The following is a 54,655-nucleotide window of genomic DNA, read 5'->3' as shown; positions in this document are numbered from 1 at the left end:
GGAAGTATAACATTACACCGGCCTTTGGGGTGTGAGGGCTGGTAACTACTTGGTTGGATAGTCAGCCAGCCTATGCCATGATGCCAGCAACAAGCAGTGTTTTTTTTTTTTTGGGGGGGGGGGGGGGGCGCCACAAGGTTATCTCGCACAGGGCGCCTGAACACCTAAGGCCGGCCCTGATTATGTTGAGTTCTGCTCTGTTCTTATCTGGGTTTGTGTCTAAGTAATAGCAGATATATCTCCCATGTAAGTTGATGTATGGCTCCAGATGTGAAGTGAATCCTTATATGGAAGTTACTTGATGCTCAAAGCCCCATCTTGTCTCGCTTGATTTACATAAGTTTATATATAACGATATTTAATGTATAGGGGAGGGGGGAAGAAAAACTGACGCGTTTCACATTACAATTTACAGGTCAGCACTTGCATTTAATATATTACAGTCAAATCACAGGAGTACACTCTTCCAGAGACTAAATCACAGTCCTAATACACCAATATCTATGTGTTTCATAATGACACCAGAAGCCTAAGCACACTTTTAAAATTTTTGGCACATCTTCACTGGGGGCAAAGGGTTTTCGATGATTGTTGGTGAGTCCACAAAGTGTTTTAGGAAAGTGTCTCAACATAGATGTCTCATCTTGACAAAGAAGCATGGAGGATCTCTAGGTCTGTGGCTTGGCACAAAGACCTCGGGGGTTTACAATGAAGGCAACACTTTTCCACTAGAACTTACACAGTCAAGACATCCAAACCCAACGAAAATTCAGCTCATGATCTTCCCAGCCTCCCAGGTCCCGATCATTTTGTCTTCAGGGTAATTGTTTTAATTTTCAGTCTTTGCTCTTTCATGTCTCATCTATGATTTGTCCTTTAACTTTGAGACACTTGTGATTCAATCACCATTCTTGGGGGAAACCTACGTTATTAGAAGAGAATGTTGAAAAGTAATTTCTGAGTAATGTTAAATTAACCTTGGCATTGACTATGTTATATGAAGAGAACTGCAATGGCAGTAGTGACCAGTCAGGTTCTTGGGTACCAGATATGGCTTTAGTTACTTTTAACTTTATGTTGCATATGATCTCAGAAACCTTCAATGAGGACCATTAAGTCCTCATTATGGAAGGTCCAGAGTCCTGATTTTAGTAACACAAGAAAGGGGCTTCAGAAATGGACTTATGAAGAATATCACAGTGCAATGTTCCTGGTTCCATGGTCATCTTCAGAATTGCTCACTGCGATGGAGTATTGAATACCCAGCAGGTGAATCCTCTTTGACTTCTTCTGGCCCTTTGAATGAGGAGACAATGGGAATCAAAAATACTGAAGTGATGATTGTGCTCCATCTCAGTAACCTCTCAATAAACTGCTGGAGGGGCAGGAAGTTATAAGGGGCCGTGGTGGGCTAAGGGAAGAACAGCCATTGGCCACTGAAGGCATCATGCAGACAGGTGTCACCACAAGCTCATGCAAGGGTGTAGTGCCCGACATGGAGATCCCTGGTACGAGGGTACTCCAGACGTCAAGTCTTTACTTTCCAGCTGTGAAGAAAGAGGAAAGCGAAAACAGAATGTTAATAGGCAGCTCCTTGACATGCCAATAGAAAAGCATTCCTTACATATCGTTCTAAAATGGCAGAAGTGGAGTTAGAAAAAAATCATTAGCATTTCCAATAACTTGTCTTAGACTCTTCAGATGGATAGTCCATAGGAGTGTCATTTTGGCCTTCATCAGTACGTATACATTTGTAGCTAGAATGATGTAGTGAACTATGCTATATGCAGAGGCATACCATCCGCTATAAATTTTGTAACACGGGAGCCTATGGGAGACAGATGTCAGAGGCAGATTATTTTTTAGGGACAAAATAAGGTTCCTCATCCAACACATGGTCCTCATTCTTCCTTACTATCACCTCACCTTTAATCACCATTTATCCTTCTCATCCGGGACAGCTTCTCCGTGTGTTTCTTCCGTTTCTGTCTCGGCGCTTTGACCCATCTTAGTGATATGGCGCAGAAATGATGTTGCGTTAAAGGCCCTCTGAATGGATACATGAAGAAATCATTTACCGTTACATCACTATGACTATATATCCATAAAATAATAAAAAGGACTTGTCAAACCCGAGAACAGGAAGTGGAGAGGAGTTGGGACCAATGCAGCAGCCGAAGAGCAGTGGGAGTTGCATGGTAAGGTAACCACTGTTATTTTACCCCACTTTGACCCCATAAAAATGAAGTCAGGGCAATTGGACTTGTATTTTCTCTTGAAGATGTTTCACTAGTCATTCTACTGGCTTTTTCGATAGTAATGAAATCTCCAGCATTAAATACTTCAGCATAACCTTTCATAATCAGTACAAGACCAAAGAACAAATGGAGGTAAGATGTTGATTGTATTTGCAATAGAGAAGCTATAAGGTGTGATTAAACGCCCTCGGGAGAGGTGCTAGAACAGCATTGAAAATGGCAGACAATAAATGGTGCACCCCTTCACCTATATTCAAACTTGGTTTATCCAACTCAACATAAATAGCTTCTTTTACACCTCTTTTAAACTAGCCTACTCCTGAGATTCCTGGTACAAGTTATTCTAATTGAGAAAACTGTGAGATGACTAGCAAAAAGTCTTCAAGAAAAAATACAACTTCTGACTTAGTACTACTGATATACCATGACCTTCTTGAATGAGAACCTTCACAAATATAGTGTACCATGATTTATTAATTTCAGATCACCTGTAAGCCCTGAGTTCCTAATACTAAGATATCTTCACTTCAATACTAAGCTCCAATACTAATTTGTGATGGAACTGTCCGATCTTATCATCAGAAGAAGAACAAGAACCTTATGAGTCTTTGTATGTCTATTTCTATTTCAGTCTCCAGAGTCATGAAACTACCAAACTTCTTCAGGACTTGCATATTGTCCAAAATAAGTTATTAAGCATATTTTATTATTGGAACAGTACTTTGGTAGACATGAACAGGTCATTCACACTCAACTAAACTGGGATCTTGTAGAAGATAGCTTCACTTTTCTTGCATTACATATTCCCTTAAAATTCGACAGGGGAGATTGACCATGTAATTTCCATATAATAATATCTGAAAGAACATCACTCTAGATTCAACTCACCTTCCATTGACTTCGGGCAAAATTTTTCTGGATCTGTTCACTTACTGACCCATGGATATCTCTTTCTAGAGCAGTGTCTCCAGAAATCCTGCAGAATATAAAGCAGATGATGTCATGCATCGTGTTTTTATTTAAAAAATATCCTACTCTTCTGTGTATACAGCTCCTATACAGACCCATGTGTCTCCGTGGTTACAGTCTACAAACAAAACCCTGTGTGTAGTCTGATCCTGCAGCTATATGAAAAACTTGGGCCAAGCTAGACGAGTTTGGTGGCTTCAGAGCTGTTTAAATAGAAAAAGCCATCACAAATTTTGGTATTGGCCAACCTTTTATAGGAACATTTTGTATTTTAGGTTTACTATAATGATGTATAATACCACTGAGGAGCCAAATTCATTGCTCTGGAAAGTCTCACCATGGACTATCTATGACTCACGTCTTCTGCTCCGGGACTGCCATTCCTGTATTACATCACATTTCTGTCTAATGATGGAGTTTTACTAGGAAGGGGGTTTATACAGTGAAATGGTCATCAAGTGGAAAGTCTTCATTAATCCAATAAATGTAAAAAGTAGGCTATTGTCTTCTATTTACTCATTACATAAAACATAAAAACTCTTTTCATTACAGTGACTCTCGAAACGCTCACAGAATGCAGTTTGAGCATGCCGGGAGACGTGCCAAGTAGCGCTGGGCCAGAGGATGCCAGCTTATTGTGATAGATGAAGATGTAGCTTTCAGATGCTGTTTCAATTCAAATAGAAGGGAAGAGAAACATTGGGGAAGGCAGATGATAATTAGCAGGAAAGTTAATGTGGTTGGTTTCTCCTACTTAGATCTCATGCACACGACCATGTCTGTGTTGAGGTCCTCAAGCCACGTTAAGATGATCATAGGGAAGACAAAGAACCCATACCACCCAATGTCCAAATCTCGAATTGTGAGACACTTTAACACCCAAATGGACTCTTTTTATTTAAATTTACTATAACCCCTTTTCTGGATTCATTTAAGGGACAGTGCCTTAAAAAAGGACTGTTCGGAGATATGAGGAACCTACTTTTACTCTGTTGCCCAAGAGTGAAGATACAACTGGAGTTGACCCTGTTGAACTGTTGAGGGTTCAAGTGCTGACACCCCCATCGATTACCAAAACGAAGCCAAGCACTGTGCCCCTCAGTTTCAGTTTAGCTACGCTAGGCTCCTAGAGGAGAGCGAGCATTGTATGGATTTATGGGCACAGAGCTCAGATGATTACACTTGCTCCTTCTTTTTGGCAATGAGTGTGGGTCTCCACACTCGACCCCCACCAATTAAAAGTACTGCCAGGTCGTATGACGTATTAGAAGTATGTTAAAATGATAGGTATCCTTTAAAGGGGTTTTCCAAGATTCTGATATCCGATCGGTGGGGGTCCAACTCCTCCCACCCCTGCCGATCAGCTGTTTGAAGAGGCTGGTGAGCGCTGTAGCCTCTTCCAAGGCCAGTTATGTCACGTTCATTAGTTACGTGGCCCAGGTGCAGCTCAGTTCCATTCAAGTGAATGAGTCTGAGCTGCAATACTAAGCATAGTCATTATCCAATTGACGGCGCTGTGCTTGAGAAGCTGTGAGGAGGCCTCAGTGCTCACCGGAGTGCTGCAGCCTCCTCAAACAGCTAACTGGTGGGGGTCCCGTCAACCTTATGTTGATGACCTATCCTGAGCATAGATCATCAATATCATAGTCTCAGAAAACCCCTTTAAAGTAAAAGAAAGCAAAAAGCTACAGAAAAAAGAAAAAGAAAATTGTAGTCATATAAAATGCACAAAAAGTCTTATAAAATGCACAAAAAGGCCCCCTATGCAGCACGATCCAGAAAGCTGAACCTGGAACCTGTTGTTCTCCTCCTGTTCTAATACTACAACCCCTAGCATGCCTTCATTTGACAGGATAATCTTGAAGCTTTGGTTCAACAAAAGCTGGAGAGCTGCAGATCATTAAAGGGGTTGTATGAAACAAAGGTGCCTGCTTTTTTACCCTGAAAACAACACTCTTGCCCATTGGTTGCATCTGGTATTGCAACGCAGCTATATTGACTTGAATGAAGCAGAGTTGCAATATCAAGTACAACCAGCAGACAAGAGCGGCACTGTCAACCGTGTCAAAATTTTCAGGTATGGCAAAGCAATCTGATGAAAGCTACTGCACTCTATCCGCCTGTCTGTTGGCACAGGACTGTGACACGTGAGAATAGTGGAGGGTAAGAAGAGACTTTTGTTCTCAGAGTTTATATTGTAGCTTCTCTGCATATCTTGGCTGGATGCCTGGAAACTAGGACGACCGTGATATGATCGTGGATGCAGGAGCAGACGAAGGCTCAGCGTCTTACCATGGATGCTGCAGCGCCTGCTCGCAGGTAAACCTCTTCTCTGGCTCCCTCTCCAGCAGGTGTCGGATGAAATCTTTGGCTGGAAAACAGATTAGGAGTAGTTGCCACAAAGTGATCATAGCGACCCTGTGGTATACGGCTGTTCACAATTGCCTGTATGATATTCATGACCGTGCTGCTCTAAACTGCAAGTGGACAGGATAAGGATAAGTTTCTCTTAAAGGTTTTGGTCAATAAATTTAGGGACTCTATAATGAAAAGCTACACCAATTTCTAATATACGTCTTATTTCAGTTCCTCACCCTTTCAATATCTCTACTTGCTGACTGGAAATGGAAACATTGATTGTTTACATTACGAGAGTTAACACTTCTGATCATGACACGTGTGGTTGTCCTCTTTAGGACCTCTGATCCTGACACATGTGGTTGTCCTCTTTAGGACCTCTGATCCTGACACATGTGGTTGTCCTCTTTAGGACCTCTGATCCCGACACATGTGGTTGTCCTCTTTAAGACCTCTGATCCTGACACGTGTGGTTGTCCTCTTTAAGACCTCTGATCCCGACACATGTGGTTGTCCTCTTTAGGACCTCTAATTCTGACACATTTGTCAAAAGGGCCTCCTAATGATCAATTGTAATCTATGGGTGAACCTAAGAAGACGTGTGAAGCACCACATGTGAAATAAGGTATTACAATTAAAATCAAATGTGTTGAGTCCCCCGAAGCAAGAGACACTCCCAACCCAAGTTATCAATAATTAATTAACACTGTTCTCTCTTGTGATATAATATGCACCATTATGAGTTGGGCAGGATAAGGCCGGTAACTGGCTGCAGAGGCTCATGTGACCCCTATTTGTGACCATGCCAGAAGTTTACATGTGGGGACCAGAGTGAGGCGAAGGGAGCGATGGACTGACGGAGCTGGAACTGAGAGATCGGGAGCAAGAAAGGGTAGGTTCAAACCTCTGTTAAACAGATCAAGCAGAATAGTCTACTGGACTATCCGGATACTGCCGTTCACTGATGGACTCCATTGAGTATAATGGAATCCGTCCACTTGCCAGCACAAGTGCCGGTTTTCGGACAGACAAAAAACATTGTATGCAACGGTTTTTGACCTACCAAAAAACAGCATTTCTCAGTGAACCGCAGAATCCAGCAAGTCCGGATCTGGTGATTTTCTGCTGGAACAGCCTGTTGGATTTATTTAACGGAGGTGTGAACCTACCCTAAGTATGCTTGAGACCACAGCTTTGACAGGGAGGGGGGGGATTTGCTTTAAAAAGGTGAAGAAGTGAACCCCTTAAAAATAGAAAACCATCCCAAATCAAAAGAAATGACTAAGATTCCTTCATATTACACCTGTGTTTTTCTTCCAGAAGCACCTATCAAGGAACCAGTCCCCCCTATAAGCCTCCTGTGAAGGAACCTCTAGGAGCACTGACACCTCAATCCCCAGGAAATCTCATTATTTCATCTATTCCAGGTAAGATTTTTTTTTCCCTCTGCCTTAAACCTTTATTACTTAAAATGTTCTTGGTTCTGACTGGCGGTAGAAAGGTTATCCTTTTACACTGAAGTACTGTAGTTAAAACACTCGGCTCAAAGTGTCAGAAACATGAGATGAAAAGTTCTGTTCTTCAGCCACGGCTGCCAAGATGTTAGGAGATTTTCACAAACGTTTTTCTGGAGAAGAAATCCACACGAGAAGACGATTGGACAGAAAGGTTTTTACCTGATTCGGAAATATCATCCCAGTACGGGGAGTCGAATTCATACTCTGCCTTTAGGATCTGATTGAACAGTTCGGAGTCATTTTCGTCATAGAATGGTGGATATCCGCAAAGTCTGGAGAACGGTACAAGCAGCGACATATTTGACATCAATATCTTAACCTGAATCATAATAGTTGGTATTATGGCCAGCTTTACTTTATATTTTTTCTCCTTATACATAGGAGGAGGCCCCACACCTGTCTGACCCAGGGTCATCCACATATCTCAATCCCTAAAACTGACCATGCACATTAGATGGAGGTTAGCCAAATCAACTGATTTTGGTGGGATCAGTTGACCAACTAATGTGTATAGGAGCGCCTAATCTTCTTACCATGGCAGATGTTTGAAGAGATAAGGATCAGCCATTTGGATTTTAACTGCCCAATCCTTATGTTCTTCAGGGACCAGAGGTATCAGTCTCCCCTTTTTCATACACAACACATACATGCCTCACAATGGGATCTGTGAAGAGACCAATACGTTCCTCTTCCGTGCCACTCCTTCCCAACCTTCATGGCTGTCTTCGGTAGACTTTTGGTCTCCGCCTGTAAACTTCCTGCACTGACAATGTCACATTCAGCGCTGCATCCAATGGCTGGCCTCAACTGTGACATGTCCTTGAACCGCACATTACTGCCTCTTTGGGACATGTCACCACTGAGGCCAGTCGTTGGCTGCAGCAGCACATATGACTCTGTCTGTGCAGGAAGTTTACAAGTGGGGACTGGAAGTCCTCTGAAGACAAGCTGGCGGGGAGCTGGTAAGTATAGCTATCTTCACAGGTCCCACTAGGGGGCAATTAAAAATAAATCCTGGACCACCTCTATAAGATATTGATAAAAAGACAGAGTAACTAGACAGACCCCTTTTAGAAGGAATATCTTTTACAGTGCATACTTTTGGAATTCAAACTTTCTATTGATCGGGAGTCATACATATTCATGGCCCCAACCATTCGGTGGGCCAGCAATTTTACCCAGAAGTGCCTTTGTTTCCATATAGTGTAGACCTGAATTATTATTTTTTTTTATATGTAAAGGGTAGGATCCTTGAGAGATACTTACAAAATGTATGAGATGACCCCAATGGCCCAAACATCCACAGCTTTTCCATATGGCTTCTGCTCCAGGAGTTCAGGAGCTGCAAACATCAGAGATAAGAATAGTAAATGGGGTCTATACGAGCTTACAATACACCAGCTCCTGTATAATCTCTTATCACACAACTGCTATCCAACAACCCAGTACTGAGGTTCACTTCTGGAAGAGCTACACACGTCAGCTATACACACATGCCCCCATAGCAGACATTAAAGACTAAGTTCTGCCAAGTTTTGATTTCTAATATTATATGCATATGGCTGTATTTTGGGTCCGCATCCGATCCACTTTTTCTGCGGATCACACACGCGCCCATTCATTTAACTAAATTATAGAATATGTCCTATTCTTTGTGGCATGTACATGGACGGTATCCGTATTTTGTAAATCCCGGATGAACCCCTAAAGGCTATGTACACCTTCGGAGGCAATTTTTTTATTATTGCTTTGTGCTCATTTTGAGCTAAAAATCTTTTTTTAAGTTGGTCTTTATAAAAAAAAAATATGTAACCCCTGTCTTTGTGCAGTCTTGAGTTTCTCTAGTAGCAGGATCAGAATTTTCTCTCTATTCCGTCAGGCAGCTCAGCTGACGGGCTCCTTATTTCTGCTCTTTGACATTATTAACACTCATTATAGCTCAGTCCTTATCTTACTGGTAAGAATGTGGCAGAATAAGTGTTTATGACTTTTTAGTAATTTAGAGATAAAACCCTTATTGATGACCGACACAAAGGGAAAATAAAAAGTACCATTCACACAGCTAAATAAATAGTTCACCCTTTTGACAGAATGGCTCAATATTTTTAATAAAGACTAATTAAAAAAATGATTTTAGCCCAAAATGAGTAAAAGGCAATTATTTAAAAAAAAATCCCACAAAGGTGTACATAGCCTTTAACGCTACAGTGTATTACATCTTCCATAATGTCTTAAAGGGGTTGTTTCATCTGGGACATTAATAGCATATCGCTAGGATATACCATCAATTTCAGATAGGTGCAGGTTCCACCTTTGGGACCCGCTCCTATCTCCAAAACGGGGCCCCTGAAGTGGAGGAGAGCATACCGTGCAAGCGCTGAATGCTCTCCATCCATTGCTTCGGGAGTTCCAAAAACAGGCGGTTAAGCCCTAAGCTGTTTTTGAAAGTCCCATAGGAGTGAATGGAGAGCCGATTGTACAAGCGTGGCCACCTCTCTATTCACCGCTATGGGACTGTCGAAATATTCGAGTTGGCAATCAATTATTTTTGGAACTTCCACTAGGGCGAAGGGAGGGTGACCGCGTGTGTTATGGAGATAGGAATGGGTTCCAGAGGTGAAACCTGCATCTATCTGACATTGATCGATATGCCATCAATGTCCCAGATGGCCCAGCCCCTTTGAAAACCACTGGATGAGTTGAGTCCTTACCCACATAACCTGGTGTCCCACAAGCCGTGGCCATCATTCCACCATCTTCTATCTTTGAGAGGCCAAAGTCGCTGATCATGATCTTTGAGTCCTCAAAGGGAGTTGCATAGAGCAGGTTTTCAGGCTAAAAGTTTAGAAGACAATGAAAAATGGTTGTTGGTGGAGTTATGAAGGAAGCAGCATGGCGGATAAATGTAGCGTATGAACAATATTTTGGATAGCCACCTACAGGTGGCACTAGACAGACAATCTTCTACAGTAGGTATAAAATTATTTTAAATAAAAAATTGAATACTTTTTTAAATACATTACCTTATTTTTTTAGATCCTTAAAAGGTAACTGTCATGTTTTCTTTAAAAAAAAATCAATTTTAGTATATGTTCCTGCTGCAGCAGCAACATGCATAAAGCAATCTTTAGTTTCTTCACATACCACTGTTTTCCTTGAGTTTTTCCCTTAGTTACGGCTGTTTAAACATTTACAATATGAGGACCTTCTCAAGATGGCTTCTCTGCCAGTTCTCTGAGGCCAAAACTGCTTTCTCTCACTTCCCATACACACTTGCTGTAGCCAGCAGCTCCCTGCCAGCCAATCAGATTGGATTACTGAGAGACACGCCTCCTCACTCTGAAGCCTAATGCAGGCATGCAGTGTGGAAGACCGCCCCTCTGTCTTCTGTTTATACTAAAAGGGAGACAGACAAGCCATAGCAATGGTCTTTTAAGGTAGCAGTAGAAATGGACAGAGGACATTAATGAAAGCAGTTATTATAAGGTAATTACAGATCTTTTGACAATCATTGACAGACTAACACAGGTATACATGCCTAGCTCTAATAAACTGTAAAATAAATAAAAATATGACAGTTACCCTTTAATTATGGACTGTATTATACTCCAGAGCATCATTCACAAGTCTTCTGGCCTCAGAGCTAAAATCTCAAAGAATTCCATTTTGCTTAAGCTCATAATACAGTATAATGCACATAGTTCCACTGCATTATAAAAGCTAAGGTAAGCTATTAAGGATGCGTCTGTCAGCATGCCTGTTGGCTGACAGAATTTTGAATTCAGCTCTGAAGTATAATAGAAGCTGAAACTCAAGATCCGGACAAGATAAGGAATGCAATGTATTTATAAAGTATGTAGATCAGTGTAATGCAGGGATCAGCAACCTTCGGCACTCCAGCTGTCGTGAAACTAAAATTCCCAGCATGCTCAATTCATGCTCCATGGGAGTTTTGATAAGAGCAGAGCAGGTATGTAATGCTGAGAGTCGTAGTTTCACAACAGCTGGAGTGCCGGAGGTATAAACCATGATGTGTTTCTATTGCTATCCAATACCTTCAAGTCACGGTGCACAATTCCCATATTGTGTAAGTATTGGACAGCATCCAGGACTTGTCGGATAAGCTGACTGGCATCCTTCTCTGTGTAATATCCCCGCTCGATGATACGATCGAAGAGCTCACCGCCTGTGACACTGTGAGATATGGAGATGTCATGATTCAGGCTGGAGTCACAGCAGCAGGCCATGAATTAGCCGGCCCTCAAAGCCGGTGGGATTACAGCACAGGAATTTCTCGGCATGTGAGTCACTCAGTGTAGCCGCTGTGTGAATGTGGATTAAATACGCTTCTGCCAGGAACCCATAGGCAGTATATAATGAAACCTGCCCAGGTCACATAATCCACTCTGTTCCTATCTAATTTAAAGCCACAAGCTAACATTTCGTACATACCCTGCAGAACAGATGTCTTGAAGATATTCTTCTAGGAAGAAATTTTCCTTTCACGATGAGTCATTTTTTTTAATTTAAACATCTAAAAAATATATATATATATCCATATTGGTGTCCATATAATGTGATGGAGGGAGCTGGGGTCCAGCAGCAATGTTCACATATGATGGGACAATGCATGGAACTGGCTTTACTCTACTCTACTTTTTCCGTCTCTTCTCTAGGCCAAAGTTGTAGAAGGTACCTACAGCCGTGGAGGTCCCAGACAAGCTAAGCCAATACCATGGAGGTCACGTGACCACTCTGATGACTAGTGATCAGTTGGAGAGGATGGTTGCTACATTGCCACCAGCTACATTGAGAGGATACCATATCCACAGTGGAATGCAAACTTCCCAGTACCAAACCTAAGTAGAGGTGAGTAAAGTAGGGTTGGTACCATGCAGTGGAAAAGTGAGTCAAGCTGGTACCATGAAAGTCCCATGACCACACTGATCACTAGTGATTAGTCCGAGAGGATCATTGCCACCAGCTACGTTGAGGTTGGTACCATATTCACAGTGGAACTGGAACATACACTACCTGGTACTGAAACCAAGTAGAGGTGAGTAGGGTAGGGCTGATACCATGCAGTCGAAAATTGAGCAAAGATGGTACCATGAAGGTCATGTGACCATACTGATGACTAGTGATTAGTCCGAGAGGATGGTCACTACATTGCCACCAGCTACGTTGAGAGGGATAACATATCCAAAGTGGAATACAAACTACCTGGTACCAAAACCGAGTAGAAGGTGAGTAGGGTAGGGATGGTATCATGCAGTGGAAAAGTGTCTATACTTACAGTTCCATGGCCAAGTACAGGTGACTGGGGCTCTCGTGGATATCCTGCAGGGCCACAATGTTTTTATGGTTAATCCTGCAAAGATACAAAACACAATATAATCAGTATTATAAAGGAGAAGATGAGGCGCCGGTTTTTCCTACTGGATTTAATTTCTGCTCAGTGTCAGACTGGGGCTCCCTGGCCCGACCAGCTAAAATTATTATCGAGGCCTGAGGCCCAACCCCGATAAAAAATATAATAGGTTTTTAATCAAATAAACCTATTGGCAAAGTGATTGGCTGGAAAGGTAGCTCCAAAAGGGATTTTTCTCCTGAATTAATAGGGCCCATCATAGTACGAGAGCAAGGGTTTACAAGAGGTCTACCTGGTCCCCCTTTCGGTGGAGAAGTGGCTCCATGTATGATTCCTCTTCATATAGATCAATGAGACTTTAAAACTTGTAAGTATTTTGGACATTAATGGTGATATACAGTATTTTAGCTGTACTCCAATGGGGCAAGCTCTGTGCAGATGCTGAACCAGCAGGGAATTCTGAAAGATATGGGCTCTAAAGCCCAAAGAGTAGCAAATACTGGTCCGGACTATAATTCAGAGCTGGTAAATAAGTAATGTAATAAGTAATGTAAAGCATCTTGGGTCTCCAGTGCTGCATTCACAAAGGAGACTGCAGAGCTGAAGTTTTCCAGCACTGACTTTTTTCGCAATGCCTGCATAGAGCGTGCCCTGGTAATGTACATCCTGGGAAGTGTCCTCTTTATACAGTAATTATACTGTAATCAAAACCAGCTTTCCGACTGTGTAGTAGATCCTCAGTAAGTGCACAACAGACCATGCAGATGTTAGGGGCCCTTTGAGAGATGGTGCTCATCCCTGGTTGTCCACTGTCCTATTGGGTTGTGAGAATCTGTTCAGTATTCAGTTTTAAAAAGGAACTGTACAGGACAGTGGGTGTGGACCCACTGTGCCAGCTAACCAGTTTGCCAGTTTGACGTCGGACTAAGACTAGTTGTAGACTAGCGTCAGAGATCCTGCCGGACCACTGCACACTCCGACATTGTAAGGCTCCATCCAGCCTCATTCACTATAATGGGGAGTGGTGGGGATCCGGTCGCATTCCATAAAAAATGCAGAGAATCGACCAGAAAAAAACTGCTGCATGCAATGGCTTTCTTCAGAATCAGGACGATTTTCAGAATATTTACTGTAATACGGACAGATCTCCACCAGTCTCCATTATAGTGAATGGGGCTGGACGGAGCCTTACAGTGCTGGAGTGTGCAGAGGCAGGATCTGATGCTGTCTGCAACTAGCCTAAACCTACGGGCATCTGGATTGCGCTGCCTCGAACCAACCAGGCCGCTACCTTCTGGAGTAGACCTGGTGTAGTTGGCAGCTGACCCATGAGGAAACACAAAGGGATCAGGCAAAAGGCGTAGTCTAAACACAGTCCAAAGTCAGGGCAGGCTGAGTACATGTGTATTCCAGATAGCAATTCCTAGGTTGGGGCAGGCTCAGTACATGCATAATCCAGATAGCTATTCCAAGGTCGGGCAGGCGGCAAGAAGCAGAAAGATCACACCTTCACTGGTTACTAAACACTAGAAAACCTCAAAGCTCAGGCAAGGAAGTGGAACCACAGCCCACCTAAAAAGAAAGGCTGAGTAGAACCTTAGACAGCAGCTGGACAGAGAGGAAGAGGGGAGGATTAACTCTAGCAGCACTGTAAGGAACTTCACTGAGCACTAATCCTAATAGACACAGGGTGAGTGTAGCGACATTCACACCTGCCCGGGAAAGCAGGACAGTGGTGGACACAGGCCACAGGCTAAAGGTAACTGCATTGTTAGCAAAAAGGGGTCAAGAAACTGTCTTGTAAAGACTAACAAGGGGGGAAAATGGTGAAACAAATAGACCCTTGTATTCTGGGTGGCAAAACCTAGGGCCCATTATGATGGTTGTAGAAGCTCTTTCATCTGTTACCAACATTCGAGTTGGTAAATTTGGGGCATATAAGATAAGTCACATCCCCAGGAATGCTTCAAGCCCAGCCAAGTACAGCCAATTTTAAGCCCCGTCCATGTTTGGCCTGCGACATCCCAAATTTGCAGGGACAGTCCCATCAAATTCGGGGGCTGTTGGCAACTATTTTTAAGTTACTACTATAGGGCTGAGCTGAGCTTTTAGAGGTGTGTCTGTCAACAAGCTTGTTGACGGTTTTCAAAAAGAAGTTGTGGTGGAACTACAGTGTGTTAACCCAGCCTTACAGAAGGTTATGCATCCTTAAACCATGGCACATAGGAAGCCATAGGTACTATGACTGGAACATTTTTAGTTAAAGTTATAAATACTCTTTGTAATGGAGCTGTATACTGTATACTGCTACAAAGGTCTACGGTATCATTTATTGCAACATAATTGATGACATTTTCACAGTTATCTTTATTCTCCCGGTCTCTGTAATCACACGCACATAATTGTATGGTGGGTGGGTAAGAAAAAAAAAACTATCGGACGTTGGTTTGAGTAGTTTCAGCTTTCCTGGGAGATCAGAGGAGCTGCACTGAGTTCTAAGGTTTCCATGACAACCATAGAAGTTCTGCTTTTGGGCAAAAGTATGAAACGGCTATAGAAATGCTGAAAAAGATTAATTTTTGATCAGATAATGGCTTAAGACTATGATTCAGAACGGCGAGCACAAGACTGATTTGTAAGACTTCTGGAGGCAGATCTTTCTGCAAGTCATTAATGGTGACGATGGAGCAGATATGAAGAATTTCACGTAGCCAAGAACATTAGACAATTTAAGTACATTGAAAAATCTTTGAGAGTTTAACAAAACCGTCATCTTCATTTCTTCAGTAGCTGGTAAGGTTTGGTGGGATTGGTAGCTCCTGAACAGCTGTTGGACTACCATAAATGGAGTCTTACACAAATGTGTTCGAACATTTCTTCTTCAAGGACTTGTCCAAACCAAACTCTTTTCAGATTATAGGATTCCCATAGATAATGGGGCTTGTTGCCATGTTGGAGGTTTCTAGATGTTATCTTCAAGGGGTCTTTTGAACAGATGTAGATTTAGCACTTTGTGGTACCCACCAAGCTCAATGACCTTCTACTGATTCAAAGGATCGTGTGGTAGCTCTGAAGAGGATTCAGGCCAGTCACCCTTTGATTGCCTATGCAACTAAACTACCCTCAACTTAGTTCTTTAGAGGGTTTTTTCTGATAAGGCAGACACTAAGGTGTATTTAGCATTAGGATCTGTAAGCCTACACTATGAGTGGGTCTAAAGGATATGCGAAAAATGTTTGACAGGTTTGAGACCCCCTACCTATCAGATGAATATGAGGTCCCTGTTTCAGTGGCAAAGCCATTCAACGTAAACTGGTAAAAATGTGTGAAGTGCTCATATGCGTCAGATAAGCTATACATCTAATAAAACAGCTAATTAGCAATCCCATATAAAATACACCCACTCCCTATCTACACTAAAAAGAGTGAGACAAAGATAGGGAGGGAAACTTTGTGGTGCTGTTAGGACTAAGGGAAAACAGATTAACGTTAGAAATCAAATCTTCCCTTACATGCTAACCATCAGCACAATACGCAGAACTAGCAAGAAGTAGCCCCATAGGGAGAGCCCTCTTGACTCACAGAATTCAGAATAGACTGCCCAAGGGTTATTTTTTCTAAAAACCTATAACCCAACCTATAACCTGTTATGAGATCATGCAGACAATATCTGTGAAAGAGAAGAGGTTAATAAAATACTGTTTGAGAAGACTAAGAAGATTGGGAGGGGAAGCAAATACTTTGGCAAATACAACCAAGACTAAAACAGCAAGATAGTTATGTCACTTAGTTTAACAGAAATGAGTAAAACACAGGAGGCTCAAAATAAATACTTCATACTGTGCTGCTGTTAAGACTAAGGGAAATCAGATTAATGTTAGAAAGCAAAACATAAAAAGAGTAACCACTACTGGAACAGTAGGGAAACAAAAGTAGTGCCCTGGAGCAAAAGTACTTTGGACTATGGGATTTGTGGTTATTTTGCTACTATGCAAAACCATCACCTTCCTACTGTAGTTCACTCTGAAGGTTTAACTTGTAGTGCGATTTACGCTGTTATTTACACTCATACTGTTTCATATTGTTGAACTGCATTTATATGTTTATTGTACTATATCCTGTTCATTTATACTATTATTACACTATATCTGTACTGTACTGTGGAAAGGGTTAAACTCAGCCAGCTTATACGTTGGGACTTCCTACCTATTATGAGAAGTTAGAAATATTCCAAAGTTGCTATAAGGAACTATGCAAAGTTTTGGAGGGAAGTAACAGACACACTAACCTTTTGACTGTCTGGTTTTGCTCTGTTGTTTATGTCTAAAGACTTGTTTATGTCTGGAAAAACTGCTTGCATTGAAACTCTTTATGAGTCTTTGACAGACAGAAATTGTAACAATGTTTCTATTTAAGCTGTGTTTCTCTACCCCATCCCTCCCAATAGAAGGTTCTAGTTCAGCTAGAAACTGTATATAAAGAGAACAGTCAGACCCTCAAGTTGTCTTCAGATAGGGACCAGTGTTTAGTAGAAGAGACTCTGCCAAACTGCATTAGTGACCAGAAGAACACATTGAGATAGGGAAGCTGAGCCACAGACCCTGGGTCGAAAAACCCTGTGGTCCAGACAGCCAGCTGGACGACTGAGCCACAGACACTGGCCTACCAACCTTTGGCCAGGGTACCAGAAGGACAGCTAGCTCAGACCTTTGCTCTGCACAAAACCTTCTTCTGCCAGGGAAGAGACTGGAAATCCAGCTCAGTACCTTGCCTGCATTGTTTTGCACTTGAGTTCCTCCAGTAAAGAACTGCAAAACCTGACTCTCTGGACTTATTTCCCATCCCTTCCAGAGAGCAGCAACACGTAGTGACGCCTCAACCTTGTTTGGGGGCCCCAGCGTAGTGTCGGGACCACCCCAAACTCCGCTACTGCACAAATACCAGACCCTTCCTGGGTGGTAAAACTTGACACCACAAGGACGGGCCTTGTTTGATTTTTAATGGGGTCCCCATCCTTCAGTGCATTCACTCAAAATGAGCATGCACTCAAAATGGACCTACCAAGTTCCTACATCTCACTGTCAATCTGTGTCAAGTAGTCAGATCCACCTGAAATATAATGTGGTAGACTTACTTATGGCCTACCATTTCTGACCAGATAAACTGGGTAACGTACCAAGCATTAGGGACGATACCCGTTAAAAAGGCCGATGCTATGTGTTGTGAGGAGGTAGGTACTTCATAAACCTCCAGAAGGTCTTCTAAAGCTTAATCCTATACCACGGCTAGGACTTAATAACATGACACTTTCCAATCTGAACTCTAATTAAGCAGGCTGATAAACGGAGCTGGAAACATAAAGCAGTCATACCAGGAATATTAAGCTTCATATCCATAAAGAATATAATGAGATGTTTAAAGCCGCCACTTATCTACTGTGCTCTCTGAGCGAAGAGATAACCCCCTCCTGCTGTGATGTAGCCATACACCATGTTATTGCTGTATGTTGGAAGGAATACTGATTGGGATCAACGTCTTATTTCGAGATTGTCGGGTTAATCTGGACCCACTGGAATAGTCAATCTCCTGTAGAGGACTATTCAATTGTGTTTTTCAGCTATGGCAGAAAGGATATTGGAATGAGCCAGTAAAGACAATGCACATTCTTCTCTTCTGTCTCCCCTGCCGTCTGGGAGGACGAGCTTGACATCTCTTTGCTTTACAAATTAATTCATACTGTAATGTACATTGTAGGAAGGAATATCTCCTGCCGCATCATTTCACCAATCTGCCTCAACCGCAGAACGCAAAGATCAGAGTCTACTGACACAATTACATATTGTAATCAGCCTTCCTGTACAAGCGACGGTCTCCAAAATTTAAGGAGGTTGTCTCCTACTTGAGCAAGGAGGTTGTCTCCTCCTTGGGGGCCCTCCATGAGTAAGGGTGGAGAGCTGCTATGGTGGACCAGACCCATCCTTGTATTCAAAGGATGGACATTTGTGGACTGCTGGGGTGGAAATGTATGGCTAGCTTCAGCTTTCATGTTGGAGATAACCTTTTTACCTCTATGGCACAAGGCTTGGTCGTAAAGGGGTTGCCTAGGATAAGAAAAACATGGCAAGTTTTTTTCAAAAACATTGCCACAGCTGTCCATGGGTTGCGTCTGATATTGATGCTCAGCTCTACTGAAGTGAATGAGGCTGAGCTGCAATTCCACGCACAACCTGTGGGCAGGCGTGGTGCTGTTTTAGGAAGACAGCAGTCGTGTTTTTTTAAAACTGGGCAATCCTTTAAAAAAGGAGCTGTCCCTTCTCCTGACATGTCTGTTTTAGTTACTACTGTCATAATGCATCTATTCTTATGACTCTATGTTGTACTATTCCTCTATCATTAATACTAGAAGCTATGATTGAATAGCCGGCAGTCTGAAATAAATGTCCTGATGGGTGTTACCAGATTTGAGGGGGGGTCCCTGCAAGTCTGACACTGGCAGCATAGAATAGACATCACACTGTGCAGGGACACACCCTCAACTGGTAACACCCATTTGGGCCTTCATTGCAAACTGCTAGCAATTCATTCATAACTTCTAGCAGAGTAATAAAGGAATGGTACAACACAGAGCAATAAGAATACATTCTCCAGAGTTGCAAGTAGGTAAAGGGATGCAAGTAGGTATGTGACCTGTGCAGTTGTATAGGACACATCGCCCTTCCCTGATGGCCTGGACGCCCAGAGATTGTATCCCCCGCCCACTACCACCCCCAATACAATACTAGGTGGCTGGATCTATGAATGATCAGCAGATTTTATGTAAGCAACTTTCTGGCTCTGTTATTTGTCTACTTATGGTAAAAAGTAAATCCTGCTCCGGCGCTTCAAACCCAATTCCGACAGTTTTGGATGTAGAAAGGTTTCTTTATTCCATTAAAAATGCACACAAGTAAAAACAACGCGTTTCGTTAACCTGGTGAAGGGGATCTGAACTCCCCGAAACGCGTTGTTTTTACTTGTGCGCATTTTTAATGGAATAAAGAAACCTTTCTACATCCAAGACTGTCTGAATTGGGTTTGAAGCGCCGGAGCATGATTTACTTTTTACTTAAAGCACCTTTCTGGAGGGACTGGACATCCCTTCTGAAGGAACCCCGACCTGCGGCAGCACACCGAAGGACCGACTGTTGTGTGACAAGCCTTCAATAGGGTTGTGCCTATATTAGCACAACCCCATAAGGTGAGCTTTTTTGTTACCATCTAATCAAACGTACTACCCTATTGTGCGCTTTCTTGAGCCTTAGGCACGTCCACCTCCCTAAAGATTTGTCTACTTATGGCACTGTCACTTGGGTACCATACTGTGTTGGTCATAACTCACTAGGGCACTATAGATGTACTACTCTAGACCTGGGGATGCTACAAATGGTTTATTGTTATATCATGTATTTTACTGTTTGCTTCTGGCCGTAGCTACCAACAAAGAAGGAATGGAAAAGGTTGGCAGGAACAGGGTTAACCATCCTGTTCCTCCCCTCTTGGTAGGAGTGGGCTGGTCCTGCTCCCTGCCAGGAGGAGGAGTTCCTATCCAGAGATAGAGGGGAGAGGAAGCACACTGCAGAGCTCCTGCTCTGAGAAATACGGTCACGGCAGCATCTCCGATTCCATCTTTATTATTTGTACCAAAAAGAACGTGTACACAACAGCAGCAACGTTTTGGCTACATGGTAGCCTTTCTCAAGTTTGGTAGCCGAAACGTTGCTGCTGTTGTGTACACGTTCTTTTTGGTACAAATAATAAAGATGGAATCGGAGATGCTGCCGTGACCGTATTTCTCAGAGCAGGAGCTCTGCAATGTGCTTCCTCTCCCCTCTATCTCTGGATAGGAACTCCTCCTCCTGGCAGGGAGCAGGACCAGCCCACTCCTACCAAGAGGGGAGGAACAGGATGGTTAACCCTGTTCCTGCCAACCTTTGCCATTCCTTCTTTGTTGGTAGCTACGGCCATAAGCAAAAATCATAAAAATAATTGCCCCCCGACAGTGTACATAGCCTTTAAGCTCCATTCCATGTGGCACCTTTTACGCTCCAGCTCTGCTTATTCAGACAGGCTGCTGACTATCAGTACAAGCCCTTCTCTTCCTCTGCATCATGTAGTGAGTTCTTCCCCCAGTATAGAGTGATTCTACACAATAGAAGATTATATACTGAGCCAAAACAAGCTGATTCTGAAATTCTGATGTAAAAGAGAGAAAAAAAAATTAATCAGACCGGGACATAAAAAGCAGCCTACGGCGCAGCATCACAGAAGTGTGGGATGTTTGTAGTACATACCTCACATACTGAGGCAGCTGGTGACACCGCATCCCTCAGCTCAGACAATTACGCATGCAGGAAAACGTGAGGAGATTTACAATCCTTTTACACCGTCTGCATTACAGCTCTCCCCTGGTACATCCACCTGCGTGCGGAAGAAAGGCCCCCGGAAGCAAAGCAGTAAATCCAGCGCAACAAGGGAAGCCATTAAATGGGAAAACTCCCTCTGAACCATTTCCAGACTCCATATTATCTTTCACATCACGTCGTCCTGGTGAGCTGAAGACACCAAGCAGCGTACACCGCGCACAGATATAAAATCCAGCCCCGCGCAAGCCTTAGGTAGAAAATCAAGGGACATATCGCTACGTTTCTGCCGCGGTTGGTCACTTTGGACGCTGCAGACCCGCCAGGGGCTTAGGTCATTGAATGGAGCTGAACCGCAAGCCGACACCCGCCGCGGTTTGAATCGACGTCTGTCTGGACACAGCGCCAAGAAAGGACATGCTTCTTCTTGGCACGGTCATGGCTTTGAACCTGCAGCGCTGCCTCAAATGTGGACACCGGAGATAATTTGATGCTGTTTCCGTGACAAAATTCCACCGGCCCTTAGAATGTCTTTGAAGGAATACAGTGCGACTTCAGGGGAGGGGGTGGAGCATGACACAGGAAATCAGAGAACTCAAAATTAGAATTCCTGCATCATGCCCCACCGGATCTGACCCTGCGCTGGATTTTGATATAGTATAGTCTTAAAGGGGTTTTCCAGGACTGCTATGTTGCAGCTTATATCAGGTATATCTTCCCCGTGTTTTTTTTTTTTTCAATTTTGACTCTCCTGACCTGTTTTCACCATGTAAGCCAACTTCTCAGGTTTGCATCCCTCCTGTATGAAGCACTTCCTGTTCCTGCATCCAACCAAACCCATGATGCACTTCTCCTTCCTCTGCCGCAGCTCCAGCAGCGCCCCTAACAACGCACTGCTCGGTTGTAGCTCCTCCCACCCAGCTATTTACATAGACACTCCCCTATCCCTGACACTCCCATGGACTAACATCACAGGAACTAGGAAAAAGCTGCATGGACAAGAACTTAGAAGCAATAAAGGTAAAAGAAATACATTACAAAATGACAGCGACCTTCATAAATAATTATTTTACAGGATGTTGACACAAACTGGAAAACCCCTTTAAATCAATTGCTGCAGCCCTGTGAAACCAATAGTCATGTTAAATTCACCACAAAATGGTGTACCACTTTTATTGTCCAAAGTGAGATGGAAAAGGGTGTGGCCTATGGAAAGGGGAGTGTCTCAAGATGCAACTGTGCGGCAAAATTGCACCAAAATCTTGTTGCAAATTTTCCAGATTTATCCTACAACATCAACCACTTTGATAAATCTGGGTCATTTTTTAAGTAAGTTTTTGCTTGAGTTTGCATTGGCGTACTTTGATCTAGATTTGTTCGGTCTAGAAATGCTACTGCAGTATTGTTAACCCCGCTAACCACTCCCACTTTCCCACCCACTTTTTGAAATTGTTAAAAGGGCTCAAAGTTTTGCACAAAGATGACATGCGCTAAAATTTGCAACTTTTTACCTACAGAATTCTAGGTCAGAGGGAATAATAAATCCCTGTGTCAGTTTACACTGTGAAAGGGCTCATCAACACGACAATATTTTGCGTTCAGTATACTGGACGTTTTTTTAGTTCAGTATGCGGTACATATACTGAACCATTCATTTCAATGGTTCAGCAAAAAAAACTGAAGTGTCAGTATTTCCGTGCCGTGAAAAGATAGAATATGTCCTATTCTTGCCCGCAAATCACGGTCCGTGGCTCCATTCAAGTCAATGGGTCCGCAAAAAAAACGGAACACATACGGAAATGCATCCGTATGTCTTCCGTTTCCGTTCCGTTTTTTCTGAACCATCTATTGAAAATGTTATGCCCAGCCCAATTTTTTGCGATGTAATTACTGTATACTGTATATGCCATACGGAAAAACGGAACGGAACAACGGAACGGAAACGGAACCACAACGGAAGCAAAAAAACGGAACAACGGATCCGTGAAAAACGGACCGCAAAACACTGAAATGGATATACTGTAGTGTGAAAGAGGCCTAAAGGGAACCTGTCACCGGGATTTTGTGTATAGAGCTGAGGACATGGGTTGCTAGATGGCCGCTAGCACATCCTCAATACCCAGTCCCCATAGCTCTGTGTGGTTTTATCAAGTAAAAAACGAATTTGATACATATGCAAATTAACCTGAGATGAGTCCTGTAAGTGAGATGAGTCAGGGACAGGACTCATCTCAGGTTAATTTGCATATTTATCAAATCGGTTTTTTTTACACAATAAAAGCACACAGAGCTATGGGGACTGGGTATTGCGGATGTGCTAGCGGCCATCTAGCAACCCATGTCCTCAGCTCTATACACAAAATCCCAGTGACAGGTTCCCTTTAAATCTGCCCTAATACAGAGAAAAGAGAAAAACTGCTCGTTCCCCAACATTTTTTTTTTTTCAGAAACAGCGCTTTTCCACAGGCAGTGTTAGGTATTACAACTCAACCCCAATAAAAAGAATAGACTAAAGCTGCAATACCAGGCATAACCTATAAACAAGAGTGGCGCCGTTTCTGGAGAAAAAAAAATATTCATTTTTTTTCACATCCCGTAGCTCATAAACCCCTCTGTGGCCCATATTTTAGTGAACTCCTTACTTTTTGAGAACGGCAATCTCATTTTCCACCACGGCTTCTTTCCCACGTAGAGCCTTCTTTGGGATACACTTCAAGGCCACCAATCGCTCAGTATCCTTTTCTTGAGCCAGAACCACTTCGGAGAATGCTCCCCTAGAAAGAGGAGACAGAAAATGAGTGTGTCTGGCCTACTGTTCATCAGTCCTACAAAAACCATAGCCCTATGCCCCATCTTTTATAGATATCCATATGTGTCCATCTTCCCACCTTCGGCCCTTCTTTGTTGCTGGTCCTCCCTGCTTAGTTCTTTCCCAGATTTCACCTTGTGGTTTCAGTACCTCATTTTCAGGTATGAGGCATGTTTTGTATGCTAGGTAGGAAGGTGAGACACTTTGGCATCCACTGTGCAGTCTATCACCTGCTTGGTCAAAGATGTACAGATGGAGACCTGGAAGTCAAGACGGCCATTATGGCAGTAGATGAGGTCCTGAAGTCAGGGTGCCAGGCTAATGAGTTTAACTAACTTCATTTAATTGACAATAACATACAAAAATCGGGTCTATTTCACCATCATCTTCTACTTGGAGAACCCACGACATGAACCCTTGACATGTATGGTGTAACTAAAAAATCATGTCTGAAGATCATTTCATACTCTCGTACTTTCCATCATCAACAAAGGTCCATTCAGTAAATTGGTTACTAAATGGAAAATAGGAACGACATATGTGGGGCCCACATATTTCACATATGGTGGCCCTGTTGGAAAACTCAAAGGAGGATTTGGCGGGAAACCCCCTTGGTAGCATGTTGATAGCTAGTGGGACCATGTTGGTAGCTGTGTTCAGGAAATCTTTGTCAATAGGGCCATCCCGTGGTGTATCATCAAGTTAAGTGTCACAGGGAGGTCCCACAAAAAATGGAAGAAGTCCCCGAAAAATGGAATTCCAGCCTAGTCCATGAAGTAAGCATGAGATAAGAGGCATATGTAACTGGCAATCTAGGGGGCCTCTATGGCAGGCACCTATGGCCACTCATGACATCTTTCCAATATTTTTAAATGGCCCTGGTAGTGTGAGATCTTAAAGGTGTCCTATAAATTAGGACATCTTTCAACATCTTTATAATCCAAAATCTAGGAATCTTGATCTAAAAGTGGAGTCCTAAGGTTTATTCTCTGGTGGTAATTATCATAGCCTTAACGTTATGTGCTCTGATTATCATCCATATATACAGGTATGACTCAGTCTAGAGCATAGTACCTCTTCTGCCCCCACATCTATCCATCAGCATCAGAGCAGTAAACAGATAATAACAGTATGCCATTCCAGCCGAAACAGATGTTCCATCACCCTTGTGATGAGAAGTTACAGGACACAACTAGTAGCATGTCTCTACATGGCACGTACACTTAACACATCACAGTACAAAAGAGTAAACTATTAGTGGAAACTATCTAACTATCCCAAAGTTCCTGAGAAATAAACCGAAACCAGCCACAAAAAGAAAAACAAGTCTTCTCTGGGCTACAAGGGACAACAGGGCTTTCTCCGACAGGGCCACCTTTAGTTGTAAGTCCCTGGCCCTTTAGCCTTCCTATAAAACACTTCTCCAGGCCATTTGTGATCAAGCCAATTATTTTACCATTGGTCATTTGAAACCAGATGATGACTGTACCATGGACCACCAGGACCAAGCTTCTCAGTGCTCCACTTGATAGTCATTTTATTTCTTCACACGTCCCTACGCAACGTTGGTGTCAAGAGCAGCCTAAATGCTGTATCAAAACCAACACCACTCTTGATCTGGACATGATGTCCCTTAATTGCAATTTCAAAATTTGCTCTAGGACTTTGGAACAGTTTCTAAAGCCTTGCACCCAGTAATATTTTCATGCGCTGCACTCTCACCTGATAACTTGTACACCTGACCACCAGGGGTCAGATATTAGCTTTATGACTACCAGATATTATATCCAAAGAATGTTCTACTTTCCATCACCACTGACCACCAGGGATCTATCAATGACTTTGATCTTTATGTTTTTAATGTTTATTATTTTTAATAATCATCAAGGATCTGACACTTATTTTTAACCGGAACCTCTAGATATAGGACACCATCAACAGTACAGTGAACCACATTTGCCACTGACCACCAGGGATCATATGCTGAATTTACAGATTGTTGACATTGCCTCATAGCTCATACATTTTTTACCACAAATTATCCCTCCTGAGGACAGTTATTAAAAAGGACCTGTTTCCTCTCCTGACATCTGTTTAATAATGCGGAGAATAATAGGACATGCTTCTATTTTTTTTGCGGAACGGAAATACGGACATACGGAAACGGAATGCACATGGAGTAACTTCCATTTTTTTTTGCAGACCCATTGAAGTGAATGGTTCCGCATACAGTCTACAAAAAAAAATGGACACAGAAAGAAAATATGTTCGTGTGCATGAACCCTAAGTAATTGGCCAGTGGGATGAGCTAATCCCCAAAACATCTTAAATTTTTTAACAAAAAGTCTACGACCACTCTTCTAAGCATTCTTTAAGGGTCTACGTCAGATCTTCAGGAGCGTTGCACTCGTATAGCTCATATTACATAACACAAAAAAATAAATAAAAATTCAGCCGCTAGGCATTAGTGCCCAATTCACTGCCATTGCCCACTAATTGTTTCCCACTGCTTCCTCGCTTCTTGCATGTGACTTTGTGCTCTTCTGAAGGGACATCCACCCACTCACTATACTATGCTCCCAAGCCCACGCACAACATATCCTCAGCTCACTAACTAGCAGTCCTCCTCGTTAGCACAGGGAGGCTGGCATCATCTCCCACGGACGATGGCACTGCGTGGGAGGAAGAGGGCAGTGGCAACGGCACCCAGCCAGGCTGACACGATGGCAGACACAAAAAAAGCGGAGGAGGAGAAGATATTGGATTAATCAGCTGTAAGATGGAAAGCTGAAACGTTCTTCTCTGAGGACCCTGCTGATTTCCGTGATCGCAGCGGCCTCACGATACCGTAAATGTCTTGTACAGTAGCTGAGCACGGATGACTAGTCTGCCTCCCCTCCCGGTGACACATCGTGGGCTGAACAGATAATTAAGACATCAGGCGAAACATAAGAAACATATCCAAGCAGTAGCCAGGAATATTTAGCCTAATATTTTTTCTTTACCTTGTAAATAAAAGATAGAATTGCATTTTAAAAAATCCCACCAAAAAGTAAAAACTTTAAATTTTTTGTTTATATAGTTTTTTTTACCTATTTTCAGCTTTGCAGAAAAAAACTAATAATTATAAAATAAAAAAAATTCAATCATCAATGTAAAAAACCTTAAACAACTCTAACAACTTCAGTCATTAGCAGTGGGTTGAAAAGGCACACTGCCATGGGCACAAGGGCTTGCCCCAGCAAGTGGTGATCATGAAGGATGAAGAATGCTGAGTTCATTGGTTATGGTGGGAATATCTGCCCACCACAATGGATTACAAAGAAGGAAGAATTTGTTCAGGTGTCTTGTGAAGTGAGTGGTAATGGCTTTCCACAATGATGGTGTTTCATGCAAATCTAAATAGACCCATGACCAACTTTGCCAAGTGAGGTCCTTCCTTCTTGGCTTCTCTACACTCCCATTCTTCTGCCCATCTTCATCATCCACAGTAAACATTCACTGGCCCTTACTTTTGAGGGTACTTTTACCATAGAGGCACCCCATAGCAACTGCTATGCCTACTACCCTGGTAGTTATAACAAGCTGGCTTCTGAGGTGAAGATAATTCTGCTGACCATGATTTAGGAGTCACAGCAATAATCTACGATAGCATCTAATTTTGTCTACAGTCAACAAGGTTGTCAGACAGACTGTCCCTAGCAACCGGTCTGTCTTAGGATACATTCAGGGCTTTGATTCTAGGAAGAATTGCCAGGCAGAGTGTTAGGCTGGTGGCCCGTGTCCTGTCTTGCTGTCCCGGGCTCCACTTTCCCTGTGTGTATTAGGATTAGTGCTCAGTGAACTCCTTTTGGTCCACCTTCTGATTAAGGCTCTGATCAGTCTCCCTATTTAGCTGGACTGTCATTCCATCTCCTTGCCTGAGCTTTGAGGTTTTCTAGTCTTTAGTAACCAGCAAAGGTGTGATCTCTTGTCTGACTACCCATGTACCCTAGCTTGCCCCTGTCTACAGATTCCACTCCTTGTTGCCTTCCCAGACCTTGGAACTGATACCAAGACATTGTATTGAGCATGCCCCGACCGTGGGCTGTGTTCAGACTACTACTTTTGCCTGAGGCTACACCAGGAATACTCCAGGAGATAGCAGCCTGGTTGGTTTCCTGCAGCAAAGTCCAGATCCCTGCACAGGGGTTAAAGGGTGAACACCAGGAACTGCCAGGACAATCCCTTAGGTTTAGTCCAAAGTCAAAATGGTTAGTTGGCACAGGGGGTCCTCACCGACATGAAGGTACATGAAGACGTGAAGGACCTCAATCATATCTTTTTCTATTTCTTATTGCCATACTAATGGCATTTTTTAGAAAAAGATTTTGGTGGAACTCCCCTATAAATTTTTGTTCTTTTGAAGCCTTTGTATTAACCAGGTAATGTTCATTATAACCAGCAATATTGAACCCATTTATATTCTCAAAGCCTTCTTCTGGACCGGGAAATCCTTGATGACAGGATCTTTCCACTGAAGCAGAAAGTTCGCTGCACATTCTCATTTCACACAGCAGTCATTCTAAAATGCTGTATTTTTGGCAAGAAACCAAGCAACATGTCCCTCGGCCCTCTGGCTGTTTCTGACATTGTACAATGAGCGTACAGCCGTTATGTGGAAAAATTGTAGTTGTATCTTTCCCCGTCTAATGTAGAAGTGAAGGGTGGCATGACTCTTGGTCTCTTTAGCCATAGAGCCAGTCTTCATATTACATAACAGCCTGAGTATGGGAACGGGATCCATGGACAAGTCACAAAAGATTCTATATCCATGGTTGGCATTACAGATGAGCAAATCAATTCTAAAATGAGAGAGAGAGGGAGAAGAGGATAGAGGAGAAAAAGAGAGAGAGGAGAGTGCAACGAGCCCCTAGTGCAGAGGACAGGAGTAGTAGTGGCTCTGATGAGGTGGTGTGACCTCCCTCAGGCTGTTGCTCCCTGGGGGTAGGTGCAGTGGAAAGATGGTTTGAAGAATCAGGCCAGAAGTAAAAGTATAATAGTCTCTCTTTAGTTAGTGCAAAATATACGGTAACTTATGGCACATCCAGCAGTCATAGGGACAAAGCGCAGTTTCAGTAACCAAGTGATAAGATATCATGGCTAGTTAGGTGGCAATTGAATTGCACTAGCAGGCACTTGTGGATATAGGTGTCCACAATATGATAAAGCCTGGTGTTTGGCTGGTCTGGAAGAGGTCTATGTCATGGGTGTCTGAGCTGTAGTCCCTCTCCTGCATCAGGGTCTGTAAAGCAGTGTTTTGTCGATCACTCTGCTGTCTAGGCACACTGAAGCTCTTGGAAGCAGTGTTCTTGATGCTGATACTTGTTCAGGAGTTAAGGTCTCACAGGAGAACTGGATACAGTCCCTTGGAGTCGGAGCTCTGAAATTTCTCCTCCCTGTCTGGACCTGCCCACTCCCCTCCAAGAGGGGAAGAACATGGTACTTAGCCCTTTTCCTGCCAACCATACCTCCAATGATGGTGTACAAAGCAGAAACATAACATAACATAATACACAACATAATTGCAGATACCCCCAGGTCTGAGGTACTAGAAGAGCACAAAGAGAGAGAGAGAAAGAAAAGACAAAGAGAGAGAGGAAAGAGAGACAAAGGAAAGAGTTTTTCAGGCAATTAGGACATTTCCATTCAGGTCGAATTTATCCCCTAATCAAATTGGTTGGCTGCATTGGACCCGAGTCAAATTTTAAGAAATTTGCTCCTCTCTAGTTGTCATCACTTGCCTCTACTGAAAGGGACATTGATAGCTTGGTCAACCAAAACCTACACCTGATGCCACACTTGGTGCCCAAACCTATGAGCCTATCAGCTGTACTGGTTCCACCTAGTCAGCAGCCACATTTAGGCAACTGGCAGTGTTATTTTGGCAGTGTATGGTCTGGTCACTTGTGCACTGCATTAATGTACTATTTGGGCACTATATGGGACACCATAAGGAAGGAGCCATGTCTACCCCACTCTTGGTTTAACAAGAGCATGTTTACCTAGACTCCCAAGAACCCCCCCCCCCCCCCCCCCCCCAAACCCAGTAGGTTTCCATGTATGGGTCTGTGAAAAAGTTCTCTGTTCCTTCACAGCTGTCCTTTCTTGACTCTGCTAGCTACATGCCATGAGAGTAACTACCCGCAGTTACCGGATAAGTGTTGACTGTCTCTTCTGGTCTAATGAACTGGGATTTATAGCCGTACTTTAGTCTTCCTGAGGGATTCTGGTTGTCTCTTCTAATAATTCTACATAGAGATTCGGAATAGTTCGCCCTCAGCTGCGGCCTGTCTCTCCTGTGATTGGTAAAGGCAGCCAGAGAGAGAGAGAAATAAAACGATGGAAATAACAAGAGACATGATAAAGGCTCTGCAGACATAAAGTGACGGACAACAGGAGAGACAGTGCTGTGTGAAGGGAGCGAGAGGCCCTTTCCCTGCTCCCATCCCTCACAGCATGTTCCGACCGTTGTCATTCAGTCTGCGGGGCGCAAACACCCTCTAATCGGTCGTGTTTCCCTGGACAAGACAAGAAAGGCTGATGTTTCCTCTGCGCCAAACGTCTCCGATCTGGCATGCTTCATAACCAGATAGAGGGTTCTGAGTCACGAGGAAACTGGAGGATTCTTTCAATGATATTGGTGCTTAAAGGGTTAAATAATCTGATAAATGAGAGCGGTGTAATGTTGCCAGAGTAACGAGAAACATGAAATTATCCTATTGTCTTTAATTATATGGCTGCTGGCTACCCCTGGCCTATGGGAAAAAAACGTGACGCTTCTGAGACTCAAAGCAAAATCTGAAACAGCCCCCACACCACACCACCATCATGTGTTATTTAGAATAATGGTGTCCTCATATGTGACAGAGGGTCTGCACGGCTCCCTATACCACAAGGGTCTGCGTGCCACTACTTCCTCTGCACCCATACATGCCAGGCTTAAAGGCTATGTGCACCTTTTGGGGGGCAATATATTTTTATGATTGAATTTTACTCATTTTGGGATAAAAATCGTTTTTTAAATTGGTCTTTGCTAAAAATATTGAGCGGCTCTGTCACAAAGGGTTAACTTGCTCTGTGAATGTATAGGGTGGGCCATTTATATGGATACACCTTAATAAAATGGGAATGGTTGGTGATATTAACTTCCTGTTTGTGGCACATTAGTATATTCGAGGGGGGAAACTTTTCAAGATGGGTGGTGACCATGGCAGCCATTTTGAAGTCAACCATTTTGAATCCAACTTTAGTTTTTTCAATAGGAAGAGGGTCATGTGACACATTCAACTTATTGGGAATTTCACAAGAAAAACAAAGGCGTGCTTGGTTTTAACGTAACTTTATTCTTTCATGAGTTATTTACAAGTTTCTGACCACTTAAAAAATGTGTTCAATGTGCTGCCCATTGTGTTGGATTGTCAATGCAACCCTCTTCTTCCACTCTTCACACACTGATAGCAACACCGCAGGAGAAATGCTAGCACAGGCTTCCAGTATCCGTAGTTTCAGCATATGCTGTGAATATACGAGATGTGTAGCACCTGAAACTACGGATACTGGAAGCCTGTGCTAGCATTTCTCCTGCGGTGTTGCTATCAGTGTGTGAAGAGTGGAAGAAGAGGGTTGCATTGACAATCCAACACAATGGGCAGCACATTGAACACATTTTTTAAGTGGTCAGAAACTTGTAAATAATTCATGAAAGAATAAAGTTATGTTAAAACCAAGCACACAATTGTTTTTCTTGTGAAATTCCCAATAAGTTTGAGGTATCACATGACCCTCTTCTTATTGAAAAAACTAAAGTTGGATTCAAAATCCATGGTCACCACCCATCTTGAAAAGTTTCCCCCCTCGCATACACTAATGTGCCACAAACAGGAAGTTAATATCACCAACCATTCCCATTTTATTAGTGAGTCCCCACCACCTCAACCCCTAGGCTGCTCTGCAAGTGGTGGCAACCAGTCCTGTTCACATTCTAGGACAGCTCACTGGCAACCATTTTAAGTACTTCGTGGAGAACTCCTTTAAGAAATAGACTGATCCCAAAACAGGTGATGCAGCATTTCAATCATGGCCTCTATCTGAGGGCACCATGTCAACTATCTGAGGCCACCGTAAAAATAGTGACAAATTCCCTTTAAGCTTTGTCAGATGACCAGCTAAGCTCTTCTATATCTATACAGTAGAATCTGTGGAGGTTCTTACTACTTTGTAATCTGACTACATGAAGCTCAAGTCCAGTAGGACAGGTTGGGTGAATGAGCATGACCTCTATTCTACCTGTCAGCCATGTTGGCACCACTTAGTGGCCTTAGAGGACAGCTGGTGATAGAGCTAAGATGACTGTCGATTATGTGAAGTTTGCTCTTGGAGATATCTAAAAATGTCAAATGATGGGTCAGGTCCTCATTAATGCGTCTACTCCATTTCCAATAGAGACGGATACCCCTACAATTCTTATTATCTTATTGATAATTGCACCCAAGTACAACCCTCTTGCCAAGGGCATTGCACATTGGGCATTGAACATAGGCCTCCAGATACTTCCCTCCATCTTTGGTTGAAGACCAGCTTAGTTTAGATACAACTTGGTTAGTCTTTATTGCAGACGGTCAGGTTGGGGAAGGTTTCTGCTGCATCTAGATGCCTTCCATTGCTCACCTAAACAGAATAAGGCCATGCTGTATTGTCCATTACAGTCATATTGTTATATACATGCACTGAGAATAGACAAGAGAGAGGTCCATCAAGACCTGTAGACTTCCATAAATTGGAAAGACGTTAGGCAGCCTTGGGTTCACATACTTGTAGCATTTTCAAGGCTTATAAGCTCCTGAATTGTTTTAATAGACTTTTTAATCTTTCTCGGCCTGTGATCCGGCCATTTTGACAATGATAAATAGATGTAATTACTAGAAAGGAAACAGAATACGTCACCGGTTTTTGTTTTCGTGTCACATTTTGATAAATAACCCTTTCAATGTCACCGATCACATGGAGAATGCTCTGATTCGGATGGCATTGAGCATTGAAAGTGCCACCAGTTCCTCACTTTTCATTACTGTATTAACATGAAAACCAATTACAAAAGCCTAGCATGGGCTGAGGGCAAAAGTAATTTAGGAGGACGCTAGGAACCTAGGACCCGTGTCGTGATTTTGGCCAAAATACCATATAAGCTGATCACATCCTAGACCAGGAGTCAACTGGGAAGTTGGCGACGACTGTGCTAAACTTTGCATTGATGTGTAGTCAGTGCCCCTTGAAGTAGACGTACATGAGTGGGGGCAAGAGAGCTGAAGCAGAAAAGACACACCCCGTGAGCAGGGCCACCACAACCACCACCACCCGAAGTGCCAACTTGAAAAAAATCTTGCAGACCAATTAGAGCAATGAATGGGGAGATCTCTGGATCCATGTGAGGTACAGGGCTGGTTCTAGCTTTGTTAGAAAGAGGTTGTCATGTACTATTTGATGTCTGATTTTCATTTTTTACATTTGCAGAGACACATTAGGCCACTGCCACTGATAGGGTTTTATATTTTTATATGTCTTCGAATATATAAACCCCTTAAGGACCGAGCCATTTTCCATACACATAAAAAACTACAGATCTCCCTGCAAAAAAATAAAGAGCCCTTGAATATTTCAGTAGACATAAATATAAAAAAAAAAGTTATGGTGGTCAGAATATGGCAATAAAAAGATCAAATTAATTTTTTCCAACTTTTTTTAACTATTAAAACACTAAATAAATTAGTGTTTTAGAAACACTAGATAAATATGGTTTCACCGTAAATATGTTGACTCGTAGAATAAAGGTAACAAGTCAGTTTTACTGCATAGGGAACACATTAAAACTGTGATGGAATTGCCTTTTTTTTCAGTTCCACCCCATTTGGAATTCTTTTCCAGCTTCCCGCTACATCGTATGCAATCTAAGATGATATTATTAGAAAGTACAACCTGAAAAAAATAAACCCTCATATGGCTATGTGAACAGAAAAATTATGGCTCCAGGAAGGCAGGGAGTGAAAAACTAAAATGCATAAATCAAACATAGGGATCATCTGATCACTTGTCCCATAGACTGCAATGAGTTTCCATTGCAGTCTATGGGAGTTTCACTATGTTCCTATGGAATCCTGCCACAGGCAGGGCTCCATAGGAACATAGCAGTGGCAGGTCTTGGATCCTTCACAGGGCCCGAGGCTGCCACAGCAACTGAACAGCTCCCTCGATCTCAACATGAGGAGGCTGTTCAGGCCCCGGGAGCACAGAGCCCGCTGGGTTTCACCGCTCAGATGCAATATTCACAACTGACCATGCAGATCAGCGATACAGATGATCACAGACATTGTTTCCGGGTCAGTTTCTGAGCAGGCACCATGTTTAAATCCTGGTCATACTCAAGGGGTTTATAGGTGTTATACTATGTTATGTGAATTATAGGTCACCTCTTGTAGAATCATAGGGCTTATCCAAGGCCCTTTACAACTGTCTTCAGGAAGGGACAGGCCCTAACCCCTGGCTCTTACCTGCGAAGTGTAAGCAGTCTTGTGGAGACTCAAGGAGATGGCCAGGAGGCATCTCAGAGACTGATGGCAGTCCAGCATCCCTAAGAAGTTTGGGCAGCCAAGATGGTGTGCATGGAAATATGTGAAGGTATCTCACAAGGCTATAGACTTTACAGCACTTGGTTAGGTGTATTATAAAGGCTTCCGACCCCTAGTCATACAAGACTGCAGCACTCATTCAGGTATTTTGTAAAGGCTTCTCACCCCTGGTCCTATCCCTGCTTCAGTAAGAGTCTTAAAATGCAGACAGAGTACTGGGCTTGTGAAGCACCCCATCCCTCCAGCTGAATTGGGATGTATAGAATAGTTTATTTGAAAGTGCTTCTCTGTTGGATGCTCCTTTTAATTCAGCTTTAGCAAAGTTTTGCAACCGTTCAAGAACAGTACCTCCATTTTTATGTGGATGATTGTTTAGAACTTTCATCTGGTAAATGTTAACCTGCACCACCTCTGTCCTCGTCTGGTCTCCTGGTTGATCTGGAGCTAGCCCATCTGTTTGACGACTCTCGGTGACTGTTAGGCCCCTTTCACACGGGCGAGTTTTCCGTGCGGGTGCGATCCGTGCGGCGAACGTATGGCACCCGCACTAAATCCTGACCCATTCATTTCTATGGGGCTGTGCACATGAGCGTTGTTTTTAACACATCACTTGTGCGTTCAGTTGAAATCGCAGCATGCTCTATATTGTCCGATTTCGACGTGACGCAGGCCCCATAGAAATGAATGGGGTGTGTGAAAATCGGATGGCATCCGCAAGCAAGTACGGATGCGGTGCGATTTTCACGCACGGTTGCTAGGAGACGATGGGGATGGAGACCCGATCATTATTATTTTCCCTTATAACATGGTTATAAGGGAAAATAATAGCATTCTGAATACAGAATGCATAGTAAACCAGCGCTAGAGGGGTTAAAAATGAAAAATAAAAATTTAACTCACCTTAGTCCACTTGCTCGCGAAGCCGGCATCTCCTTGTGTCTCCTCTGCTGATGAACAGGACCTGGGGTGAGCTGCTGCATTAAATACAGGTTAAGGACCTTCGATGACGTCACTCCGGTCATCACATGGTCTTTTACCATGGTGAATCACCATGGTAAAATATCATGTGACGTACCATGTGATGACCGGAGTGACGTCATCGAAGGTCCTTAACCTGTATTTAATGGAGCAGCTCACCCCAGGTCCTGTTCAGCCGCTCAGCGCAGAGGAGACACAAGGAGATGCCGGGCTTCGTGATCAAGTGGACTAAGGTGAGTTAAATTTTATTTTTATTTTTTTAACCCCTCTAGCGCTATTGTACTATGCATTCTGTATTCAGAATGCTATTATTTTCCCTTATAACCATGTTATAAGGGAAAATAATACAATCTTCAGAACATCAATCCCAAGCCCGAACTTCTGTGAAGAAGTTCGGGTTTGGGTACCAAACATGCGCGATTTTTCTCACGCGAGTGCAACGCATGACAATGTTTTGCACTCACACGGGAAAATCGCGCATTTTCCCGCAACGCACCCGACCCTTATCCGGGCAAAAAAAATTACGCCCGTGTGAAAGAGGCCTTACTTTACTTTATCTTTGTATATCTTTGTATATATATTTTATCATAGTTTAGTAAACTCTTTTTGAACCTAACCCGTGTTAAGGCTGAATTCACATCACCGTTTCATTTTCCGTTTCCGAAGAACAGAAAAAGAAAATGGATCCTGTGCATCCGTTATGCACATTTTTCATTTGTGTTAGCCATTTCCACCTGAGATCTGTTTTTTTAGATGGAAAAAAAGCTACGGCATGCAGGACTTTTTTTCAGTCTAAAAAAACGGATCTCAGACGGAAATGTCTGAAGTGGATACAAAATGTGTGTACAGGATCCGTTTTTCTGTTCTTTTGGTGATGAGAATTCAGAAGTCTATTTTTTCCTGAACTTCTGATCCCACAATAATACACACCCTTACACTTATCACCCTGAGGACCCCTCTTCATTGTAAACACCCTGGAAACGAGTGAGGAGCATCGCCACCGTGAGCATCGGGAATACTTCCAACCATGACACTGCCCATCCTTGACTACAGCAGATATTTGCTATACTATATCTATATGTGCAGGCTTGATTAGGCCTTCTAGGCCCCATCTAGATGCTGTGCTGATATTCTGACGTAATCTATATAAGTAGAGGATCCTACGCTTAAGGTTACGACAACGCTAATCCGCCAATGTTTATGTTGTCAACAGCTTAGGGAATAAAAATTGTTATCTAAAAATAATTTGTTTGAGGATGCGGCAGTGGGATGAGTCAGCCAATAATAACTGACCGCAAGAACATACTTTTCTTTTCCCAGTCCTACACTGCTGGCAGGGTCCCAGTCTTAAAGGGGTACTGTTAGACATCACATAATTCATGACAATCTGTTTCTAATAACGTTAGAACCAGCCCTGTACCTCACATGGATCCAGAGATCTCCTCACACATTGCTCCAAATACTCTGCTAGATTTATTTCAAGCTGGCAGCTCAGGGGGCATGTCCTTTCTGCTGCAGCTCTCTCCCTATCACGACTCAGGGCATGCGTCCTTTCTCCCTATCACGTTCTACTGTAGCTCTCTGCCTATCACAGCTAAGGGGGTGTTTCCTTACTGATGCAACTCTCTCCCTATCACAGCTCAGGGGGCATGTCCTTTCTGCTGCAGCTCTCTCCCTATCACGACTCAGGGCATGCGTCCTTTCCCCCTATCACGACTCAGGGGGCATGCACCTTCTGCTGCAGCTCTCTCCCTTTCACAGCTCGGGGGGTTTACATTCTTTTACAGCTTTTCCCCTGTAACTGTCACATTTTCTAACCATACATTTGACTTGTGGCAGTGGAAGAATTTACAGCGGGCTGCAAGGGAGGTGAGAGTAACATAGAAGTGCTGGCAGTGGCCTTCTGCTGAAGCTCTGGCCATATCACAGCTCAATAGGCATGTCCTTTCTGCTGCTGCTGCAGTCTCCCTATCACAGCTCAGGGGGGGGGGGGTGTACTTTCTTCTGCAGTTCTTTCCCTGTAACTGTCACAGCTTCTAACAGCACATGCTCAGTTCCATCCTTCAACTGCCTCCTGAGCTGTGACAGGGAGAGAGCGGCAGCAGAAAGGACACGCCCATTGAGCAGTCAGCTTGATATGAATCTAGCAAAGCAATGACAGGGAGATCTGTGGATCCATGTGAGGTACAGGGCTGGTCCTAGCTTTGTTAGAAAGAGATTGTGATGTACTATATGATGTCTGATTTTCATTTTTTACATTAAAGGGGTTGTCTCACTTCAGCAAATTACATTTATCGTGTAGAGAAAGTTGATACCAGACACTTACTAATGTATTGTGATTGTCCATACTGTCTCCTTTGCTGGCAGGATTCGTTTTTCCATCACATTATACACTGCTCCTTTCCATGGTTACGACCACCATGTGATTCAGCAGAGGTGCGTGCTTGCACACCATAGGAAATAGCTCTGGCCTATGAACACTCCCACAATCCCGGCCACCAGAGAGACTGGCACTTTTTCCTATAGTGTGCAAACGCGACCAGCGCTGCAGGATTAAAGGGTGGTCGTAACCATGGAAACAAACCATGATGGAAAAATGAATCCAGCCAGCAAAGGAAGCAATATGGAGAATCACAATACATTAGTAAGTGCCTTGTATTAACTTTCTCTACATGATAAATATCACTTGCCTAAGTGAGACAACCCCTTTAACCATGGCATGACCCCTTTAAGACCACGTTCACCAAGTTTTAGTGTGGAGAAGACCCTCTGACATCAGGAAACAGAGTCTTGTAGAACTAAACGATACTCACGCTCCGAGCTTCTCCTTGATGTTGTACACCATATTGATGTCTTCAATTTTCTTCTTTCCATTTTTCCCAAGAGGCATGGCCGTATCTCAATGTGACTGGCAACCTGTGTATGAAAAATGACAAAGAAACCGATCATCAGAAACCCTTCATCGCCTTGCGTCTTGTGATAGCAATGACCTTTCCTCTAACTAAGGGGGATATGGAGGTAAAAGGGATCCAGGAGTAGAAAAACACAACTGCTTTCGTCCAGAAACAGCGCCCCTCCTGCCTACAGGTTGTGTGTGGTATTGCAGTTCAGCTCTGTTGAAGGGAATGGGTTGGAACGCAATACCAGATATAGCCTATGGAAAGAGGTGGCGCTGTTACTAGTACTCCTGGAAGTCAGGATTAATATTGCCATTTACATACACAGAGGCAAACAAGAATGAGTTGACTTTAAGTAGGATTACTTTAAACAGATCGATCTACCCCATAGTTCGAAATGTATCCATCCCTTAAAGGGGTTGTCCCACGAAAAATATTCTGCACTTTTCAAACCAGCACCTGGATCTGAATACTTTTGTAATTGCATGTAATCAAATATTTTTTAAATGAAATGGATCTGTATAGCGCCACCTGCTGTTTTTTCTTTTTCTTATTTCTCCGTCCACCTCACAGATGTGGACGCACGTGCTCAGTTCCATCCTTCAACTGCCTCCTGAGTAGGGAGAGAGCTACAGCAGAAAGGACACACCCCCTGAGCTGCAGCAGAAAGGACACACACACGGGCAGCTTGATATAAATCTAGCAGATTAATGGATGGGGAGATCTCTGGATCCATGTGAGGTACAGGGCTGGTTCTAGCTTTGTTAGAAAGAGGTTGTCATGTCCTATAGGATGTCTGATTTTCATTTTTCATGATTCATGGGTTACGGATGGCAGGTCAAGAAAAATTCCTTGCATAAAGGAAAACAGCCATATCTATATGAAGGCACGCAATACACCAGAGAAAATCATTTACAGGAAACGATGCCCTTTAAATGCTGGGAAAGAATTGGGAGACAACAGAGAGGCTTCATATGGGAAAGGCATGCCCCCACCGTATGCTGATAACATGCACTTTGGGCCTCATTTATTCTTAGTTGCCCGTAGTAACCAATCAGGAGCTCAGATTTCACTTTTCTGGAACAGTTTAAGAAATGAAAGCTCTCCTGTCATTGGTTGCTATGCGCAACTAAGACAGTTTTAATGTTAGTCCCTTCTCCCATTCTACATTTTTCAAACCAGCACCTGGATCTGAATACTTTTGTAATTGCATGTAATTAAAAATTTAGCATAGCCACTGAGCTATTCAATAAAATGTATCTGTATAGCACCACCTGCTGTTTGTTCTTTTCCTTATTTCTCCGTCCACCTCAGCAATATTGCTATGGTGGACGCACACGCTCATTTCCATCTGCATTGACCCAGGGGATCACTGCCAAAGGGTTAATATCGTAGAAGATTATGTTGTGCCTCATTTCTAAAGTATTATTTTCTCAAGCATTGTGTATCCCAAATGTTTGTCTATAGGCAACACATAGATAAATCTGTCAGTTTTAGTGCAGTTGTCAGAGTGATGAGCTGGTCTGACCCCCATGAGAGTCTTTGCTGAGCAGGCCTAGAGGAAGGACGTGTGTGAGCCCCTGAAAACTAGGACTAGTTCAGGGAATCTATATCTCTGAGACTTAAAGCTGCCAGAAGAGTACCTGAACTGAAAGACTATCCCCAGAGAGAAAGAGAACAGGCATTTTTGATGGTTGAGAACCACTTATAGGCCATGCTGGATAAGGACAGTAAGGTAACAGTTTATGGCAACAGACTTTACTGCTTGTGGAAAGGGTTAGATGCCTCGGGTGCCCACGGGAGATGGAATGGTTCTGCCCCCCTGGTTAGAGTTCCTAGCAAGCTGACCTACAGTGAAGACCTGCCTTGGTGTGCTCTGCCAAGTAAACCCTAAAAAGAACAGTTTTGCCAGGAGAATGCCATTCCTGAGGGAAAAAGCTGTCAATAAGACTAACTTTGCCAGAAAATGACTCTAAAAGAAAGGATTAAATTCATTCAGAAGGTAGAGGACCATTAAAGCCGTGCTGGACAGAGAGTACGTTAATTGCACTTTAATGGCAATAGACTTTACTGCTTGTTGTCAGGGTTAAGTGCTTCTGACGCCTGCCATACTTCTGAGCCAACTGGTCATCTGGATCTAGGATCTGCACCCTGTATTTGGGAACTGCAGAAAGTTTACTGAGAGTGATTGAACTCCTAAGGTTGGGAAGAATGCATGGGATATTTAGAGAACTAGGTAGTACTAGGTTGCTAATATAGCTTGTGTGTTTATACAGCTAGACCTGCCAATAACCTTAATACAGTTCCTATGTTTGTGTGTTAAAGACAAAAGCAGAGTTATTTACAGTGACTTCATGTTTGGATGTCATATAACTGTTATATATTGTGTTCACAGAAGCAGAAAAGATAATATGCCTTTAAGATTCATCATATTAATGTGAGGTAAGCTCAATGACACAGCAGAAACAACAGAAAGCATAGAGTTAAACTGTTGTTGCTGGGCAGGAGTCTTGACAAATCACAGCCAGCCTCACACACAGCCTGTGTGGGAAATCCCCCTAGCAGGAGCTGCTAGAATCATTACACCAGAGGAGAGAAGCTGAACACTCCACTAAGTGCTGTGTTTTATGGAAGCAAGAGGCCAAAATAGGTATTTAGAACAGTTATATAATGTTCCTATTGTTAGTATTGTGATTAGAACTGTATACTGAACCAGTTATATGTGTGTTTACTTACAGTTCCACCATACAAATTGCGACCAAATTCCATACAAACGAACTACTGAGCCATACAATCATACAATCCAAACAAATTGCATAAAAATGAGAACTGCTCATACCAGATCATAAGCAATTGTATAGAGCAAACTGCAAACCAAGAAGAGCAAGTGAACTATTGGTTAACCTCAGATATACCTCTCAGAGAGATCATAAAGTGCTTTAAATAACTTAAAGTGAGAGTACAGATACTGGAGAGAGAAATATATCCACCATTTTATGTTAAATGACAAGATTGAACAGTTGAACCACCATCTTATGCATGCCGCCATTTTATGATACTTTATTCAACACGTGTTTTGTACATGGACTATCTGCTGCGGAGGCGGCAGTGTTATATATGAAGAAAAGTTAATAAAGAAGTTATTTCAAGCATTTGGTTTGCTCTTTAAACCTACTGTTTCCATAGAACGGTGCTAGAGGAATTACAGAGTAATAGACAGCCTGGTTAGACTAAAAGATCAGAGATATCAAAATTCTTCTAATGCCAAAGCGCAAAAGGCACTTCATAGTGCTGCGCCTGCCACAATCATTACCTCAACCACCACTCCCATCCTCTCCAGGTTCACACCCTCTGATAGGGAGAGAGCTGCAGCAGAAAAGACACATCTCCTGAGCTTTGATAGGGAGAGGGCTGCAGCACAAGACACACACCGTGAGCTAAGATATCAGAAAGAACACAGCTCTAAGCTCCAATAAGGAGAAAACTGCATCAGAAAGAACTAAACCCCTGAGCTGCGATAGGGAGAAAACTGCATCAGAAAGGACACACACCCTGAGCTGTGATAGGGAGAGATCTATAGCAAAAAGGACACACACCCTGAGCTGTGGTAGGGAGAGAGCTGCAGCAGAAAGGACACACACCCTGAGCTGTGATAGGGAGAGATCTATAGCAAAAAGGACACACACCCTGAGCTGTGGTAGGGAGAGAGCTGCAGCAGAAAGGACACACACCCTGAGCTGTGATAGGGAGAGATCTATAGCAGAAAGGACACACACCCTGAGCTGTGATAGGGAGAGATCTATAGCAGAAAGGACACACACCCTGAGCTACCAACTTGAAATAAATCTAGCAGAGCAATTGGAGCAATGAATGTGGAGATCTTTGGCTCCATGTGAGGTACAGGGCTGGTTCTGGCTTTGTTAGAATCAGTTTGTCATGTACTATGTGATTTCCATTTTTTACATTCATCATGACGCAACCCCCTTTAAGTCTATCTGCATTTAAAGAAACCCTGTATGCCTACTGTCTTGGATTATATAGAATGCTATGACATAATTAAAGAAAATCCACCAAATGAAGGTGTCTGGCACATATCAGGGAGGGTCCCAAGTGGAGATCCCCCTTCTGTGACATCCATATACCTTAATGCAGAATACACACAGAAGGGTTGTCTTCATGAGACCAAACACAGTCCCAGTAAAATCAGGGCATTAAGGGTGGGGTCACATCGCGTTTTTTGCCTCCGTTTGACGTATACATTAGAAAAAAAAAGGATCCAAAAACGCAGCACACCGCGTTCTTGTGTCCTGCAGAGTCCGGTAAAAAAAAACGTATACTTTTTTTCTACAGTGAACCGATGTAATGGTATGGCATCAGTCTGAGACATGCATTAACGTATACGTTTTTTGTGTATGGGAAAGACGTGATGTGAACCCACCCTTATAAAGTTTGGCAACTTAGCACAAACTGGTCACCAGACGTCACCATGGACATATTGCAGTGTCCCTTTACTAACCACCTAAAAGCAAGTGCTGCTTCCCATTGAAATGAGTGGGAGGCTGTTTTGAGGCGTTTTTGGAGCAGATTTGGAGCCGATTTTGAGGCAGGAACACTCCTAAATCAGCGACAAAAAAATCACAGGCTACAACCGCATGGTTAGGTTTCTGCATATAGTTTTGGAAGTCAATATCAGGAATGGACCATAAAAGGAGAGGACGTGGCTTCATGCATGCAGAAACCTGACCGTGTGGTCGTACCCTAAGGCTTATTCAGATGAGCAATGTTTACATAACAAATGTACGGGTGGCACATGGACTGGCACATGCTAGACTCACCCATTCAAATCCACGGATCTGTACCGCCATCTGCGTGTGGCCTGTTTAAAGTAGTCTATTTTAGTGGACGTGCAGTACCCCAGAAGGACTACTGCGAAGGATTAATTATTCTTACAATGTTATTGAGTGAAATGTTGTGATTGATTGTGTTTTATATGTACTTAGTAGCAATGTATAGCCAACGAAATGGTTAACATATTGGCAGACTGTTTAGATTACCAGGTGATGGACTGGGTCCGCCCACTGGTTAGTTAAGGATACTAGTCTGAGCAGAGCAAGGTAGAAAGTGTGTGTGTGACAGCTCCCAAGTACAGAGAAGCCTTAAGGCGCATTTACACCGCCGAGCAGCAGCAAATTGTCCTTCATTACATGCAACGATCTCCTCTACAGTATGAGGACGAGGGATGGCTATTGCAATCCCTCGTCCTCATACAGCGGAGATGTTTCTGGGCAGCAGATTTAGACCACACAATCTGCTGCCCAGAAATGTTAATTTATGTGCCTGCAGGAATGAAAGTTTCACCATTACATTGTCGGTAACGAGCATTCACAGGAACGTTTGTACCCAATATTCCTCCCAATAATCTAATAGTCTTAATCCACCTTTAGTCTCTGCGACTTCATCTGCCAAGACAGCAACTCTTTGTACCCTTTGGAGACGGATATCTGACATTTTAGGAGGTCCAGAACGTTATCCAGGCCCTGCTGACAAGTCAGTAAGGTATAAGCTCGTTTATGGGATTAAGACTTTACTGCTGCAGAAAGGATTATTGCCTCCGGCACCTACCACTTTGGGGCAGACTGGCCATCTGTATTGGAAATATGCACCCCTCAGTCCCAGAATTGCAAAAGGAGTTAATAAGAACCTTATTACATGCCTGTGTTTCTGTTGACATACTGCAAGGTGTCCTTAGAGGGAGATCCAGGGAGAACTATTACTACCATCATTGTTAAAGCCAATACGTTGCTATTGGAAGAGGGTTACACTGTGATATATATATATATACTTTGGAACTGTGGCTTTTACTTCTGTATGTACTACTACTCCCAACTTCAATTCATTAAAGAAAGACTTTATTGCAACCTGCGGATCGGGTTTTGGACTCTACTCTCCCTCTGTCTCTGCCGTTCTGACTTGCGCCTTACCAACTGTTCACCATCAAGGGCCAACTAGCAGCAGGCTGGAACCCCAATACCAGGGTGTGCCCCTAAGGAAGAAAGGGTATGCCCTGCAGTCACTGCCTGACCCTTGGGAGTGGCAGAAAGGAGCAAGCTACTGTGAACTGTGAGTACATTGCCACTACCACTCCTCCCATCCTCGCCTCCCCGCCAGGTCGTTGCAGACAGAAAAAATGGGCAAGTTTTACACCACTCGTCTGAATAAGTCCTTAGTCTTCTTACATAACACACGGTGCATCTTTCATCTTGTCTTGCTGTATGGTTATAAATATTTTAAAGTGCTAAAACTCATTTTTGACAGGAACAAGAAGATTCCCAAGTCCTTCAGCATCTTGGGACCTCCACTGCCAAGAGGTCTCCACCGCTAATGTCAGGATGATTCTGAGCAGTTTCTAAGTACCAGTTATTTTATTTGGTCATATTGTAGCTCTATTATTTCGCCATTATGGTGGATTCTCCTGTTCCTTGCTCTTTTTATGGTAGTTTTTGACAATCACCATGTTTGCCATGTGGTTTACCCATGTAAGTTCATTTCAGTAGAGTGGGGTGGGGCGGGGGTGGGGGTTCCAAGAGACAGATATAACTAATGCTAACATGTGCCTCTCGTTACAATTAATAGACCATCATTGTGGTGGACACATCTTTCAGAAGCAAGGATCCCAATCAGGAGACACCCTATTAATAACATGGAGTTGCCTGAAGCTTACAAGCCGGTTCATGTCCATGGACGATCAGGATACATTATATAGAGACATGACATCTCTCCGAGACACCAACTCGTATCAGGAGATATAATGATGAATAATGTGACATGCTGTTAATCTATCTGTCCAACATGTCGCGTTTCCTGCCAGGTAAATGTCTACATGTGACAAGACACAGTTCTGATTTTCAGGGTAATTAATGGAGTATGGAGGAGCTAAGTCTTTTATCATTGTGGTCTGCTACCAGATGTGAACTGTCATATTTAGCTCTCGAGAAAATGTGAATAAACCCAACCATGAAGTTTTCGGTAATGAGTTTGGCTCTTCGTCATTCTGTTCAATGTCTGGACAAAGGTTCAGTTCCATCTGAGCTTCATGTCCATGAAGGTATTTAAGAAGGTGGTCTCCAACCTATGGCTCAATAGCTGTTGATAAACTGCAACTCCCAGCATGTCATGACAACTGGGAGATGTCATTTTGCAACAGCTGGAGTGGCATAGTTTGAAGACCTCTCATGGTGACATCAGAACTATTCAGTCTCAATGGTTTCTACAGTTTCAAGACCAAAATAACATGAAGTAGACTCGACCCTTCCAAATGTCTTACCACCGCCCTTCAATGTTCAACGCTTCAACTTCTCCACTAACCTCTGATATACTGCTTGCGGGTGAAGGTCTAACAAGAAATCACACTCATCACTCAACATTTTGGTTTAGATCTTGACGCCTATCCACCATAATTCAGTCTATATGCCAGGCCACCAGGACACATGTCAGCAACATCTACAGTACTTGAACATTTATTGATCTTGACTTAATGGACTACCTTAAACCATATGTTTCCATTAAAAACAAGATGTAGGAGAATATTTAATAACACTATGAATGTTCTTCAAATTTTAATATCACTTAACAAGAAGGTTGTCTACAAGGCTGCCATTAGTGGTTCCAACAGAAAGGACTATGGGGACAAAGGCCACCTAGTTAATGTTAAGCCCACTCCATGTGACCCTTATATCAACATTTAATTTCCAACAGTAACACACTGATGAAGGGACTTGAGGTCCCAAAACGCATTTGGTAAAGGAGGGTCCATCGTCCATGAACGTGATCACGAAAGAAAGGATCCCCACAGCAGCTATCATCGAAGCAGTTATTATCGAATTCGAAGTATCAAAATAACATCATCGAATTTAAAGTACGGAACTTCCGTGTCACATGATCGGAGTCTGAGTCACGTGGAGAGGTTGATCATCATACCCGGAAGTATACGCCGCCGGGAACCTCGAGGACCGTGGACTTACAAGGTCTAACATAACACAGCATTTAGTGTTTGCCACGGAAGATTGCCGAAAGAAGTAACTACACGGAATATTCGACAAAGGGGTAGCCATACTTAGAGGTAAGACCAGTGCCATAGACCACGCGGGACGCCGCGTCCAGGCACATCCTCGGGAAGCCAGCACCCCTGAAAACCGTGAGTTACCCCAAACTAAAAAGGTTGTATAACTGTTCTATAGATATTTGTTTATAGTCCATAAGGAACAAATCAGGGGACAGCGCGCCTTAATTGGTGCAAACCATTTGATTATCTTGGGACATATTGAATAACCTGCAACTAAGGAACTATAAAATTGCTGCTAAGTTTTGAAACTTGTGACCAACATTGATATCACAAACAAACAGCGACTATTCACAATTTACTTATACCAAGTCGATTCAATCAAGGACACAAAGCCATTTTATTCTATTTTATTTTATTTTATATTATCTAGTTTTTCATATATATTGTGTACTATTGACATTTTAATACTGATAAAAATTGTTATTTTCAACTGTAATAAATATAGTGTATCCAGCTGTTAATAGCGAGTGCCTGCTACCCTTATTTTTATATAGTAACACAACAAACACTTGGTTTTCTGGGACTACAATATTGGTGGCCTCTCCTTAAGATAGGCCATCAGTACTTGAGTCTGGTAAACAATGAGGACATGCAGCACTAACTGGAGTGCCATGACCCGCTCAATCTGTTCAGCCCCCAACAATTTGAAATTGATGGTCTTTAATATTGTAGTCCCAGAAATCCCCTTAATGTAAATCTGTCCCATCAGGCCTGTGCCTTTTAGAGAGCAAATAAAAAAGAGGTTGTCCAGGATCCCAAAATGTATGGCTGTTTTCATCCTAAAACAGCGCCTCTCCTGTCCATGGGTTGTGTCTGGTATTGCAGCTTAGCTGTATATTACCGTTAATGGGACTGAGCTGCAACACCACACACGATCTGTGGACAAGTACAGAGCTGTTTTTGGAAAGAAAGCAGCCAAGTTTTTCAGAAAGTACTGCATTTAGTACAATTTTTTTTAAAATAATTCACATGATCTGGTTGTCCCAGATCCTAAGCTGGTGCTCGGTCCCCGACGCTTCCTGTCCCTGACGTGCTAGCCAATCAGTGACCTCAGCGGTGACATGTGCAAGCATGGCATGCCACACTTCCAGCCAGGGAAAGCGGCAGGGACAGAGATATTCTGCAGGAACTGGGAAGACTAAAACAGGTGAGTGAGGTTTTTTTTTTGTTGTTGTTTTTTTTATCTACTCGCACACCATGCCTGGTCTTCCCAATTGTTTTTCAGGGCCTGGACAACCCCTTCAAAGTATATTATGTAAATTGCCTCTCCTCCAAATGGAAGAAAATGGTCTTTCTAATGTCACCTATTGAAGCTACCCTGAAAGTCAACATTTGAAGAACCTTGACTAGGAATTTTAGCCAAGCTGAACATGCACAGCGTTTTGACTTGTGGCTTTTTTGTGATGTTTAGATGTCTAGAGCAGTGTTTCCCAACCAGTGTGCCTCCAGCTGTTGCAAAACTACAACTCCCAGCATGCCCGCACAGCCAAAGCCTGTCCAGGCATGCTGGGAGTTGTAGTTTTGCAATAGCTGGAGGCACACTGGTTGGGAAACACTGGTCTAGAGGACTTCAAAAACTCCAGAAAAAAATGAATGTTTAAATAAAATAAAAATTACCACTAGATCTACAGAAAGAGAGAACGAGAAGAAGAAAGACAAAGGAGAGAACAGGCGAACTTGAAATCTGCATGGCCAAGCATAGGATCCAGTAAGATAACCTGCGACTACAGCCATTCAGACTTTGCTGCAGTGAGGGAAACCATTAAGATACCTTGCACACTTGGATGCATCCTGGGCAGACGTGGACATTACGACCATTATTACCAGGGTACTATGACCAGCCATAGATTCTACTGAGAAAGACTTTAGCAAGATAGTGTACAAAGGGCCATAACTCTCATACGCGTTTAAATCCTTACATTGCTATCTGGGAGAGAATTGCACTGTGAAAGTTGGAACTGTGACTGCTATAGTTGGATGTACTACAACTCATATTTTGCACTTCAATAAAGAGAGATGTTTATTCTTCTACCACTGGCATCCTACACCATATGATGGCCATTGCACTCTATACGCTCTGCCTTGCACCCATCCAAACACCTAACATCAATGGTACCCCAACTACTATCAGGCATGAGCCCCAGACCCAGAAAGGGAGAAAAGGGAGCAACGGTGTGAGGAAAGCCACCGTGATTGACTGTGACAGCCAAAGCCACGGCTTCTCTGGGGCTCGCTGCACTTGTATGGAAACATATATAAAGATGTAGCAGGGGTGAGTTTGGCATCGAGAGTTGCATATACAGACGTAGCCATGTCAAATTTATATACGTGTCAAGCTGTAATCTTAACGTATGAACACTTCTCAGACGATGCAGATTTCCATATTATTTGGCTTTGTTAGTAAGATGTAGAGTCTGGCAAACATGAGATATTCTGATACGGTCACTGAAGTAAGCTTGTCGCTTATTATGTAAGCTATGAGCAAAAATAATGAGTAATTAATGGTAATAGCTCGTTATCACATTGCACCATAATGAGTAGTGACAGGCCTGAGAGGATGAGCGGGAAGACTGTGGTCATATCCAGTACAAGTAAATGTCTTCTACTGCGTTATAGATCATAGCCTGCTTGCCAGGTCCTCCTTGTAGCCATTCTGGTGAACTAATGGAGATCCCAAATCGGGTAACCCCCTTAAATTACCTAGAATTCCCTAATAGGATGCTGAAAATTAGTTTTCTAAATCAGACGACCCTTGGATAGGCAAAGTCCACAGGATCCTTACTCCTCAGCTCATATTATGAAAGCTAATTGAACCTTGAATACTTCAACTTCTACCATTGATGACCCCATATGGAGCCATTGTCCCAAAAATTCACCAGCCATGTCGCTAACTTCTGAGACAAAGTTTAGGGGCCTACAGGCCTCCCTGAACAAATCTGGCTCATACATTGCTGGGTTCTTTTCCCTAATAAAAACAGACTTAATAATAAGTGATGGCATGGTGGTGACATTGCATGGGTCAGGTGGTGGGTTCTTCTTCCCAACTGCTTGCTTCAATGCCTAACCCTCCATCTTTCAACTCTTCCCTTTAGGTACAACCGGCTTAAGGGGTACATCATTTGGCTTTGACATAGGTGGTAATGATGGGGCCGCCAAAGTCCTCTATAAAGATTGTGTAGACACTAAATATGTAGGCTCTACAGGAGGTGAGGTCCTTGTTAGATGGAGACGCATGCAGTAAGGTGTGGTGTGTTTGGGCTTCATGCGAAGCCCATGATGTACAAACCATGATTAGGAAAATTATTAACACGTAGGTGTTAACAGGAATGATTTACAGCCTATTATACATTTACTTATATTCCTAAGGCCTTCTGCTGTGAGTGGAGCTTTCATGTCTGGGCCCTTCATGAAATTCCATGGAATTGAGTGCTTTGCGAGTGTGAGGAACTTAATTGAACAGAAATGGTCTTGGCATCTAATGCTAATTGGGTCACAACAGCGAATGTTTATCCAACCACACAGTGACACAGACCTTGTGGAGCCGAAGTCTCTTCTGTGGCTGGACCACCATTACATTGTTACATTCCTGGCCCAACAAAGAGTGGGTGGAAAGGAAGCCAACTGAGGTCTTGTCCCAGAACTGAATGAAGGAAATGGTTGTGAGCTGCAATACCAGGGATATCCTGAGGACAGAAATGGTGCAATTTGTGGCTAAAAGCAAAGTTCTATCTACATCAGATGGACCTGCAGCATGTTGAACTAGGTCTTCTGTGACTTGAGCATCAAGGGAGCTCAGAACAATTGCTAAATTTTTGCTAAACAGCTCAAAATCATCTGCATAGCCATGGAGATAATTGTTTTCCCACTAGTGGTCACCACTAGAGGATCGCATACTGATCATACATTGAACTCAGTAATAAACAGTATGCAGTAAGCTCCCCCTAGTGGTGGCTGTAGAAAAACACAATTTGATCACTTAAAGTGGTCTTTCCATTCCGACATTTAAGTCCTGTCCTGTTTTCAAGATGAGGTCGGGCCCCAGAGGTGGGCAACTTTTAAGGAATTAATTAGTACATGTTCGATTAGTAATTGTCCGATATGCTATTTGGAGACCTTGCACTTGAGTTCTCCAGTTATATGCACTGAATTTCATCCAACCCAAGCTTGTCCTGCAGAACCATCAGCAGACAGCAGCTGTTTTATGACTGCCTGTATCTAGAGGATAACCACACCAGCTATACAAGCAGACCAGTGATGGGCAGCCTACTCCTACTGCTTTGGATAACGCTCAGGTCTAACCAAAGTGATCTGGATGCTGTATAACAGCACATGAAGGAATTGCTATTTATGCAACTGCAAAATAACATTTTCAAGGTGGCTCCACCAAGGGCTATAATATTATTATCTAAGGATCATAATTACATAAAAAAACAAATGTATAGTATAATAGAGATAGATAGATAGATAGATAGATAGATAGATAGATATGAGATAGATAGATAGATAGATAGATAGATAATAGATAGATAGATATGAGATAGATAGATAGATAGATAGATAGATAGATAGATAGATAGATAGATAGGAGATAGATAGATAATAGATAGATAGATAGATAGATAGATAGATAGGAGATAGATTATAGATAGATAGAAGATAGATAGATAGATAGGAGATAGATAGAAGATAGATAGATAGATAGAAGATAGATAGATAGATAGATAGATAGATAGATAGATAGATAGATAGGAGATAGATAGAAGATAGATAGATAGATAGAAGATAGATTATAGATAGATAGATTATAGATAGATAGATAGATAGATAGATAGATAGATAGATAGGAGATAGATTATAGATAGATAGAAGATAGATAGATAGATAGATAGAGAGATAGATAGATAGATAGATAGATAGATAGATAGGAGAGAGATAGATAGATAGATAGATAGATAGGAGATAGATTATAGATAGATAGATAGATAGATAGATAGATAGGAGATAGATAGATAATAGATAGATAGATAGATAGATAGATAGATAGATAATAGATAGATAGATAGATAGATAGATAGATAGGAGATAGATTATAGATAGATAGAAGATAGATAGATAGATAGATAGATAGATAGATAGATAGATAGGAGATAGATAGAAGATAGATAGATAGATAGAAGATAGATAGATAGATAGATAGATAGGAGATAGATAGAAGATAGATAGATAGATAGAAGATAGATTATAGATAGATAGATTATAGATAGATAGATAGATAGATAGATAGATAGATAGATAGGAGATAGATTATAGATAGATAGAAGATAGATAGATAGATAGATAGATAGAGAGATAGATAGATAGATAGATAGATAGGAGAGAGATAGATAGATAGATAGATAGATAGATAGATAGGAGATAGATTATAGATAGATAGATAGATAGATAGATAGATATGAGATAGATAGATAGATAGATAGATAGATAGATAGGAGATAGATTATAGATAGATAGATAGATAGATAGAAGATAGATAGATAGGAGATAGATAGATAGATAGATAGATAGATAGAGAGATAGATAGATAGATAGATAGATATGAGATAGATAGATATGAGATAGATAGATAGATAGATAGATAGATAGATAGAAGATAGATAGATAGGAGATAGATAGATAGATAGATAGATAGATAGATAGATAGATAGATAAACTGGATAGATAGATAGATAGATAGGAGATAGATAGAAGATAGATAGATAGATAAACTGGATAGATAGATAGATAGATAGATAGATAGATAGATAGGAGATAGATAGAAGATAGATAGATAGATAGATAATAGATAGATAGATAATAGATAGATAGATAGATAGATAATAGATAGAAGATAGATAATCATATACTACACTCTAAAGCTAAAAATAAAACTGTTCTTGGAGACATTTGGGATTTCCAGGAGTCAGTGCCGTTTCATTGAGGAATGTCTGCAGTTAACCCTACGATGTGCGCTGTCTTCTCTATTTGACACCAGGAAGCTGAGATATGGGGGTCTGTTTGTCAGGTGACTCACGGATTGATGGTGTCCAATAACTGCTATTACTGACAGCCGGTAAAGCCGCTTTTTGGTAGCTATGGGATATGGGACCACCGGATATAACCCCCCCCCCCCCCCTTTATCCAATAGCTCCCCGTATCTCAGCTTCCTGGCCCCCTGTGACTGAGACCTCAGAATGATGGGTTCCCAATGCCTTCATGAAGACGCACAATGCCTCTTAGAATTTGAGAATGGAGTTTCTAACCCCTAGCATCACCCTGGGTTGGCGACGGTGGTGGTGGTGTTGGTGGGTTTCCGTGGAGACCTCGGATAATCCCTAGCGTCCACGATTAACCCTTTGGCGAAGATTAACTCTTTAGAACACTGCACCAACTTCTCCGAGACCCCCAACAGAGACATGTCCCAGTGCAGGCGAGTCCTAGCGTACACCCTGCACCCTGGAACAACTTGTCACCAACCGAAACTGCAACAATTGGCCGTGGAGGAATGTCGGGGTGCAGGCTATAGCGGCACCATAGAGCATGGCGGAGGAGGGGGGGAAAAAATCAATGCAAATTTTTTTTTTATAAAAAATATATATATATTATTAGGTTTCATATCCAAGTCATTCTGTGAAATGAGATTGTGAAATCGGTGATGCCCTTTAAATCCTCTAGCGGAACTTACCTGGGATCAGTAGTGCATTAACCTTGTGTGGCGGGAGGAATGCTGCCCTTCTCGAGTGATGCAGAGCTGTGTGACTGTGTGAACATATTCCATGCTATTTAAAACATTCTCATCCCCTACAGTCCAGGCCAGCAAACTGTAGCGCTCTCCTCTCCCTCCCTTATCATCCGTTCTCCCCACCCCTTTATTATCCATCTCCCTTAAAGGGGTCCATCCTTATAAGGACATTCACTGATGGAAAAAAAAAAAAAAAACTAGTGTCTACCGCAGGCTTCCTGGCTTGCGGTGAGCAAATCCCAGAAATGTTCGTCGGATGCATAAAGCATTCCTCCGCATGAATGAAAACCTGCAATATGCGGATGGTGACCGACTCGGCTCTGCTACATCTGCCTATTCAAAAAGGGAGATACGTCTAGGCTAAGGGAAAGCGACGTAAATGGAGCAGGTCACGTTAAGGCCTCATGCACACGAACGTATTTTGTTTCCGTGTCCGTTCAGTTTTTTTGCGGATAGGATGCGGACCCATCCATGTCAACGGGTCCGTAAAAAATACGGACAGCACATAGAGTGCTATCCCCATCCGTAGCCCCGCAAAAAAGACAGAGCATGTCCTATTCTTGTCTGTTTTGCGAACAAGGATAAGCATTGTTACAATGGATCTGCAAAAAAAAAAGATGCGATACGGATGCCAAACGGACACCATCCGTATTTTTGGCGGACCACAAAACACATACGGTCGTGTAAATGTAGCCTAACGCTGCTGACCGCTGCCACATTCTAAAAGGGTTCAAGCACACGACCGTATGTATTTTGCGGTCCGCAAAAAACACAGATTCGCTAAACATACGCGTAATGCGGACAATGATAGGACATGTTATATTTTTTTGCGGAATGGATATACAGACATACGGAAGCGGAATGCACACAGATTAACTTGCGTTTTTTTTTTTTTTTGAGGACCCATTGAAATGAATGGTTTCGCATACGGTCCGCAAAAAAAAACTATACGGAACGGACATGGAAAGAAAATAAGTTCGTGTGCGTGAGCCCTAAGGCAGAGGTCAGCTGTTGTGAAACTACAACTCCCAGCATGCACCCTTGTTCGGCTGTTCTTGTAACACCCATAGTGTGAACGGTGGGAGTTGCAGATTCACAGCAGCTGGGGCGGCGGAGGTGGCTGAGTGCGGACAGTTAGGTTTAAGGCCTCATGCACACAAACATATTTTCTTTCCGTGTCCGTTCCATTTTTTTTTTGCGGACACTATGAGGAACCATTCATTTCAATGGGTCCACACCAAAAAACGGAAGTTACTCCGTGCGCATTCCGTGTCCGTATGTCCGTTCTGCAAAATAATAGAGCATGCCTTATTATTGTCTGCATTACGGACAAGGATAGGACTGTTCTATAAGGGTCCAGCTGTTCCGTTCCACAAAATACAGAACGCACACGGACGTCATCCGTATTTTTTGTGGATCCGTGTTTTGCGGACCGCAAAATACATACGGTCGTGTGCATGAGGCCTAAAAGTGTTTTCCGAGTGTTTTATACTGATGACCTATCCTCTGGGTTTAATATTGATGGCCTATCCTCA

The 54,655-nt window shown here is 42.7% G+C and overlaps 1 protein-coding gene across 2 annotated transcripts; it reads right to left on the bottom strand.

Annotated features, from left to right (window-relative positions):
* Positions 1 to 408: 408 nt before the first annotated feature.
* On the bottom strand, positions 409 to 53,199 carry PNCK (pregnancy up-regulated nonubiquitous CaM kinase). 2 transcript variants are annotated; one of them, XM_044305462.1, is made up of 12 exons: positions 53,064 to 53,199; positions 38,137 to 38,239; positions 23,515 to 23,646; positions 12,399 to 12,473; positions 11,158 to 11,296; positions 9,814 to 9,937; positions 8,369 to 8,444; positions 7,262 to 7,374; positions 5,520 to 5,598; positions 3,147 to 3,234; positions 1,927 to 2,049; positions 409 to 1,547 (listed from the first exon to the last, which is right to left on the bottom strand). In XM_044305462.1, the coding sequence occupies exons 2-11, from the start codon at positions 38,211 to 38,213 to the stop codon at positions 1,933 to 1,935; spliced, it is 1,020 nt and encodes a 339-aa protein (XP_044161397.1). In that variant the 5' UTR covers positions 38,214 to 38,239; positions 53,064 to 53,199; the 3' UTR covers positions 409 to 1,547; positions 1,927 to 1,932. The 2 variants fall into 2 exon arrangements, with proteins under 2 accessions (XP_044161397.1, XP_044161398.1); XM_044305463.1 differs by lacking the exon at positions 409 to 1,547 and adding an exon at positions 1,568 to 1,828.
* Positions 53,200 to 54,655: the final 1,456 nt, after the last annotated feature.

The sequence above is a fragment of the Bufo gargarizans genome, chromosome 9 (genome assembly GCF_014858855.1).
Source record: "Bufo gargarizans isolate SCDJY-AF-19 chromosome 9, ASM1485885v1, whole genome shotgun sequence".
NCBI classification, from domain to species: Eukaryota; Metazoa; Chordata; class Amphibia; order Anura; family Bufonidae; genus Bufo; species Bufo gargarizans.
This window is presented reverse-complemented; position numbering and strand designations above follow the sequence as displayed.

Excerpts from the sequence above, each read along its gene's own strand:
- PNCK (XM_044305462.1), bottom strand. The coding sequence starts at position 38,213 with ATGCCTCTTGGGAAAAATGGAAAGAAGAAAATTGAAGACATCAATATG. Across the intron at positions 23,647-38,136 it reads ATCAAGGAGAAGCTCGGAGC|GGGAGCATTCTCCGAAGTGG; the intron begins GTGAGTATCGTT and ends TCCTCTTTCTAG. Across the intron at positions 3,235-5,519 it reads CAGGCGCTGCAGCATCCATG|GATTTCTGGAGACACTGCTC; the intron begins GTAAGACGCTGA and ends TATATTCTGCAG.